Genomic DNA, 72089 nt, shown 5'->3' with positions numbered 1-72089 from the left:
CCATAATGTATGCAATTTGATCAGTTCCGCTGATACAGTTGTTCATTTACACATAGGTCAGGGATAGGACAAGGTCTCAATTCGCGACCCCAACAAGTGGCCTGCGAGCATATTACTTATTCATGTGTGCGGAGGTCACAACGGCCAGAATCCCACTCGAAATGTCATTCGGCCTCCATTTTGTTGTTCAGGGTGACTTCCACACTGCAAGAGTACCTAAAATGGCGGCTTAATCCAAGATGGCGATTTGCACAATACATTAAGGTCAAGACCTTGCCGCGGAATCTATGTACACAATGTTTTTAGACAACTTGGTGTAGGCCAACATACATTCAAACAATGTGATAGGAGGTACAATATTATTTCGATTTCCACAGACCCTCCTTTTGGCCTATGCCAAGTGCTAAACATCATCCCTAATACTTTCGAAAATGACTCCATGTATTATCATCCATAGGTTCCGCATCATTGTCTGTAATGTCTATAGCCATAAGGTCGTTCATAAGAACCTCTTGTAACATGAATTCTTTAGATGCTGTATCTGGGGTATATATTTTATGCCCTATTGCGCTCACTGCTTGAGCACAACACCCCCCTATCATTCCACATATACTTGGGAGGCATTGAAAACAACAACAAAGAAATAACAGAATCCCTAAAATAACCAAAATGACGGAAAGCACCTTCCAACCCCAAGATCACAGAGAATCCCAAAACCAAGTACTAAGGTTCCAGTCTCCTACAGGGATATGGACTTCAGAACTGAGAGTATGCAAGTTCTGAATTGCTTTAAAAATTGTTGGTGAGGAGTCTGGTACGAAAACACAACAAGCGGACCCCACTAATTTGCATACTCCACCTCGTTCTGCCAAGATGACATCTAATGCCATCCGATTTTGAAGTGCTACCAATCTTATCGCCTTTTGCTCTAAGGTCATATTGTAGAGTATGTCCGTGGTCCGGTTGATCGTTCTCTCCAATACCCTTGCTAATCCCCTAATGTTCTCTGAGTTTGCTATTTGTCCCCAAAAGGGCACAACCGATTTAGCTATGTCCCCAAATACTTGCCCAGGGGTATCTCCATTGTTGTCTCGCCGTGGGCGAGCCTTAGAAACCTCCAAGGTACTTGCTATAAATACCCCGGGTAACAATATTCCTAAATAACAGGTTCCCTGCCAATCCTTGGGCAACCAGGGAAATGCTAAACTACCACAAACAAAATAAACAGGCCCTCCTACATACAGAGGCCTGTTTTCCCCAGTCAAATTTACAATATTTTTACAATTTTCAAAATCTCCCATTGGCCTAGTGCCATTTCTCTGTACACAGAAGGGAATCGAGTCGGGACTATGATTTACAGAATAAGAAGGAGGTACAGCGTCCTTATTGCCTATCGGAGCCATTTTAAAGGAAATCAAAGTTTGAAAAGGAACAGATAGTTTGTCAGACGGCCTAATAGAAGCAACGTTAGGTTTACTTCTATTTGCGAAAAGCGAGCATCCCAGGGGAGTCAATTCACGTTTCTCGAAATCATTCAAATTAGTTCCATCAAAGTTCCCTGAGATGCTATCATTCCATCGGCCAAAGAATAGTGCTCTAAGAGAGGCATAGCAAGAAGTCGTTAAAGGTAGAGGATGTTTATACCATCCCAGTCCCTTGTTCCCATGTTGCGGTAAGTGAGTACAAATCCAATTACTCCTATTAAAAATGGCATGAGTAGCATTCATTACTATCATCATAGTGTTATTATGATACTTCTGTCTATGTTGGGAGTCTCTAGGGGACAGAGTGTGAAGGTGTGCAGAGGGAGTCAAAGCAGTTGGTACGATCTTGGTCGGTAATAAAGGTTTCAAAGGATAGACTTCTTCGAAATACCAAAGTCCTACAGCAGCAGTTGCAAAAATAACAATAATCAAAATCAAAAGACAACAGTACATTTTCGGGGCCCAGGCACATTGTTCATTGTTCGATTTGGTCACCCCCTTATCTAAAAGTCCAGTGCGGGGAGCAGCGGTGAAGGTGGCAGGCATCGTAGTTCCTTGATCGACGGCCCCAATGTTCGTTGCTGGCGACACTACGGTCGCGCGATTTCTTAGTCCTTCCCAACCCTAGCCAGCAGAATCCCTTTTTGTTCAACAAAACAAAACAATTTTCCGATCACTTCCTTTTCCAGATGCACGACACTCGTGCCATAGTTCTATTTCCGTGGTCGAAGGTTGTACCTGATGGTACCCAAATTTGTCTGGTCCAGAAGCAAAGTATCGTCACTTCCTGAGGGAAGCGACGTGTCTGTGGCGACGGAAGTCGCAGAGCTCGAAACAGTGTTTTCCGGAAGTGATTTTTCAAGAGAGTGCGGAGACGAGATGGGCTGTTCCCCAAGCTCCTCAGGCTCAGAGACCTTCTCCGATGCACTCACAGCGCTGTTTGCTACTCCGAGATCAGAGGCTGTAGCATCAGCGAGGGGTTCTGCTTCTTCTGTAGCGTGTGGCGTCGGGTGAGGAAGTTTCTTGACGTGCGTCGCGTGAATCCAGTTCTTCTTTCCAGCCACCCGCACTGCTGTCCTGGTGACCAACAATACCTGGTGGGGTCCCCGCCAGCGAGGCGCGAGACAGGAAGACCTCTCGTAGGCCTTCACGAGGACCCAACTTCCAGGCTGTATATCGTGCCCTGGGCCCGTGAACCGTACAGGTAAAGCAGCATGCACCTGGTGGTAGATGAAATACAGGTTTTTAGTTAACTGGTTACAGTAGTCTACAAGCAATACATTCTCCACCTCCCTCAGGGCTTTAGGTTTCGGGAGACCCCAAATGTTAGCAGGCCTCCCCATCACTACCTCAAATGGAGAAAGCCCAGTTCTAGTCTGAGGTGTGGTACGCATAGCTAATAACACAATAGGCAAAGCATCTGGCCATTTCAGTTTGGTATCAGCACATGTTTTCGCAAGTTTATTCTTTAAAATACCGTTGTGTCTTTCTACCAACCCAGCACTTTGAGGATGCCTAGCTGAATGAAATCGTTTCTCAATACCTAGGGCTGTGCATATTTGCAAAATTACTGCTGCGATAAAGTGAGGACCATTGTCCGACCAGATTACCCTCGGGAGCCCAAATCGAGGAAAGAATTCTTTTACCATAATCTTTGCAGTGGTCATGGCGGTAGCATCTTTGACGGGGAAAGCCTCGACCCATTTACTAAAGGCACAAATAATTACAAGAACATATTTCAGATTATTACATCGCTCCATTTCAATAAAATCAAAATGTATAACCTCAAAGGGGACAGAGGGGGGCCCGAAACTTCCCCTTGGAGTCACTGTCCCTTTTCCCACATTGTGCTCTAGGCAAATCATGCAGTTCTGGACGTGCCTCTTTGCAGTTTCCAGAATTTTGTCATTTACCCAAACCTGTTCTAACATTTTCGTGATCTGCTGGGCACACACATGCGTAGGACCGTGTGCCATCGTAACCATCGCCAATACATAAGAATCAGGAAGCAATCATTTCCCTTCGGATGTATCCACCCAACACCCTTCGTCATCCAGTTTCCCCATTCCTTCAGCCCACTTTCTAGATTCTTCCATTGTGGCATCAGTCTGTATATCTCGCACAGACCCAATGCCTTCATCCATTATGCAAACGTCTCTCATTTCCCTCGAGGTATACATGTCCGTGCTAAGGTCTGTGGCCGTTTGTCTGGCTATCAAATCTGCAAAAGCGTTCCCTCTGCCCACATCATCTATGACCTTGCGATGTGCTGCACATTTCATGATTGCTAACCGTTTAGGGAGTGAGAGCGCTGAAAGTAATTGCACTATCAAAGGGCCATGCTGAATCTTGGTCCCATGTGAGGTCAGGAACCCTCTTTCCGACCAAAGTTTTCCGAAGTTGTGAGACACCCCAAATGCGTACTGGCTATCGGTATATATATTTACTCTTCGCCCTTGGGAAAGTTCACAAGCTCGGGTCAACGCTATAATCTCTGCGGCCTGCGCGGAGTTATGCGAAATTCTCTTAGTTTCGACAATTTTGTTCAATGTAGTAACTGCATAAGCAGCTGTAGATGTACCATTCGAAAGTTTGAAGCAGGAGCCATCGCAAAACAGCTCCCCTTCTGCATTATCCAAAGGAGTATCTATGAGATCTATCCTGCCCTTCGTTTCTTGCTCGGTGGTATACAGGCAGTCATGTGATTCTTCGTCACCGCAAACAGTGTTTTGCGGGAAAGGTAAGAGTTCAGCCGGATTGAGAACACAACACCTCTTAATTTGAATATGAGGGGCAAACAGAATTAGTTCATACCTTGTTAACCGTGCAGAGGTGAGGTGTTGCGTTTGGGTTTTGTTCAATAGGATATCAACAGAGTGAGGTACCATCAAAATCAAATCATGGCCTAGGACCATTCCCTCACTCTGTTTTACAGACGCGGCAGCAGCAGCAATAGCGCGCAAACATCTTGGCAAAGCGCATGCGACAGGATCAAGGGCGGAGGAGTAGTAGCCGCACGGCCTATTCTTCCCTCCGTGTTCCTGTGTTAACACAGCCAAAGCACATCCATCACATTCATGCACAAACAACACAAAGGCCTTGTCATAATTTGGAGTACCCAGAACCGGTGCCGAACATAGCGCAGTTTTGAGAAGCTCAAATGATCGTTGATGTTCCGATTCCCATGGCAGTGGCAGAGAAATGCCCTTCTTCGTCAAAGCCAACATCGGTTTTACCACTAGTGCGAAATTCGGGATCCACAACCTACAGTAGGAAGCCATCCCTATCAGGGCTCTGACTTCCTTCTGTGTATTTGGAACAGACATGCCAGAAATGTGTTTTATTCTTTCAGGTGTCAATCTTCTCCCCTCCTTTGACAGGAGGTAGCCTAGGTAGGCAACCTCCTGACAACAATATTGAAATTTTTTAAGCGAAGCTTTGTGACCATTTTTAGCTAGTTGAACAAGCAACAGTATAGTGCCTTCTTTACAGGCCTTTTCAGAATCTGCAGCCAAAAGTAAATCGTCAACATATTGAAGCAGCGTGCAAGTAGGTGGCAATTCAAGGGTGTCAAGCTGCTCTTTTAAAGCTCTACTATAAATACTGGGACTTTCAGTATACCCTTGAGGTGCCCTTGTAAATGTGAATGAGCGTCCCTCCAAGGTGAACGCGAACAGATATCTGCTTTCTTTATGTATAGGGATACTAAAGAAAGCGTTTTTTAGATCCACAACGCTGAAGTGCGTAGCCGAAGCAGGGATCATTCTTAATATCGTCGTCACATCAGGTACAATTGGAAATTGTGGGGCGACCACTCGGTTAATAGCACGAAGATCAATTACAAACCGGTATGGAATTGCATTGTCGCCTTTCTTATATACAGGTAAGATCGGACTGTTACACAAACTACCTGTAATCTCCTCGATCACCCCACGATGTACAAAATCGGAGACAATGGCCCTCATTACAACTCAGGCGTTAAGGGTTAACGCCACCGTTAACCCTTAACGCCTGATTCCCACCTTAACGCCTGCTTTTTGCAGGCGTTAAGTTCCATGGTGCTAAGGCACCTTGGTGCTAATTACGGCACCGTAATTTACGGTGCCGTAATTAGCGCCTTCCCCACTCCCATTATGCCCTATGGGGCAAAAATGGGAATGGGGAAGGGAAAATGGGAAATGGGGATTTATCGCCCCACTCACCTTGTAATGGGGCGGTAAATCCGCCATCCACCATGGTGTAAACGTAGTTTACACCATGGTGGTAAAGTTGGTGCACTTAGCACCTCAGTTGTAATGAGGGCCAATGCATTTCAAAGCACGTTCACCTTCTACTGATATTTTATACTGCGGGATGCGTGGCAGTTTCACCCCATGTTTCAGGACTATTTTAACGGGCTCAATCTGTAACACTCCGACATCATTGTCGTCCACCGCCCACAAGCATTCCGGGACAATGCTGAACTCGGAAGGTAAAGGTCGAATCAAGAACTGAGAATTAGGAAGTTGCTGTGGTGAAACTGTTAGCCGTACTCCATCCGAAGAACAACGAATTACTGCGTTCAATTTTTTTAACAAATTTAACCCCAGCAAGTTCTCTCCACAGTTTGAAGTGAGAAGAAAAGGGCAATGGTCCGTGAAGGGACCCAAAGAAACGGATACCGGCGCAGAAACCGGACAGACAGTTGGTATAACAGAAAACTCTACGAAAACATTTGTTTGCCCTGACAGTGGGATGTTTGGAACCCGTGAATGATCAATGGAGCACTTCTGTGCTCCAGTGTCAATCAAAAACTGGTGTTTCCTATTCCCCACTAATAATTCAACCTAGGGGCCTTTTTGATTAACGGGAATAGGCAAAGGTTCCAAACCCTGCTTCGGGCAATCCTAATAAAATGGAGCCTCATCAGAAGGAAGCTCTTCAGAAAAGTAGGCAGCAGAAGGGTGATCAAATATGTTTCTCGAGTCCATACTCGAGGTCTGATTTTCCCGTGAAAAAGGTTGCTGAGAATCCTGTAAAAGCTGACCTCTGTCAGGGCCCCCTGCTCCAGGGCGGCCCCTAGGTCGTCTACCCATACCCCCAAATGCACTGCTTGACCTCTGGCGAAGGACAGGGCACTGTGCTCGCCAATGACCTTCCTGGCAGCAATAAGCACATTGATTAATATTTATAGGACTCAGAGGAGCATTTCCTTTTGGAACGTACTGACCTCTAGTTTGTGTCATACCTCCTCTGGGGTTTCTAATAATTTGCTGTAATAATACTTTGGTTTTCAAATCTCCCTTTCTCTTTTCAATTTTTTCCTTCTCATTATTAACACGGTTCTCAGAATACTGAGCCATGTGCAAAACCTCAGATTGAGATTTTGCCTGCCAAGCGCTCTCAGAGGACATAATCTGTGACTGGATGTCAGGTAACAATCCACGTACAAATTTGTCCACGAACAACCTCTTCCCCGACTCTGTACCTAAATCCTGTCAACTGAAGTCAGAAAATACCTGCTCGAATCTATTGAAAAATTCGGTGGCGCCTTCAGTTTTCCCTTGAACACAGGCCGTAAGCTTGTTCCAAATAATCATTTTTTCTGAGATTATAGTTTTTAGTTTAGCGACAAACCTATCAGGTAAAGTAAGGATTACCTGTGGCGGTTTCTCACCAGCTGGTCTTTCTCCATCAATTCTAATCATATTTGCCCACGTATCTCCCAACCCCGGCACATCGTCTATTGTCTCAACCTGTTTCCATACATCTACAGGTAGGAGTACAGGGAATAACAAGTCAATGTCACTCAAGCTGAACACAGAGGACTGCAGAACGGACTCTATTTCTTTGTAAAACCCCGTTGGGTTTTTCCTAATATCGGGAACTGATTGTCTAATTGTGTTCACTTCCTGTCGTGAAAACGGGACGTGAACGAATTGTGATACATAATGTGCAGGGATATCCACTGCGGGGGCACCAGTCGCTGCGTTGGCGGGGATCTCAACTTTTGGGACAAAGGTCGGAGGAACTTCTCTCATAGGCAACTGAGATATAGGTACCTCCGGCCGCTTACTAAGCAATAGAGCCAGGTCGAGCGCTAAGGCAGCTGTGGAAGTGTCGGGCGAAAAAGCCCTTTTACAAATCCCCAATAATTCTATGGGGCAACTAACCCTCTTCCTTACACATTCCTCTTGCAGGTGCTGTACCATCACCTGAATTACTTTTCTTTGCATTTCTACTGTATACTGACTGTACGTGTCATACACTTCGTCTGGCGGTATCGATGAATCTGAGATCCATCGAACCGCATCTTTGGTACAAATTCGTACTTCCTCAGGTGCTGTTCTTCGGCACGGAAGGAACCGTTTCTGTACATATATTCTATCGTCCTCATCATCCTCATCTCGTGATTTTTCAAAGTCTTTCCTAAACTCAAACAATCTTTCAACATGTCCATATACTTTCTGCTCTGTGTCCCTCGAAAGTGCCAAAGCATTCAGATCTCTCACCCCTTGTGGAAGATCCGAATTTTGTAATCTACCCCACATCACACACAAATGAGTCCCCAAACCTTCGATAGAAACATTTTTCTCGGGAAAACTATTCAAATTAGATAATGTAGAAAAAACATTAGCTTGATCACCTTTCTCCATGCAATGCTTAGCCCATGCAAACAATTCCTGTTTCCTATCTGCAGAAACAGTACTACGAGTCACAATCTTTGACCCTGCACCTGGATCGACTCCAATTAATACGGGGCCACTCGGGAGCGGAGGTATAGGTAAATTTAACAAAGGTGCAGGTGCAGGGGGAAGGGGCGGTGCGATAGGCAGAGGAACAACAACCAAGGGACTAGGAACAATAGGCTGTACAGGGGGAACAGGAATAGCAACAGGAACAACAGCAGGAATGGGCAGAGTGCCCAAAACAGGAGCATACGGAGGTGGCGCTGAGGCATCGGGCCTGCGTTCATTTAATAATTTCTCAATAAATTCCTCAGACACATGGAAATCTTTAGAGGGATACATTTTCTGGATCCCGAGTGAAAAGGCTCTATCCATATGTTTAACTGTTTCTGTCCGCTTTTCTTTATCATATAATAATGCTTTTTCAGCGTTTGTTTTATGACGACGTGCATGTTTATCCCTACTTTTAAGCTGCTGCAATGCTTCTTTCTTCCAATTTTGTAACACATCAAAGGCTGCTGGTCTAGCCTTTTTCTTTAACAAGATCGATTCTAAGTATTCAATACGGGGGATCTCAAAACTAGCGTTGATTGGCCACTGAAATCCGGAGGCATGTCTGGTCTGTCTGTGGCAAATATCATTAAATACTATACTTCCAATGCCATACTTACAGTACATAGTACACGCCGGTGACCCCTCCTGTGGTGCCGGGCGGCTAAATTCCAAGGAATGCCGATCGCTGCGGAACAGAGCCCTAAAACAGCTAGACAATTTCCCAGGCATTTCTCAAAAAAATGGTGTTACCTGGTCCAATAATTGTGTCTGCAGATACAATACGCCAAATTCAAAGTGTCAGAGTTAAATTAAGAGCCGGGTCACGACTGCACCTGACCAAACCTAAGGAGGACCGTACGGTTTACAAAAAACTTACCTAACGAATTTTACCTTGCGTTTGGTGGTTTCGGCAAATCTGCCCGCCTCAAAATTGAACCCTCGTCAAGATGCCATGTCAGACCACACGACTATCATCCAAGGATCGGATCGTGCAGCGCTGCCGAGGTATCACGTCTCGATCGGTTGGGCCCGCAGAATCACACCGTCCGATCCCGGTTCGATAGTCTGCGTCAACCTTCAATGATCCGGCATCAATCTTGAGGGTCCCTATTCGGGCGCCAACTGTGGAAACAGAAAAATTGATATGAGGCCGGGAAGCCCAAAGGAAACACACCAACACAGGTTACAAAGGACATACAAAGCGCTTTATTCAAAGTTACAACAATTACCAAAGTCAATTGACATACGGATAGCTATTCGGCCCTCAGAGTAACAGAACGAACCATCAACGGTAGTTCGCCGTGTTAGTGTGAGAGAGCGAACATTGGGATACTCGGGTTTTTATACTTTTTATCCAGCCTTGGCCAACCCCCTCGCGGGTTAACCATTCTTCGGACCAGGCCTAGGGTTCGTTGCCAGGTCAATCCCATAATGTATGCAATTTGATCAGTTCCGCTGATACAGTTGTTCATTTACACATAGGTCAGGGATAGGACAAGGTCTCAATTCGCGACCCCAACAAGTGGCCTGCGGGCATATTACTTATTCATGTGTGCGGAGGTCACAACGGCCAGAATCCCACTCGAAATGTCATTCGGCCTCCATTTTGTTGTTCGGGGTGACTTCCACACTGCAAGAGTACCTAAAATGGCGGCTTAATCCAAGATGGCGATTTGCACAATACATTAAGGTCAAGACCTTGCCGCGGAATCTATGTACAAGATGTTTTTAGACAACTTGGCGTAGGCCAAAATACATTCAAACAATGTGATAGGAGGTACAATATTATTTCGATTTCCACAAACTGGTTGGTTACTTCCATCTTGTCTCATAGCAACGTTTCCTTACGTTTTAACATAGTCTCTTTCCTGTGTCCATTACATCTATTTGCATAGCTACTTTCACTGGCATGCTACCTTCGATAGCCGTTTTCGTTCATTCGTGAGTTTGTCCGGGCCCTTGTGTCATTTCCACTGGCCCCCCACTAAGGCTCTTTGGGTTTCTTCATGGACCGTCTGTAGGTACTCTTCATTTTGTCTCCGTGGCCAGTAGGGCTTTCTGATAGGGTACCGTGATGCCCAGGGCTGTCTGGTTATTGGTGCTTCAACAGGTATGGCTCTTCTGATGTACACTGGGCAGAGTCCCAGCGCGGCTCTCTGTTGGTTCATTTGCTCCTCATACGTCACATACGTCGGTGAGTATCTTCCTGGTACCTAGAAATGGGGGGCAGCAGTGCAGGCCATGCTTGGGACCTCCTCTACAAGTTCAAAGTGGCTGAAGCCAATACCCTCTTGTGGTACCTCTCTGTAGGCAAACAGTAAGCATGGTAACAAAAGATCCCATTTTCTTCTTTGGGGTTCTTCCAGAGCCCCAATCATGCTCTTCAAGGTTCTGTTAAACCTTTCTACCAGGCCATTGGTCTGTGGATGATAGGCAGAGGAAAACGTTTAGGTAATCCCACAATCCTTCCACATGGCCTGCATATACTTGGACATAAAGTTGCTGCCTCTGTCAGACACACCTTTTTTAGGGAAGCCAAACCCTAGTAAAGATGCCAAGCAAAGCTTTTGCAACTGACTTGGCAGTCACAGTTTTCAATGGGATGGCCTCGGGATATCTGGTGACATGGTCGACCAGCACCAGGATATACCTATTGCCTGAGGATGTTTGAGGTCAAGGGGACCAACAATCTCAATCCCTACCCTCTCAAATGGTACCCCCACAACTGGGAGTGGTACCAATGGAGCTTGGATTGTTGAGCCACTCTTACCAGATAACTGCAGGAGGCACAACTCCTGCAGTGACTTTCTACTTGCACCCCCATCTTGGGCCAGTAGAAGTGCATGGATAACCTTTGCTTGGTTCTCTTGATTCCAAGGTGACCAGCAAGGGGCACTTCATGCACCAGCTGCAGGAGCAAGGGTTGTACAGCAAGGGGAACCAACAACCTCCTATGGTCTCCTTCTGTAGACTCTGTGGGCTCACTATACAGGAGCCCACCTTCCCAATAAATCCTGTGCTTCCCAGGAGGTTCACCCTCAAGCTGGGAGCGGGCCTGTCTCCTTAGGCCTTCTAGAGATGGGCACTCACGTTGGCCCTTACTAAATTCTTCCCTGTCAGGACCACCTTCCATTAACAAATCATTTAGTTCAGGATGGTCATGTGGGTCAATTATTTCAGGTATCACCACTTCCTCGTCAGGTCCTGGTGATTGACCAACTACCTCCACCTCAGTGGTAGGTGAGTTAGGGGGAATGTTCTCTTTCCCTCTTTTGGATTTTCTGACTCCTTTAGCCTTGGGTTTCACCTTTGGCTGGGGCATAGCATTGGTCTTGGCCAGTGCTGCCCTGGTTTGAGACCTTGTGCAGGGTCTTTCAGCTATATCTCCCACAAGTCCTAAAGCTCTGAGATCATTTCTCAGCTAGACCTTTCCTGGGACATTCCTCTGTATCCTCACTGGAATTCTGACTGCTGTACCATTGATAGTAAGAGTAACAGGTATTACTGGGAACATGAGAGGTGGGCCATCAGCCAACTTAGTGGGGGCCAAAGGAGCTCTGGCAACTTCCTCTGGGTCTACCAAGGTAGAATCCACTACAGTTCGACTGCACCCACTATCCCTTAGAGCTGGCGTATCTACTCCATTGATCAGCACACTGTCGTTAAAATAGTGCTTGTTATTATCTGGAATCCTTGCATAAGCCTCTGAGACTTTATGCTCCCAGGAACCCAGGGAAACTAAAACTACCTCAGCTTCTATCCCACTGGGGAAGGAGTCTGAGGAGAAGGATGCCCCTGTAATCTCTTCTTCCTCATAGCAGGAGACGGCCAGATTAGCAGAGTGGACCCCCAAGGTTTTCACCTTACATCTGGGATTCCCCTTCACGTGGTTAGTTGCTTCACAAGCAAAACAAGATCCATTGGGTCTGTTTACATAGGGAGGCTTATTGTAACCAGAGTTTTGTTTCGGAGGCTGACCTCCACTACCCTGTGAGTTCTCTTGTGTCTTACCCTTATTTTTCTTTTTGTGGCCCTTTTGAGAAGAAGATTTATCAGATTCTCCACCCTCCATATCTTTGGACTTTTCCCTTCCTCCTGCTTACCAGGATGAGTCTTGTCCTTCTGGGACACTCTATGTGACACCCACAAATCTGATGCTATGGCAAGCTTCTTAAGATCTATCTCCTTTGAATCTGCCAAATGCTGCTTAAGCTCAGGGGAAGAAGATGCAAAAATATGTTCAAACATGACAAGAGATATCATACCGTAAAAGGTGGAGACCTTATAACCTTCAACCCAGCCAGTCAAATTCTTTAAGGATTCAGTTACATAAGATACCCAAGTACCACCTTCTTTCTTTTTGTACTCTCTGAATCTTTTTAAGTATTGGGAAGGAGTCTTTCCAAACTGTAAGATGAGAGTTTGCTTCAACATTGCAAAATCTGCTCTCTCAGCTTTTGACATTTCCATAATGGCACTGCAGCCAGATGGGGCAGTCTGCTAAGTAACCAGGCAATTTTATCAGCATTGTCAACTTGTTGAACTTCACAGGCATACTCAAATGCATCCAGCCAGTCCATAATGTCATTCTTTTCCTCATACACACTGAGCAGATCTTTAGGAAACCTTGGATGAGAGGAGGACCCAGGCCCATGCCCAGGACCCTTGGATGCATTGGCAACCTGAAGCTTGGCCAGTTCCAACTGGTGATCCCTGTCTTTCTGTTTTTCTGCCTGGTCTATTTTCAGTTTGGTCATGTTCAATTCAAGCTCCTTCTGCCTAAGCAGCAGTTCTTGCTTCTTGAATTCAAGCATGGCCTCATCTTCAGTACTGGAAGATGAAACACTAGACATTACATCCTCCAAATCCTCATGGGTCCCATGGACAAGTGCAGCAACAGAACTGTCAGTTCTGCCAGTGGGGACAGCCCCACCTCCTTCTGCACTGTCCACAGGAGCTATGGCACTAAGCTGAGCTTCTTGCCAGTCCATGATTCTTTGGATCATTTCTATTTTTGTGCCTAAAGCAGATACACTTCTCTCAGCACACATCCTTTTCAATGTTTCGGATTTAGAAGCATTCAAAGTTAACAGGGTACTTGTTTCCATACTGTTTGATAGGACTTTGGCCTTTTTCAGTTATCCTACAACAGTTCACTATGTTTCCTGTTCGGAATAACTTGAAATGCCCTCACTAGTATGCCACACTGGATACCTTCAGTCCTATCCCACCGCTGTACACCAATTTGTTAAGAAGGATTTCTGAACTCTTTCCAGGAGGGGCAGAGGTTCAGAAGGCCCACCTAGTTTCTTGGAACAGGGTAACCTCTGCACAAGCCAGACCAATCAGGGTAGCTATGGCAGGCGGTAAAGACTAAGTCTCAGGAGGGGTGACGGTGACTGAGGACCTCAATGAGCACACAGAGCAATGACACTTACAAATTACTCCAGACAGGGGTTATATTAAAATTATAGACACATTTATTACAAGGCCTTTGTAACATAGGCAATAGCAAAGAATCACAGTAATACTAAGTAAACCAATACATCACACTCAATACAATATATATACAAGACCAGGGGGTCTGAAGGGATGACTACACGAAATATGTTAACAACCTAGAGGGGAAGGAAACAGGCAGTGCAGTTAATCTTTAGTCCCATTTCAACATCAGTTATTCACCTAACTAAAAGGCAGTCCAAGCCCTAAGAAGAGGGGAGCCTTGTGCTCAATAGTACATTTGTGCCAATGCATGCGGTTGTTCCAACGGACAAAGCACTGTCTCTTTAGGGTACTCTAACAGCTCGGGAAGATGGATAAGGCGATGAAGAATAAGTTCCCACTATTCAAGAAGGACCTCCACTTGAAGGCAGAGGCAGTTCGAGAGTTTGGGATGGAGTCGCTATTTCGCAATAGCAGTGGACAGGAGAGGGGCCCCCAGGGGCCGCTCGTGTGTAAAGGTGGGCTCTGGCGCTAGCGGCCACCAGTTGGAGTAAAGATTACTCACTGGTCCCTGAGGCAAGGAGACCCAAACTTCGGCAGGTTAGTCCAATTCGGTTGCAAGTTCGACGGCGGCCAAAAGGACATCACGGCACCTTTTAGTTCCTGAGTTCAGAGAGGATTCCCAAACAGGACAGTGGTGATTTCTCCACTCCGGGTGGATGAATCACCCCAGTTTCACTGCACCAGGCTTCAGGGGAAAGAGGGTCACAAATGCAGCGGACTTGCAAAGGATGTTGCCGCAGCAGGGCAACACAGTAACCGTGTTTACTCCGGTCCGGGCGCACTCATCTCCCTTCAGACTTGGGAATGCCAAGTGTACATAATTCGCCATGGACAAAGAGCTAGCATTATACCAAGTTTTGATGGCCTCCTCGAAACGACGTTGGAGACAGAGCAAAGGTCCTGCGTATGCTGGTCAGCCCACTGGTTGGCCCAGGGATACTTCCCAGAAAGCTTACTTGCAGGTTTTGGTGAAGGTGCCGAGAATAGTTGGTCCCACTATTCCAATGGGTCGAAGCGTCTTCGCAGACCTTCTAGGATGACCAGATGCAGAGGGGTCCCACGGGACGACAGCGGGTGCAGGGTGCCAACCCTTCCAGTAGGTCACATGCGGTTCCTCGACTCAGCTTTGTAGTTGCAGGATACTTGGATCCTATCCTTTATCCAGTGAGAACTCGGGAGATCGACATGGCAGTGGTGTTTCCAGCCTCCTCTTATCCAAAGTTGCCTTCGCGCCAAAACTGAGAGGACCCAATGGGAGATCTGCTCACAAAAACTCACTCCATAGGTTGACCAATCACAGACCATGGTATTCTCAGGCATTCAGGACACTCCAGACTCTCTGGCACCTAGGATGTGTATTGGGACACGACATCCCAGCCCACATCCTGGAGGCACACACACAAGGCATGCAGAAGCCCGAGAAAGCATTGGGATTCATAGGAAAATGCATGACAAAATAAGGACTGGTCCGGGTCGACTCGACCTGGGGAAGGTGAAGGGGCAAGATGGCCAAAGGACAGGGCGAAGAACCTCGTGGCATGGCCGTTTTGGAGCCAGGCCACCTATTTGTGCCAAATGCGGTTAACGCGGTTAACATGGCAGGAAAGGGTTAAAAAATAATGCGAAACAATAGCTGCCTCCAATCCTGTCCATGACACATCTGCACAATTCCTAAAAAGTCCAGCGAGAGTATCTAGGGCCTTGGGAAATCACTAGAGACCCACGTGTGCTGTACAGTAAGATACATTGCACACTTGTTACATGTTGCACAAAAGTTGCAACACGAGGGAAAGGACTAAGGGAAACAAAGCCTCCCAGTACTGACTGTCTTAAGGGCATGTCAGTTTCCCCATAAAAAGTGAGCGAAAGCCCAGAGGAGTGCAGCTGAGGGCTGTGCTTCTCTGGCAAAGTCAGTCAGTTTGGGGGTTGACACATGGAGGGAAAATTACATACACCTATGAAATCTTTCCTCACAGCGGCCCACTTAAAATTCCCCCGACTGCGAGCTACCTGGCAGCCCCCTGAAAAAGCCCCTGCCTGCGAGCTACCTGTCGGCCCCCTGGAAAAGCCCCTGACAGCAAGTTACCTGTCGGCCCCCTGGAAAAGCTCCCAACTGCAAGCTAACTGGTGGCCCCCTGGAAAAGCCCCTGACTGCGAGTTACCTGGCAGCCCCCTGGAAAAGCCTCTGACTTCAAGCTACTTGGCAGCCCCCTGAGAAAGCCCCTGACTGCAAGCTACCTGGCAGCCCCCTTGGAAAAGTCCCTGACAGTGAGCTACCTGGCAGCTCCCTGAAAAATCCCCCGACTGGAAGCTACCTGTCAACCCCCTGAAAAAAAACAACTGCAAGCTACCTGGCAGCCCCCTTGGAAAAGCTGCTGCCTGCAAGCTACCTGGAAGCCTCCTTGGAAAAGCCCCTGACAGTGAGCTACCTGACAGCCCCCTGAAAAAGCCCCTGCCTGCAAGCTACCTGCCGGCCCCCTGGAAAAGCCCCTGACTGCGAGCTACCTGGCAGCCCCCTGGAAAAGCCCCCAACTGCAAGGTACCTGGCGGCCCCCTGGAAAGCCCCCAACTGCAAGCTACCTGGCAGCCCCCTGAAAAAGCCCTGGCCTGCGAGCTATCTGGCAGCCCCCTGGAAAAGCCCCCGACTGCAAGCTACCTGGTGGCCCCCTGAAAAAGCCCTTGCCTGCAAGCTACCTGGCGGCCTCCTGGAAATGCCCCTGCCTGCGATCTACCTGGCGGCCCCCTGGAAAACTCCCTGACTGCGAGATACCTGGCAGCCCCCTGGAAAAGCCCCTGCCTGCAAGCTACCTGGCAGCCCCCATGGAAAAGCCCCTGACAGTGAGCTACCTGACAGCCCCCTGAAAAAGCCCCTGCCTGCGAGCTACTTGGCGGCCCCCTGGAAAAGCCCCTGACTGTGAGCTACCTGGCAGCCCTCTGGAAAAGCCCCCGACTGCAAGCTACCTGGCAGCCCCCTGGAAAAGCCCCTGACTGCGAGCTACCTGGCAGCCCCTTAGAAAAGCCCCTGCCTGCGAGCTACTTGGCAGCCCACTGGAAAAGCCCCTGACTGCAAGCTACCTGGCAGCCCCCTGAAAGAAAAACAGCCTGCAAGCTACCTGGCGCCACCCTGGGAAAGCCCCTGACTGCGAGCTTTCTGGTGGAGGCAGGGAAAAGCCCCTGACTGCAAGCTACCCGGCAGCCCCCCTGGAAAAGCCCCTGACTGCGAGCTTCCTGGCGGCCCCCTGGAAAAGCCCCTGACTGCGAGCTTCTTGGCGGTCCCCTGGAAAAGCACCTGACAGCGTGCTACCTGGCAGCCCCTTGGAAAAGCCTCTGACTGCGAGCTTCCTGGCGGCCCCCTGGAACAGCCCCTGACTGCAAGCTACCTGGCAGCCACCTGGAAAAGGCCCGGACTGCGAGCAGCTGCCACCGCCCTGGAAAAGTCCCTGAATGCAAGCTACCTAGCAGCCCCCTGGAAAAGCCCCTGACTGCGAGCTACCTGGCAGCCCCCTGGAAAAGCCCCTGCCTGTGAACATCCTGGCAGCCCCCTGGAAAAGTCCCTGACAGCAAGCTCCCTGGCAGCCCCCTGGAAAAGCCCCTGACTGCAAGCTACCTGGCAGCCCCCTGGAAAAACCCCTGACTGCGAGCTACCTGGCAGCCCCCTCGAAAAGCGCCTGCCTGCGAGCTACCTGGCATCCCCTGGAAAGCCCTTGACAGCGAGCTACCTGGTTGCCCTTAGAAAAGCCCCTGACAGCGAGCTTCCTGGCAGCCCCCTGGAAAAGCTCCTGACTGCAAGCTACCTTGCGGACCCCTGGAACAGTCCCTGACTGCGAGCTTCCTGGCAGTGCCCTGGAAATGCCCTTGACTGCAAGCTAACTGGTGGCCCCCTGGAAAAGCCCCTAATGAGAGCTTCCTGGTGCCCCCTGGAAAACCTCCTGATGCAAGCTACCTGGCGGTCCCCTGGAAAAGCCCCTGACAGCGAACTACCTGGTGGCCCCCTGGAAAAGCCTCCGACTGCAAGCTACCTGGCAGCCTCCTGGAAAAGCCCCTGACTGCGAGCTACTTGGCAGCCCCCTGGGAAAGCACCTGACTGCGAGCTACCTGCCACCCCCTGGAAAAGCCCCTGACAGCGAGTTACCTGGTGGCCCCTTGGAAAAGCCCCTGACAGCGAGCTTCCTGGTGGCCCCTTGGAAAAGCCCCTGACTGCAAGCTACCTGGCGGCCCCCTGGAAAAGCCCCTGACAGCGAGCTACCTGGTGGCCCCTTGGAAAAGCCCCTGACTGCAAGCTATGTGGCGGCCCCCTGGAAAAGCCCCTGACTACGAGCTACCTGGTGGACCCCTGGAAAAGCCCCTGACTGTGAGCTTCCTGGCAGTGCCCTGGAAAAGTCCCTGACTGCGAGCTTCCTGGCAGTGCCCTGGAAAAGCCCTTGACTGCAAGCTAACTGGTGGCCCCCTGGAAAAGCCCCTAATGAGAGCTTCCTGGTGGCCCCGTGGAAAACCTCCTGACTGCAAGCTACCTGGCGGCCCCTTGGAAAAGCCCCTGACTGCAAGCTTCCTGGCAGTGCCCTGGAAAAGTCCCTCACTGCGAGCTTCCTGGCAGTGCCCTGGAAAAGCCCTTGACTGCAAGCTAACTGGTGGACCCCTGGAAAAGCCCCTAATGAGAGCTTCCTGGTGGCCCCCTGGAAAACCTCCTGACTACAAGCTACCTGGCAGCCCCCTGGAAAAGCCCCTGCCTGCGAGCTATCTGGCGGCCCGTGGAAAAGCCCCTGCCTGCGAGCTACCTGATGCCCCCCAGGAAAAGCCCCTGACAGCAAGCTACCTTGTTGCCCCCTGGAAAGCCCCCGACTGCAAGCTACCTGGTAGCCCCCTGAAAACGCCCTTGCCTGTGAGCTACCTGGCGGCCCACTGTAAAAGCCCCTGTCTGCAAGCTACCTGGCGGTCCCCTGGAAAAGCCCCTGACTGCGAGCCACCTGCTGGCCCCCTGGAAAAGGCCCTGCCTGTGAGCTACCTGGCAGCCCCCTGGAAAAGCACCTGACTGCGAGCTACCTGGCGGCCCCCTGGAAAAGCCCCTGACAGCGAGTTACCTGGTGGCCCCTTGGAAAAGCCCCTGACAGCGAGCTTCCTGGTGGCCCCTTGGAAAAGCCCCTGACTGCAAGCTACCTGGCGGCCCCCTGGAAAAGCCCCTGACAGCGAGCTACCTGGTGGCCCCTTGGAAAAGCCCCTGACTGCAAGCTATGTGGCGGCCCCCTGGAAAAGCCCCTGACTACGAGCTACCTGGTGGACCCCTGGAAAAGCCCCTGACTGTGAGCTTCCTGGCAGTGCCCTGGAAAAGTCCCTGACTGCGAGCTTCCTGGCAGTGCCCTGGAAAAGCCCTTGACTGCAAGCTAACTGGTGGCCCCCTGGAAAAGCCCCTAATGAGAGCTTCCTGGTGGCCCCGTGGAAAACCTCCTGACTGCAAGCTACCTGGCGGCCCCTTGGAAAAGCCCCTGACTGCAAGCTTCCTGGCAGTGCCCTGGAAAAGTCCCTCACTGCGAGCTTCCTGGCAGTGCCCTGGAAAAGCCCTTGACTGCAAGCTAACTGGTGGACCCCTGGAAAAGCCCCTAATGAGAGCTTCCTGGTGGCCCCCTGGAAAACCTCCTGACTACAAGCTACCTGGCAGCCCCCTGGAAAAGCCCCTGCCTGCGAGCTATCTGGCGGCCCGTGGAAAAGCCCCTGCCTGCGAGCTACCTGGTGCCCCCCAGGAAAAGCCCCTGACAGCAAGCTACCTTGTTGCCCCCTGGAAAGCCCCCGACTACAAGCTACCTGGTAGCCCCCTGAAAACGCCCTTGCCTGTGAGCTACCTGGCGGCCCACTGTAAAAGCCCCTGTCTGCAAGCTACCTGGCGGTCCCCTGGAAAAGCCCCTGACTGCGAGCCACCTGCTGGCCCCCTGGAAAAGGCCCTGCCTGTGAGCTACCTGGCAGCCCCCTGGAAAAGCACCTGACAGAGAGCTACCTGGCGGCCCCCTGGAAAAGCCCCTGACTGCAAGCTTCCTAGCAGCCCCCTGGAAAGCGCCTAACTGCGAGCTTCCTGGTGACCCCCTGGAAAACCCCCTGACTGCAAGCTACTTGGTGGCCCCCTGAAAAAGCCCCTGACTGCGAGCAACACCAGATCCATCACCCCGAGGTGTCCTTTCCACTCTGGTGGGGGGGGATCTGGGCGGGGCTGTACCTGTCACTGTGGGAGGTTCTGGACATAGATTTTTATTATATTAAAATGTAATTGTACCTATAGCCATTGCCTTTTTCAAAAAGTTTTCATAAATGTTGATGTGACGAATCAACTTCCGGCCAAAAAAGCAGAGGATTCAGTCTAGGAAGCCTCCCGTTCCCTGCACACTTTCCAATGTGTGGACTGGGTCCACTACTAAATTTAGGTATTAATATCAAGAAAGAATATGAACCAGAGGATCCAGTTCTGTAAGATAAAGTGAGAATGTATATCATGAATATATAATCAATGTTCATTCACAACGAAACATTATAAAGTAAAGAAGCAAAATGTGCATGAATAGGTCACAGCAAATTGGAAGAAATGGTGGAATCCAGTTCAAGTGGCGACGCGTTTCGAGGATACTTTCCTCTTCTTCATAAGGCCAAAATTGAATTCTTAATGCAAAAAGAAAAAAAGGGACATTTGTACAAAATTGTCATTGTTACCTTAACATAGGCTATAATGCATGTGCTGTACATTCAAGTGTCATCAGTTAACATATCTATGTCATTTTTGTATGTCATATATTAGACAACAGAACATCCATTTAGTTTACCCTGCACTGGGTGGGCACATTGACTCATGATTCAAGGTTAAGTGGTGCTGGTTAGATTTTATAGCGTTAATCTGTTTATGTCCACAATGGGGATTCGCTCAAGACGACGATTTGACAGACAAGCAACATGAACACCCAGTGACTGGAAGAGTTTCAAGGTGAGTGTGTCTGTCCACTTGGACTGGATTCCACCATTTCTTCCAATTTGCTGTGACCTATTCATGCACGTTTTGCTTCTTTACTTTATAATGTTTCTTTGTGAATGAACATTGATTATATATTTATGATATACATTCTCACTTTATCTTACAGAACTGGATCCTCTGGTTTATATTCTTTCTTGATATTAATACCTAAATTTAGTAGTGGACCCAGTCCACACATTGGAAAGTGTGCAGGGGACGGGAGGCTTCCTAGACTGAATCCTCTGCTTTTTTGTCTTTTAATGTTGGGGTTTTGTGCCATGGCCCCAGTTCCTCCCCCGCACCTAAAACAAACCTTGAACAATTTTCAAATTATATTACAATCTTCATTGAATTAGAGGTGTGCACCCATAATCAACCTTTTCGAATCAACTTCCGGGGCACCAGTGGTCCAGAGATGAATATCGGTTTCTAAACCATCAGCCAGCCCCACACCTCTAGAACACCAGAAGGGATCCGAACAGATTGGAACACAAGTGAATTATAAGACCTCCTTGTCCAATTTTAGTAACGTGGACGGAACAGCGGGCTTATCTCTGCACGTCGTGGATCGTTGGTTAGTTGCAACACAGCGAAAATACAATTATTATCCAATGATAAAAGGGACTGTCCATTCAAGGTTGTATAAAATATCTATTTTATTATTACAACAGACAGTTCTAGCACACTACAAAATACAACCCACCCTGTAAAGGAATGCAGAAGGCAAACAGTTTCAAAGAAGGAAAAGGGATTCACTTTGGATACTGACAGGAGGGTAGTCGGTATGGTAATTAATTGCAATAGTTCAAGGATACTGGGTTTCATAACAAAGGGAGCAATGGGTTGTAAAATGTCACTGAGGTTCTTCGGAGTAGGACCAGGGGGACAGAACCACAATGTACCTTGTGCTTATAGAAGTTATTTGTGCTCGACATGGGTCGAGTCGGTTCCGCAGCATTTTGCAGCTTCTGCGACAGAGTTCAAGATGGGAGACAGCTGTGGGTATCAGGTGGCAGGCGGTTCGGCGAGCGAAGCTGGACAGACGGCTGCAGGCTGGCCTACACAGCGGCTTGGGGTCAGGAATCATTGTCTTAGTGCTGGTTCGTGGGTCTGAAGTACTGGTTGAGGCATCTTGGATGTCGTTTGCGACTGGAGTGTAATAACAGTCAGTGGTACAGTTGGTTGCAGATCAAAGGGGCTCGGCTAGCTCAAAAATGTCCTTTAAGTCGGACGTCAGTAGATGCTTGTCGATGCACTCCTCCTAGCTTCTTCACTTGGCTCATGTCGTCCTTGAAGGCAGAGGGCCCAAAGCTGAAGAGAGTGTTGCAGGCAGCTGCCTTTTCCTTGGTTTGATTCAGAGATTCTCTGGCACTTCCCACCTAGAAGCTTGCTGCAGAGCCTAGCAGGGCACACTCTGTGCTGGCTGGTTAGCCGTTCTGGAGCTGCTAGACGGGTCCTCTGTACTCAGTATCTCCCTCTGTTCCCTGGTAGATGTTGAGGGAAAGGATCTTACTTCCCTCATGGAGGTCCCAGGCTTCCTTCACTGGCAGAAGATGTGAGGCGGACTGCACCTTCAGCCAGGTTCCAATGCTGGGTTCTTCTTGTTACTCCTTGCAAAGTCTTCAGATGATCTGTCAAAAGAGAGGTTCAGCCCTCTTTTAAAGCCAAATGTGCCACAGTGATTGGTGTAGGCTAAGCCTACCTTAATGCACCAATCCTGGGTCCCTACCAACATTCTCCAGTATGCGGGAGTTTATAACCAGAGTGCTTTGCAACACAAATGGTAAAGGGGTGAAAACATGTAACACTGAGTCCCACCCATCTTCCAGTCTTTTGTGTATCAAAAGGTCTCTGGTTAATGGAGTTTTTTGCGGTTACTGATTAAAGTGGCAGGTCTCCCTTGAAGCTGTGGTATGGCAAGACATTTTGTCTCTGTCAAACCACATACTCCCTCCTTCTGAATGGGTCTCCTTGCAGGGATGACTACTGTAAATAGCCAGTCTCAGACATGACACTTCCCTGTGAATTGATAATGAAGTAGGGAGCTGGCATCAGGTTAACACAGTGCATTTGAATGGGTTTTGGGGGTTTCCTGACTCCTTTGTTAGCATCTACAGCCCCACCCCATGTGGGCCTGTTTGAATTAATCGTGGATTAGTATGTGAATGCTGCCACCAGCTACAGGGCTCACCAAAAGTACAGGACGGATCAATGGAGACTTTTTTAGTTAATTAGGCTGGCCTTCACAGGGGTGGATGTTTGGCCCTTCCCCTTCTGCGAGATGTTGTAATCCTGGCTGTCATATCCCAACTTAATATGACATGGGGGACTGCGCCTGCAGGCTGTGTCCACCCAGAGTACACGGGTCTATGTGTATGTCGTGCAGGGAGCATAGGAAAATGTGTGCGGATTAGCCCCACACATTTTCCGAAGGATGATCTACCTTCAGACAGTTTTATTTAAAAGTTCCCAAAAAAAAAGGCGAGCCCACACCCACCGTGTGGATGGTCGAGTTCCTCATAGTTGATCGTTATTTTTGTTATGTTTGTGGATGTACCACTATCATTCCATAGGGCGTGTGCTGTGAGCTTTATATTCTGTAACAAGAACCATGTTTGTGTTCCTCAGCCAGTTTGTTCTACATTTTGTTATATGCCAATTTTTTTGTTATGCCAAACGACTTTTAAATGCCTGTAGCAGTGCAAATGTGTTTTAGAAATCACTATTTCGAATATGCCCCCCCACCCCACTTTTTCTTGTGGGAGACCCCCCTCCTAAAATAATAAAATAGCCCTACTTAAAGGGCACATAGTGAAATATGGGGCACTTTGACAAACATGTCCAGGGCCACCTTCGGGTACCAGTACACCCACCCAACCACCCACCCCCCCACCACACCACCCACCCTCCTTATTACAAATGATTGTTCAGGGAGGCGCATAAACCGCTTTGAGATTATCATTTAAAAAAGTACAGGCTGTACAGAAAGGGGCGTGAAGTGGGGGGTGGGGGGTCAAAAGTGAGATTGAAGCTACAGGGAGTGTAACAAGGAGAGGCCAGGGGGTGGAGCTACAGGGAGTGGAACAAGGAGAGGCTGGGAGGATGGGTGGAGCTACAGGGAGGGGGGATGGGTGGAGCTACAGGGAGTGGAACAAGGAGATGCCAGGGGGTGGAGCTACAGGGAGTGGAACAGGGAGAGGCTGGGGGGATGGGTGGAGCTACAGGGAGGGGGATGGGTGGAGCTACAGGGAGTGGAACAAGGAGAGGCCAGGGGGTGGAGCTACAGGGAGTGGAACAAGGAGAGGCTGGGAGGATGGGTGGAGCTACAGGTGTGGAAATCGATATAATATTGTGACCCCAATCGCATTGTTTAAATGTATGTTGGCCTACGCCAAGCTGTCTAAAGAATACTATGTACATAGGTTCCGCGGCAAGGTCTTGACCTTAATGTATCGTGTAAGCCGCCATCTTGGATCTAGCCGCCATTTTAGGTACTCTTGCAGTGTAGAAGTCACCCTGAATCACAAAATGGAGGCCGAATGACATTTCGAGTGAGACTTCGGCGATGGTGACCTCCGCACACGTGAATGAATAAAATGTCCGCAGGCTACTTGTTAGGGTCATGAACTAAGACCCTGTCCTCTCTTTAACCTATGTGTAAATATGTAACCGTATCAGCGGAACTGATCTAATATATGGAAATTGTGTGTTCGACCTGGCTACGAACCCTAGCCATGGTTCCAAGAATGGTTAACTTGCAAGAGGGCTGGCCAATGCAGTACAACATGTATAAAAACCCAAGCATCCCGATGATCGGTCTCTCCCACTTTCAGTGCGAACCTAACGTTGAAGGTTCGCGTGTTAGTCAGAGGGCCGAATAGCTATTCGCGTGTCTATTGACTTTGGTAACTTTGTAACTTTGAAATAAAGCGCTTTGTATGTCCTTTGTAACCTGTGTTGGTGTGTTTCCTTTTGGGCTTCCCGGCCTCATATCAATTTCTCTGTTTCCACAGTTGGCGCCCGAATAGGGACCCTCAAGATTGATGCCGGATCATCGAAGGTTGACGCAGACTATCGAATCGGGATCGGACGGTGTGATTCTGCGGGCCCGACCGATCGAGACGCGATACCTCGGCAGCGCTGCACGATCCGATCCTTGGGCGATAGTCGTGCGGTCTGACACGGCATCTTGACGAGGGTCCAATTCCGAGGCGGGCAGATTTGCCGAAACCACCGAACGCAGGTAAAATTCGTTAGTTGAAGTCCTTTGTAAACCGTACGGTCCTCCTTAGGTTTGGTCAGGTGTAGTCGTGACCCGGCTCTTAATTTAACCCTGACAATTTGAATTTGGCGTATTGTATCTGCAGACACAATTATTGGACCAGGTAACACCAATTCTTTGAGAAATGCCTGGGAAATTGTCTAGCTGCTTTAGGGTTCTGTTCCGCAGCGATCGACAATCTTTGGAATTTAGCCGTCCGGCACCACAGGAGGGGTCGCCGGCGTGTACTATGTACTGTAAGTATGGCATTGGTAGTATTGTATTTAATGACATTTGGCACAGACAGACCAGAAATGCCTCCGAATTTCAGTGGCCAATCAATGGTAGCTTTGAGATCCCCCGTATTGAATACTTAGAGTCGATTTTGCTCAAGAAGAAGGCTAGGCCAGCAGCCTTTGATGTGTTACAAAATTGGAAAAAGGAAGCATTACAGCAGCTTAAAAGTAGGGATAAATATGCACGACGTCATAAAACGAATGCCGAGAAGGCATTGTTGTATGACAAGGAAAAACGATTAGAAGAAACCCAGAAAATGGATAGAGCTTTCTCGCTCGGGGTCCAGAAAATTTACCCCTCTAAAGATTTCCATGTTTCCGAGGAGTTTATTGAGAAAATATTAAACGAACGGAGGACTGATTCTTCAGCGCCACCTCCGTATGCTCCTGTTGTGGCCACTTTGCCCATTCCTGTTATTGCTCCTATTGCTATTCCTACTCCCCCTGCGCAGCCTACTGCCCCTAGCTCTTTGGTTGTCGCTCCTCTGTCTACATTACCTCCTTCCCCTGCACCCTTGCTAGGTTCACTTACACCTCCGATTCCGGGGAGTCCCGTGTTCACTAAATCAGATCCCGGTGCAGGGTCGAAAATTGTGACTCGTAGTACTGTTCCTGCGGGCAGGAAACAGGAACTATTTGCTTGGGCTAAACATTGCATGGAAAAAGGTGATCAAACTGATGTACTTTCGACATTATCTAATTTGCACGATTTTCCCGAGAAAAACGTTTTTATTGAAGGACTGGGGATTCATTTAGGTGTAATGTGGGGTAGATTGCAGACTTCGGATCTCCCACAAGGGGTGAGAGATCTGAACGCTTTGGCATTGTCGAGGGATACAGAGCAGAAGGTATATGGACATGTTGATAGGTTGTTTGAGTTTAGAAGGGACTTTGAAAGGTCACAAAACGAGGATGATGAAGACGATAGGATATATGTGCAGAAACGGTTCCTTTCGTGCCAAAGATCAGCACCTGAGGAAGTACGGATTTGTACCAGAGATGCGATCCGGTGGATCTCGGATTCATCGATATCGCCAGATGAGGTATATGACACATATAGTCAATACACGGTAGAGATGCAAAGGAAGGTAATCCAAGTGATGGTACAGCATTTACAGGAGGAATGTATAAGGAAGAAGGTTGGTTGCCCCACAGAGTTATTAGGTATTTGTAAAAGAGCTTTTTCGCCCGACACTTCTACAGCTGCTTTAGCGCTCGATTTGGCCTTATTACTTAGAAAGCGGTCGGAGGTCCCTATATCTCAGTTGCCTATGAGAGAGGTCCCTCCGACCCTTGTCCCAAAAGTAGAAATCCCCGCCAACGCGGCGGCTGGTACTGCCGCGGTGGATATCCCTGCACATTACGTATCACAGTTCGTTCACGTCCCGTTTTCTCGACAGGAAGTGAACACGATTAGACAATCAGTTCCTGATATCAGGAAGAACCCGACAGGATTTTATAAAGAAATAGAATCCATTTTGCAATCTTCTGTGTTCACCTTAAGTGACATGGATTTATTGTTTCCAGTGCTTTTGCCTGTTGATGTATGGAAACAGGTACGAACAATAGATGATGTGCCGGGGTTAGGGGATACATGGGTAAATTTGGTTAGAATAGATGGGGAACGACCTGCTGGTGAGAAACCACCCCAGGTAATACTCACTTTACCCGATAGAATAGTCACCAAATTAAAAACTATAGTTCCAGAAAAAAGGATTATTTGGGACAAGCTTACGGCCTGCGTCCAAGGGAAAACTGAAGGTACTACTGAATTCTTTAATAGATTCGAACAGGTGTTCTCCGACTTCAGTGGACAGGATTTAGGTACAGAGTCGGGGAAGAGGTTGTTTGTGGACAAATTTGTGCGTGGATTGTTGCCCGACATCCAGTCACAAATTATGTCCTCAGAGAGCGCTTGGCAGGCAAAATCTCAGTCAGAGGTCTTGCATATGGCTCAGTATTACGAGAATCGGGTTAATAATGAAAAAGAGAAAATCGAAAAAAGAAGGGGTGACCTAAAGACTAAGGTATTGTTGCAGCAAATTGTTAGAAACCCCAGAGGAGGTACGACACAAACTAGAGGTCAGTACATTCCAAGAGAAAATACTCCTCCAAATTCTATAAATATTAATCAGTGTGCTTATTGCCGCCAGGAAGGTCACTGGCGAGCACAGTGCCCTGCCCTCCGTCAGAGGTCAGGAGGCACATTCGGAGGAATGGGTAGGCGACCACGGGGCCGCCCTGGAGCAGGGGGCCCTGATAGGGGTCAGCTTCTACAAGATCCCCAGCAACCTTTTTCACGGGAAAATCAGACTCCGAGTATGGACTCGAGAAATATATTTGATCACCCTTCCGCCGCCTATCTTTCTGAGGAACTTCCCTTTGATGAAGTCTTGCCTTATTAGGATTGCCCGAAGCAGTGTTTGGAACCTTTACCTATTCCTGTTATTCAGAAGGGCCCCTATGTTGAATTATTGGTGGGGAATAGGAAACATCAGTTCTTGATCGACACTGGAGCACAAAAATGCTCCATCGACCATTCGAGGGTTCCAAACATCCCACTGTCAGGGCAAACAAACGTCTCTATAGGGTTCTCTGGTATACCAACTGTTTGTCCGGTTTCTGCACCGGTATCCGTTTCTTTGGGTCCTTTTACAGACCAGTGCCCTTTTCTTCTTACTTCAAATTGTGGAGAACATTTGCTGGGGTTGAATTTGTTGAAGAAACTGAATGCAGTGATTCATTGTTCCCCTGACGGAATAAGATTAACAGTTTCATCACAGCAACCCTTTAACTCCCAATACTTGACCCGACCTCTACCTCCTGAATTTGACCTTGTCCCAGAATCTTTGTGGGCAATGGACGACAATGATGTCGGGATATTGCGCATCGACCCTGTTAAGATAATATTGAAACATGGGGTTAAGCTACCGCGCATTCCGCAATATAAAATTTCTATTGAAGGTGAGCGCGCTCTGAAATGCATTGTCTCCGATTTTGTACATCGTGGAGTGATCGAAGAGATTACAGGTAGCTTATGTAATAGTCCGATCTTGCCGGTATATAAGAAAGGCGACAATGCAATTCCGTACCGGTTTATAATAGATCTTCGTGCTATTAACCGGGTGGTAGCCCCACAATTTCCAATCGTGCCTGATGTAACAACGATCTTAACAATGATCCCTGCTACGGCTACACACTTTAGTGTCGTAGATCTGAAAAACGCCTTCTTTAGTGTTCCGATACATGAGGAGAGCAGGTATTTGTTTGCATTTACCTTGGGGGGACGCTTGTTTACATTCACAAGGGCACCTCAAGGGTATACTGAAAGTCCTAGTATTTATAGTAGAGCCTTAAAAGAGCAGCTCGACACCCTTGAATTGCCACCTACTTGCACGCTGCTTCAATATGTAGACGATCTGCTCCTGGCTGCAGACTCTGAGAAAGCTTGTAAAGAAGGCACTATATTGTTGCTTGTTCATTTAGCTGAAAATGGTCACAAAGCTTCACTTAAGAAATTTCAATATTGTTGCCAGGAGGTTGCCTATTTAGGCTACCTCCTGTCAAAGGAGGGGAGAAGATTGACACCTGAACGAATAAAACACATTTCTGGTATGTCTGTCCCAAAAACACAGAAGGAAGTCAGAGCCCTGATAGGGATGGCGTCCTACTGTAGACTGTGGATCCCGAACTTTGCCCTAGTGGTAAAACCGATGTTGGCTTTGACGAAGAAGGGCATTTCTCTGCCACTGCCATGGGAATCGGAACATCAACGATCATTTGAGCTTCTCAAAGCCGCGCTGTGTTCAGCACCGGTTCTGGGTACACCAAATTACGATAAGGCCTTTGTGTTGTTTGTGCATGAATGTAATGGATGTGCTTTGTCTGTGTTAGCGCAGGAACATGGAGGGAAGAATAGGCCGGGCGGCTATTATTCCTCCGCCCTCGATCCTGTTGCATGCGCTTTGCCGCGATGTCTGCGCGCTGTTGCTGCTGCCGCTGCGTCTGTAAAACAGAGTGAGGGGATGGTCCTAGGCCACGATTTAATTTTGATGGTGCCTCACTCTGTCGATATTCTATTGAATAAAACTCAAACACAACACCTTACTTCTGCCCGGTTGACCAGGTACGAATTAGTTCTATTTGCTCCTCATATCCAAATTAAAAGGTGGTGTGTTCTCAATCCGGCTGAACTTTTGCCTCTCTCGCAAACTACTGCTTGCGGCGATGACGGATCACATGACTGTCTGTATGCCACCGAACAAGAAACAAAGGGCAGAATAGATCTCTCAGATGCTCCTTTGGAGAATGCGGAAGGGGAGCTGTTTTGTGATGGCTCCTGTTTTAAACTTCCGAATGGCACATCTACAGCTGCTTATGCAGTTACTACTTTGAACAAGATCGTAGAAACTAAAAGGATTCCGCATAACTCCGCGCAGGCCGCAGAGATTATAGCGTTGACCCGCGCTTGTGAGCTCTCCCAAGGGCATAGAGTTAACATTTATACGGATAGTCAGCTGGAACCGCCGGCAGGCGGATTACGCCGGCGGCCAGCTCGAAGGCCATTCTAAGGCCTGTTGGGTGCCTGCTAACCCCCCATTCCATCCTTCCTCATCGTGGGGCGAGGGCAGGAGCCCCCCCAGCACCACCAGCCCAGCAGAGGAACCACGTGCCGAGCGGGGAACTCGGACAGGGCCTGCCTGACCCTGTCCCCACACGGCGCCTGACTCGCCCATGCCGGGTGCAGCGCGGCGTGAAACCGAGGCTGAGCCTCAATTTCATCAGCTGGAACCGCCGGCAGGCGGATTACGCCGGCGGCCAGCTCGAAGGCCATTCTAAGGCCTGTTGGGTGCCTGCTAACCCCCCATTCCATCCTTCCTCATCGTGGGGCGAGGGCAGGAGCCCCCCCAGCACCACCAGCCCAGCAGAGGAACCACGCGCCGAGCGGGGAACTCGGACAGGGCCTGCCTGACCCTGTCCCCACACGGCGCCTGACTCGCCCATGCCGGGCGCAGCGCGGCGTGAAACCGAGGCTGAGCCTCAATTTCATCAGCTGGAACCGCCGGCAGGCGGATTACGCCGGCGGCCAGCTCGAAGGCCATTCTAAGGCCTGTTGGGTGCCTGCTAACCCCCCATTCCATCCTTCCTCATCGTGGGGCGAGGGCAGGAGCCCCCCCAGCACCACCAGCCCAGCAGAGGAACCACGCGCCAAGCGGGGAACTCGGACAGGGCCTGCCTGACCCTGTCCCCACACGGCGCCTGACTCGCCCATGCCGGGCGCAGCGCGGCGTGAAACCGAGGCTGAGCCTCAATTTCATCAGCTGGAACCGCCGGCAGGCGGATTACGCCGGCGGCCAGCTCGAAGGCCATTCTAAGGCCTGTTGGGTGCCTGTTCGGAGCCACAGGAGCCAGGGGCCAGAAACACTGCCCTTACCAATCCAGAGCCACCATGAGCAGGAGCTCCTTCCATCTACTGCTGGAGCTGCTGACACCAGGTATGTCACGAGTCCCTAGCTACAGCACGAGCGTGCGTCTTGAAGGCAACACGCGGCAAATTATTTAGTAATATCCGCACTGCTCCAGCGTTGCCCAGTGCGGCCCTTCCTGCCAGGATCTGCCCCATTAATGCACTCAAAGTGCATCCAGCCACCAATCGAAGCCCCGAGGTCCACACCATTTAAAGATGGCTGTCCGCCGCATCTTTAGCCCTCCATCCGGCCCCGCAACCCTGCAAACATCGTGATTGGCCCCTCTCCTCTATTGGGAGCCAACCACAAGCCAGCAGGTTCCGAACCGGCCCACCTCGAAGGCACTGTGCACTGTGCCTATCTCTAGCCTGTATACACCACCGAGCATAGGGCTAGATCCCCTGCCCATCTCCTCTGGGGTAAACATACCGCCCCTTACAGCAACCTTTTTTCAACTGTTCCAGCCAGCAACCTGAACTGTTTCAAGCCTTCACTGAACCCTGTTCTCGCAGTACGGTATAACACAGACTACTGCTCACATTGTGTAGTGCCTTATGGTCGCGTAGAGACCACTGTGACCACTTGTGTTGTGCCTTATGGTCGCTTAGAGACTACTGTGACATTGTGTAGTGCCTTATGGTCGCTTAGAGACTACTGTGACATTGTGTAGTGCCTTATGGTCGCGTAGAGACCACTGTGACCACTTGTGTTGTGGCTTATGGTCGCTTAGAGACTACTGTGACATTGTGTAGTGCCTTATGGTCGCTTAGAGACCACTGTAACATTGTGTAGTGCCTTATGGTCGCGTAGAGACCACTGTGACCACTTGTGTTGTGCCTTATGGTCGCTTAGAGACTACTGTGACATTGCGTAGTGCCGCATGGTCGCTTAGAGACTACTGTAACATTGTGTAGTGCCTTATGGTCGCTTAGAGACCACTGTAACATTGTGTAGTGCCTTATGGTCGCGTAGAGACCACTGTGACCACTTGTGTTGTGCCTTATGGTCGCTTAGAGACTACTGTGACATTGTGTAGTGCCTTATGGTCGCTTAGAGACTACTGTGACATTGTGTAAGTGCCTTATGGTCGCTTAGAGACTACTGTGACATTGTGTAATGCCTTATGGTCGCCTAGAGTACACTGTGTATTAGTACTGGGTATCAGCACTGTGCACTAGCATTTCTCTGATTCTCTGCGCTAGTACCCTCACTGCAGCACCATTGTGTACTAACATTGCGCACTAGCTTCTCTCTGACGATTTTGTGCGTCAGTTCCCTCTAAACTCAGACATGATAACCTGGACCTTCCTCATTATGTTCCCATTCTGCCTGGTCCCCCATGACACCCCTTGTACAGGGTCACACTTTCGCTTACACCCCAACGGCCTCAGCAGACTAGCCTGCCCCAGACATTATCCCATACCCTGCCCCACCCCCTTCCTACCCAACATCAACCCCTTCCAGCCTACCTCCTCCATTGACTCTCATCGCATAGCAGACACCCCCAGCCCCCAAGAAGCATCACAAACTACTCCCATCGGCCAACCCACTATCACGAACCTCACTACCAGCAGATCCTATCCCTGCTCAGGATTATCGAGATTCACCCGACTCAGATCCAGAACACACACACCCGCATCCTTCCCCAATCTAGGCAACAAACAAAACATAACCTTAACCAAATCTGCCCCTCACTGCACACGCCCTACACTTCCGACAGACCAGATATCACACGGCTTGATCGCACCCTCCCCCCGCACCCACACCAAAAAATCATGCATCACCACCGAAACCATTAAAGGTGCACTCATCAATGCGAGATCTGTAGTCGCCCATGCCTTAGACATTGCCGACATTATTACCGTCAATGATCTCGACTTCATAGCTATTACAGAGACCTGGCTCCACCCAGCATCTGGCCCCTCTCTATCACTTGCTATACCCAATGACTATACCATCTACCGTGCAGACAGACAAACAGCTAAAGGTGGTGGAGTAGCCGTTATTGCAAAAAGTTCCATCAACATTAGACACATACAAAACCAATCACTGACATCAGCGGAATTACTCACCCTCAAACTATCCACAACGCACACAAGCACTATCACCATCCACCTCATCTACAGACCGCCAGGCCCCATACTATCCTTTAATGACGACATAGCCCTTCTACTCTCTAACAATATCAAACCTAACTCTCGACTACTCATCCTAGGAGACGTTAATCTAGGTCTCAATGATGAGAAAGATGACAAAGCTCACACTATCGCCAACACTATTTCAGAATTAGGACTCACCCACCATATCGCACAACCCACACACAACAAAGGCCGCATCCTTGACTGGATAGCTGACCTCAATTGCAACACTACCATCCTCTCCAACACTCCATGCGCCTGGACCGATCACCACCTTATTACCTTCACCATCAACAAAGGCACTCAAACACAGTGCCCTCCTCCAATGCCCCACCCACACTCACAAGAAACAACAAAAATATCACACTAGAGAAACTCCTCCCGCTACTCCAACCCATCATCGACTTCTCACCCACCATGACCAACCCTACTGAATTAGTAGATTTATACAACACAACTATCCTTAAGGCCATAAACACCATAGCACCACTCAAGCTTCGGAAAGCCAAACCACGAGCACACCTCAATTCCTGGTTCACCCCCAAACTAAAAACACTCCGCAAAGCCAAAAGACAAGCTGAATTAGCATGGAAACAGTCACCATCCACTATTAATAAGACATCCTACGCACTAGCATCGAACATCTATAAATCAGCCATCATCCAGTCTAAAAAAAACATGTACAATGAAAGAATCAGCAACGCCAAATCTAATACCAAAGAGCTCTTCAATATCCTGAGAGAACTCGAATCACCCTCCCCCATTCCAGACACTTGCAACAAAGACATCCACTGGTGCACGAACATTCAGGAAGCACTCCTAGGCAAAATTGCCACGCTACAAGCCAAAATCCTGACAAAGAAAGAAAGCCTCACCCTCTCCGATAACATCACCCCTCTACACACACCCACACCACCCCCCAAAATGATGACAATAACCTCTTTGAGTTTTCCACCATAACCATTAAAGAGGTTGAAGAAATAATCTACTCTCTTAAACCGTCCAAATGCCAAGGCGACACTTGCCCAGCCCCTATCATTAAAGATGCTGCCAAACAACTTGCTCCCTTCATCACCTCCCTCATCAACGCATCTTTCACCTCGAACATAGTGCCCAACAACCTCAAGGACTCCTGGGTTCTTCCTTTACTTAAGAAGCCCACCCTTGACCCTAATGTCCCCACCAACTACAGACCCATAACGACTGTACCCTTCCTACTAAAAAGCCTCGACAGAGCTGCCTATCTCCAGATACAGAACCACCTCGAGAAAAATAACTTACTAGGACTCAGACAATCAGGATTCCGCCCCAAACACGGCACTGAGACCGCCCTGATTGACCTTAAGACACAGATGGACAACATTAAAGACAATGGTAAACTAGCCCTCCTTCTCCTCCTTGACTTATTGGCCGCCTTCGACCTGGTCAACCACGACATCCTCTGCAAACATCTATCCTCAGCAGCCAAATTTTCAGATAACGCCAACGCATGGATCCATTCCTTCCTTAACAACAGATCCATGAGAGTCTTCGCACCCACAGCCTCTGCCATCCCAGCCCCAGTCACTTGCGGTGTCCCCCAGGGCTCCTGCGTCTCTCCCACTCTATACAATGTATTCACGAAACCCCTCTTTGACATACTGGACCGTTTGGGTGTCATCTACACCAACTACGCAGATGACACCCAAATACTGATCCCTTTAACAGGCGACTACTCCACCGACCTCACTGCTCTCAACAACATTTATTCCATTATCCAAGAATGGATGGCCAAGCATGGCCTATGCCTTAATGACGACAAGACCGAGCTTCTTCTCCTAGGTTCCCAACCCAGACTTAATAAACTCGACAAACTCTATCAAGCATTCACTATAGACGGCAATAACATCATCGTCTCTAACAGCGTCAAAACCCTAGGAATCTACCTCGACACCTCCCTCACACTGACAAGACAGATCAATTCCATCTCATCAGCCACTGCTTACACTTGTAAACTTATCAATGCCAGCAGACCTTACCTCTCACCATCCAACTGCATCACCTTAGCCAGAGCGCTAGTCCTTTCCAAAGTTGACTACTGCAATGCGCTATACTTGGGAACCAGTCAGAAAAACATCAACAAACTACAAGTCATACAAAACAACGCCTTGCGAGCAGCCCTGAACATACCCAAACATGAACACATCTCGGACGCCAGACGCACCTGCCATTGGCTATCCATACCACAAAGAATTGAATATAAAACCATCTCACTCACACACAAATGCCTAGCTAACCAAGCACCCAGATACCTATCCGACAACCTCAAGCACCACACCCCAGCGCGCCCTACCAGATCAGCTCAAACACACTGCTTAAATATCCCAAGATTTAAGCTCCAAAAAGCAGGTGGCTCCAGCTTCCCCGTGCTTGCCTCCAAACTTTGGAATTCACTTCCACTCGAGCTGAGATCAGAACCGTCCTTTCACAGATTTAGACACAACACCAAAACTTGGCTTCTATCCAAAGAAACTGCCTAGCCCTACCGCACTAGCATGCACCAAGACTGTAAATTTGTAAATATGTAATCGATTTGTACATTTCTGCTGCATTATTCTTGTTGTACTCATTATTCTTGTTGTATTCATCGCAAGCGCCTGGATGCCCTAGGGCCAGGCGGCGCTATACAAATAATAAACTAAACTAAACTATAATCAGTACGCCTTTGGGGTGGCTCACAACTTCGGAAAACTCTGGTCGGAAAGAGGGTTTCTGACCTCACACGGGACCAAGATTCAGCATGGCCCCTTAATAGTACAACTACTTTTAGCGCTCTCACTCCCTGAACAACTAGCGATCATGAAATGTGCAGCACATTGCAAGGTCATAGACGATGTGGGCAGGGGAAATGCCTTTGCAGATTCGATAGCTAGACAAACAGCCACAGACCTTAGCACAGACATGTATACCTCGAGGGAAGTGAGAGATGGTTGTTTAATAGATGAAGGCATTGGGTCTGTGCGAGATATTCAGACTGATGCCTCTGTTGAAGAATCTAGGAAATGGGCTGAAGGCATGGGGAAATTGGATGACGAAGGGTGTTGGGTGGACGCATCTGACGGGAAATGGTTGCTTCCTGATTCTTATGTATTAGCAATGGTCACGATGGCACACGGTCCAACACATGTGTGTGCCCAGCAAATTGCGAAGATATTACAGCAGGTTTGGGTGAATGATAAAATTTTGGAAACTGCAAAAAGACATGTTCAGAATTGTATGATTTGCCTACAGCACAATGTGGGTAAAGGGACAGTGACTCCAAGGGGAAGTTTCGGGCCCCCCTCTGTCCCCTTTGAAACCATTCACCTTGATTTTATTGAAATGGAGCGATGTAATAACTTGAAATATGTTCTTGTTATCATTTGTGCTTTTAGCAAATGGGTCGAGGCTTTCCCCGTCAAAGATGCTACCGCCATGACCACCGCAAAGATCTTGGTAAAAGACTATTTTCCTCGATTTGGGCTCCCGAGGATAATTTGGTCGGACAATGGCCCCCACTTCATCGCAGCCGTAATGTTGCAGATATGTGTTGCCTTAGGGATAGAGAAACGTTTTCATTCAGCTAGGCACCCTCAAAGTGCGGGGTTGGTAGAAAGACACAACAGTATTTTGAAAAACAAACTTGCAAAAACATGTGCCGACACTAAATTAAAATGGCCAGATGCTTTACCTATTGTGTTGTTAGCTATGCGCACCACACCCCAGACTAGGACTGGGCTCTCTCCATTCGAGGTAGTAATGGGAAGGCCTGCTAATATTTGGGGTCTCCCTAAACCTAAAGCCCTGAGGGATGTGGAGAATGTATTGCTCATAGATTATTGTAATCAATTGACTAAAAATCTGTATTTCATTTACCACCAGGTGAATGCCGCCTTACCTGTACGGTTTACGGGCCCAGGACACGATATATTGCCCGGCAGCTGGGTCCTGGTGAAGGCCTACCAAAGGTCTTCCTGTCTCGCGCCTCGCTGGCGGGGACCCTACCAGGTTTTATTGGTCACCAGGACGGCAGTACGGGTGGCAGGAAAGAAGAACTGGGTACATGCAACGCATGTGAAGAAGATCCCTCACCCGACGCCACACGTTACAGAAGAAACAGAACCCCTCGCTGATGCTACGACCTCTGATCTCGGAGTAGCAGGCAGCGCTGTGAGTGCGTTGGAGAAGTTCTCCGAGCCTGAGGAGCTCGGGGAGCCGTCCATTTTGTCTCCGCACTCCCTTGATCAATCACTTCCGGAAAATCTTGTCTCGAGCTCTGCGACTTCCGTCGCCACTGATACGACGCTCCCCTCAGGGAGCGACGATACTTTGCTTTTGGATTCAACAAACTTGGGTACCATCCGGTACAACCTTCGACCACGCAAATAGAATCGCCGCACGAGTATCGTGCATCTGGAAGAAAAAGGAGTGATTGAAATACTATCGTCTTCCTTTTTTTTTTGGAACAAGGAAAAGGAGGGTTCTGTTGGCCAGGGTTGGGAAGGACTAAGAAGTCGCGCGGCCGAAGTGCCGCCAGCAACGAACATTGGGGCCATCGATAGGGATAACCATGATGCCTGCCGCCTTCACCGCTGCTCCTCGTATTGAACTATTAGATAAGGAGGTGACCAATTCGAACAATGGACAATGTGCCTGGGCCCTGAAAACGTACTGTTGTGTTCTTGTTTTGATTATTGTTAGTTTTGCAACTGCTGCCGTGGGACTTTGGTATTTTGAAGAAATTTATCCTTTGAAGCCTCTGTTACCGACCAAAATCGTACCAACTGTTTTGACTCCCTCTGTACACCTTCACACTCTGTCCCCTAGGGACTCTCGGCATAGACAGAAATATTATAATAACACTCTGATGATAGTGATGAATGCTACGCATGCTATTTTTAATAGGAGTAATTGTTGGATCTGCACTCACTTACCACAACATGGGAACAAGGGACTGGGATGGTATATACATCCCTTACCTCTAACAACTTCCTGCTATGCCTCTCTTAGAGCACTCTTTTTTGGCCGATGGAATGATAGCATCTCAGGGAACTTCGATGGGACTAATTTGAATGAATTTGAAAAACGTGAATTGACTCCCCTGGGATGCTCGCTTTTCGCAAATAGGAGTAGACCTAATATCGCTTCTATTAGGCCGTCTGATAAACTTTCTTTTCCTTTTCAAAATCTAGTTTCTTTCAAGATGGCTCCGATAGGCAATAAGGATGCCATGCCTCCTTCTTATTCTGTAAATCATAGTCCTGATTCTGTCCCTTTCTGTGTACAAAGAAACGGCACTAGGCCAATGGGAGATTTCGAGCCTTGTATAAATATTGTAAATTTGACTGGGGAAAATAGGCCTTTGTATGTAGGGGGACCCGTTTATTTTGTGTGTGGTAGTTTAGCTTTTCCCTGGTTGCCCAAGGATTGGCAGGGGACCTGTTATTTAGGGATATTGTTACCAGGTGTATTTATAGCCAGTACCTTAGAGGTATCTAAGGCTCGCCCGCGACGGGATAATGATGGAGATACCCCTGGACAAGTGTTCAGGGATATAGCCAAATCAGTAGTTCCCTTCTGGGGACAAATCGCAAATTCAGAAAACATTAGGGGATTAGCGAGGGTGTTGGAGAAAACGATCAACCGGACCACGGACATACTTTACAATATGACCTTAGAGCAAAAGGCGATAAGATTGGTAGCACTTCAAAATCGAAAGGCATTAGATGTCATTTTAGCTGAACGAGGTGGAGTATGTAAATTAGTGGGGTCCGCTTGCTGTGTTTTCGTACCAGATTCTTCACCAACAATATTCAAAGCAATTCAGAATTTACACACTCTTAGTTCTGAAGTTCATATCCCTGTAGGAGACTGGAGCCTTAGTACTTGGTTTTGGGATTCTCTACGATCTTGGGGGTGGAAGGTGCTTTCTGTTATTTTAGGTATTTTAGGGACTCTGTTATTCCTTTGCTGCTGTTTTCAATGCCTCCCGAGTATATGCGGAATGATAGGGGGATGTTGTGCCCAAGTTATGAGCGCAATAGGGCGTAGAATATACACCCCGAAGACAGCATCTAAAGAATTCATGTTGCAAGAAGTTCTTATGAACAACTTTATGGCTATTGACATTTCAGACAATGATGCGGAACCTATGGATGCTAATGCCTTCAAGTATTTTCAAAAGTATTAGGAAATAATGTTTTAGCACTTGGCATAGGCCAAAAGGAGGGTCTGTGGAAATCGATATAATATTGTGACCCCAATCGCATTGTTTAAATGTATGTTGGCCTACGCCAAGCTGTCTAAAGAATACTATGTACATAGGTTCCGCGGCAAGGTCTTGACCTTAATGTATCGTGTAAGCCGCCATCTTGGATCTAGCCGCCATTTTAGGTACTCTTGCAGTGTAGAAGTCACCCTGAATCACAAAATGGAGGCCGAATGACATTTCGAGTAAGACTTCGGCGATGGTGACCTCCGCACACGTGAATGAATAAAATGTCCGCAGGCTACTTGTTAGGGTCATGAACTAAGACCCTGTCCTCTCTTTAACCTATGTGTAAATATGTAACCGTATCAGCGGAACTGATCTAATATATGGAAATTGTGTGTTCGACCTGGCTACGAACCCTAGCCATGGTTCCAAGAATGGTTAACTTGCAAGAGGGCTGGCCAATGCAGTACAAAATGTATAAAAACCCAAGCATCCCGATGATCGGTCTCTCCCACTTTCAGTGCGAACCTAACGTTGAAGGTTTGCGTGTTAGTCAGAGGGCCGAATAGCTATTCGCGTGTCAATTGACTTTGGTAACTTTGTAACTTTGAAATAAAGCGCTTTGTATGTCCTTTGTAACCTGTGTTGGTGTGTTTCTTTTTGGGCTTCCCGGCCTCATATCAATTTCTCTGTTTCCACACAGGGAGGGGGGATGGGTGGAGCTACAGGGAGTGGAACAAGGAGACGCCAGGGGGTGGAGCTACAGGGAGTGGAACAGGGAGAGGCTGGGGGGATGGGTGGAGCTACAGGGAGGGGGGTGGGTGGAGCTACAGGGAGTTGAACAAGGAGAGGCCAGGGGGTGGAGCTACAGGGAGTGGAACAAGGAGGGGCTGGGAGGATGGGTGGAGCTACAGGGAGGGGGGATGGGTGGAGCTACAGGGAGTGGAACAAGGAGAGGCCAGGGGGTGGAGCTACAGGGAGTGGAACAGGGAGAGGCTGGGGGGATGGGTGGAGCTACAGGGAGGGGGATGGGTGGAGCTACAGGGAGTGGAACAAGGAGAGGCCAGGGGGTGGAGCTACAGGGAGTGGAACAGGGAGAGGCTGGGGGGATGGGTGGAGCTACAGGGAGTGGAGTAAGGAGAGGCCAGGGGGGATGGGTGGAGCTACAGGGAGGGGGGTGGGTGGAGCTACAGGGATTGGAGCAAGGAGAGGCCAGGGGGGATGGGTGGAGCTACAGGGAGGGGGATGGGTGGAGCTACAGGGAGTGGAACAAGGAGAGGCCAGGGGGTGGAGCTACAGGGAGTGGAACAAGGAGAGGCTGGGGGGATGGGTGGAGCTACAGGGAGTGGAACAAGGAGAGGCCAGGGGGTGGAGCTACAGGGAGTGGCGCAAGGAGAGGCCTGGGTGGAGCTAGAGGGAGTGGAGCGAGGAGATGCTGGGCGGGTGGCTGGAGGGAGAACAGAAGAAAGGGCGAGGACAGGGGGGTGAAGACAGTGGAATAAAACAGGGGGAGGTTCAGCAAGAGGTCATGAAGGGTCGGAAAAGGGGCGACAGGAGCACACGCAGAAGGGAAAGGCAAGTGGGAAAAGGAGCGAGACTAGGTAGCTCGGCGGGTTATTGCACCTTACGACGATGCCTAGATGCCCCCTGCAGGCCATCCTCAGCCTTTTATGCTTCAGAGATTGCTAAATTGAGCGCAGTGGGGTGGCTACTGGTAGCAACGCTTTCTGTGGCGCTGAGCTTGCCCTTTATTTACAAAATGTTGAGATTAGAAAGTCGGGAGGCGGTGGTGCAGGAATGGGCAGAGCGTCCACGGGGAGTGGGCACAAAGAGGGTCTTGTAGAGTTTTGTACGGTTCCATCTGTGGGTGAAAATGGGTGAAAATGTTTAAAGTCTTGGAAGTGCATCATACTCTAGTTATGAATGTTAATCCTACTCACAGAGGGTGGTCTCCTGCCTCGTCACAGTCCTCACAACATTCTGAGCTCTAGACAAACCACTATTCATTCCAAGCCCTTAGCACCCCCGCACCCCCCTCCCCCCGAATAGACGATGGCAATGCATGGGCCATGTCCAACACGGCCTATAACAATGCTTTAAGTAGGCTGGGACCAGCCGGGGCTGAGCCCTGGCATTCTCCAAAAAGGGCGGCTGATCCGGGGCATTGCCGGGGCGCCCCAGTCCCACCAATTCATGGGAGGTTCCCGTGGCAACGGGAGCTGAGCCTGCCGTCATGAGGTCAGGCAGCTGTGACAGAAGTGCCAGCCAGCCACAGTGTCGCTCAAATTAATTTGCGCGAAGCTGTCACTGGCTGGCACTTGTGTGAATCACAGCAGAGGAAACACACATTGTCCCCAACCTTAACACCCTTTTGTCTCCATTCCCTGTTGTGCCTGTTACAGCCTAAGGCTGAAAGTAAGAATTCTGTTTCCACCATGCACTGTAACAGGACAAAACGGTGTTAATGTTTGAGCCATTAACCCCATGGTGGAGACATTAGCTTCACAAAGCAAAAATCTTCACCACTTCACAGAAAGCCGGTTTCATAAACGTTCCGCAAGGACTCGCCCATTTCCAGGATATATGCTTGTTTCACAAGTAGAAAAACACATTTCCTTCTTAGACTGTTCATTTTCTTCAACTGCATAAAAACAAAGCTACATCAAACAATGATTAGTGTTGGGGATTAATAATATACTCTTTTGCAGAGGGTCTTAATGGCTATCATAAATGCAACCTGTCCCATTTCAGGTATGAAATGACGACACTACCGGATTCTATGATTCCTTAACTTTGCATTGTGGGATTGTAATTTCTGCATTCACAAGCGGGGGCTGACAAAATAATCACACAGGGAGGAGGTGCTACTGTGCGCTGTGGGGCTACACTGCTGTATACTCTAGCATTATATCGCATTCTGTAACTATTTACTACACCAGGACTTAAAGTGCTGCAGATAAGGCGCAGTGCAATCAGGGACGTCATTTCACCAAAATGCCAGGGGTAGCGGACGTGACATCACATGACCCTCCACCCCTGATGACATCACAGGGAGTGATGTTATTTGACCCCAACATGAAGTGACATAGCGGGAAGCGATGGAACACAGCGTTTCACCCCTTGACAAACAGGAATTGACATCACATAGCATTGTTCCTAATTACACTTCGAACAATATGGTTACGATATCAGTGTTATGTGATATACATTTCATACAAGAATGGATGGCCATATGCATCATTAATATCAGTGTGTATAGGCCCATATTACCAAATTACTGTGCATGCAAGAAGACGCCCAAGGCCAAATGGTAATGATGTGTTATTATACAGCACTTACGCTTATAGAACAAATATACATACAATATCACACAGCCTGTGTTGGTACTCATTTATTGACCTCAGAAGGATGAAAGGCTGAAATAACTTTGCCGGGATTTCAACCTGCAGCTCACTCCCACATCGCAGCAACAAGTGCTCAATCCATTGAGCTATCTTACCGGCTATAGCTATTTTACCAGCTATGGTAAAATTAGCAATTACATGTATGAACGATCTCAAAGTCAGAAAGCACATTACATTATGTATGGACACCATTAAACTGGAAAGTGAGATTTAACAGCAGGCCAGTTTATCTGCAGGTCTGGTGCACTTGTGGAACCCTGTGTTTTTTTTTAAGAGGCCTGAAGACAGGGACGTCATTTCACCAAAATGCCAAGGGTAGCGGAAGTGACATCACATGACATTTGACCTCTGATGACATCACAGGAAGTGATGTCTTTTACCCCCCCACCCCCACTCGAAGTCACATCACTAGAAGTGATGGAACACGACCTTTCACCCCTTGACAAAACAGGAAGGTACATCACATATTTTTCCTATGTACACTACGAGAAATATGGGGGCGATATCACTGTAATGTTATATACATTTCATAGAAGAATGCATCACCTTATGTATCGTTATTATCAGTGTGTATAGGTTCATATTACCACATTACTGTGAATGCAAGAAGACGGCCGAGGCCAAATGATAATGATAAGTTATTATATAGCACTTACACCTAAGCACTTGTACATACAATATCCCCCAACCTGTGTTGGTTTTCATTTATCGACCTCAGAAGGGTGAAAGGCTGAGTTGAGGTGTTTACGAACAGGCTAAATCAGTGACTCACCCCCTGAAGTGTTCCTGGAAATAAACCTTTATGAGTCTGGCAATTATTGTGTAGAATTCTAGAAAGACATATTATGTGTTATTCCTATTCTTTCTAATTTAGCGTTACTGATACACTTGTGGAACCCCGTTTTTTTTTTAGAGGCCTGAACAAGAAAGTCAGCAGCTCCAAAAATAAAGAGCCACATGACACTGGCCACAGCCCAGGAGCTTACATTTTAAAATAAAGTTAAACAAAAAAAAAGTTTTAACAAAAAAAAAATCTTTTTTTCTAGGGGTCGCAAGGGAGACCACAGGGGTAGCAAGGAAGAGCACAGGGGTCGCAACTGCGACCCCCGGCAACCCCAAATGGCGTCCCTGAGTGCAATTAAATGGTTTGCCCAGGATCACACGTTTTTGGTTGTACCAAGCACACAGTGTTGCGATATGCACTTAGTTAGACCACCCCGGTGCATTTTACATGCTCTTCTTTAGGCCACGGCCTTCAAGTCTTAGACCACACCCATGATGCACGTCATGCCCCCAAATGAGGACCCCCCTCAATTTCTTACCCCACTTAAAGCACTGCCTATAAGGATCCCGGGTGTGCTGGTCACTTCCTGCATTGCCCACGATGTTCTGGCATGCCCCACGATGTTCTGGCATGCCCCACCCGTAGGGTGCAGGGTATTGTGACCATGGAGGAGGCACGGCCTGGTGTGGATTATATCCCTCGTCACACTCTTCCCTGTCGGAAGATAAACCTTCTATGACAGTCTGGGCAGAGGCAGGGGCAGGAAGCCACAGGGAGCAATCACGTGCCAACCCCGGGGTGCAGGCACAGCAGGAAAGCAGCAGTGACTCTATCAGTGGAAGCAGCCTGTTTGCAATTGCCTTGTAGCAGCCAATTTCTCATCCGCGAGACCAATCGGGACTGCATAGAGTGCAATGACAGTAGAAGGGGGCGTCCAAGTGGCCGCACTGCACGTATCGCTCAAAGGCATACCTACTCTGGTCCTCAGCACATGTCGCCCCACCCCCCTGCAGATCGACCTTGCATCCGAAGAGGCAGGGGTATATCCTAAAAGCGGCAAGCCACACGCCCTGGTGATCAATACACGCTCCATCTTCTCCAGGTCAACACTCACACCTTCAAACTACATCGATTCTTTTCGAAGGACACACAAAGAAGCGCCCTCTTACGAGAAGCAGCCGTTCCCGAAAATACCTCAACATCCAGGGACTGACTATTCGCAACATTACATCAGGTGAAGGGCTCGCAACATTCCTCATGACTCAGGGTAAGGGCTCGCAACATTACCTCATGACTCAAGTGAAGGGCTCGCAACATTACCTCATGACTCAGGGTAAGGGCTCGCAACATTACCTCATGACTCAAGTGAAGGGCTCGCAACATTACCTCATGACTCAGGGTAAGGGCTCGCAACATTACCTCATGACTCAAGTAAAGGGCTCGCAACATTACCTCATGAGTCAGGAGAAGGGCTCGCAACATTTCCTCATGACTCAGGGTAAGGGCTCGCAACATTACCTCATGACTCAAGTGAAGGGCTCGCAACATTACCTCATGACTCAGGGTAAGGGCTCGCAACATTACCTCATGACTCAAGTGAAGGGCTCGCAACATTACCTCATGACTCAGGGTAAGGGCTCGCAACATTACCTCATGACTCAAGTGAAGGGCTCGCAACATTACCTCATGACTCAGGGTAAGGGCTCGCAACATTACCTCATGACTCAAGTGAAGGGCTCGCAACATTACCTCATGAGTCAGGAGAAGGGCTCGCAACATTTCCTCATGACTCAGGGTAAGGGCTCGCAACATTACCTCATGACTCAAGTGAAGGGCTCGCAACATTACCTCATGACTCAGGGTAAGGGCTCGCAACATTACCTCATGACTCAAGTGAAGGGCTCGCAACATTACCTCATGAGTCAGGAGAAGGGCTCGCAACATTACCTCATGACTCGGGTGAAGGGCTCGCAACATTACCTCATGACTCGGGTGAAGGGCTCCCAACATTACCTCATGACTCAGGGTAAGGGCTCACAACATTACCTCATGACTCAGGTGGAGGGCTCGCAACATTTCCTCATGACTCAGGGTAAGGGCTCGCAACATTACCTCATGACTCAAGTGAAGGGCTCGCAACATTACCTCATGAGTCAGGAGAAGGGCTCGCAACATTACCTCATGACTCGGGTGAAGGGCTCGCAACATTACCTCATGACTCGGGTGAAGGGCTCCCAACATTACCTCATGACTCAGGGTAAGGGCTCACAACATTACCTCATGACTTAGGTGAAGGGCTCGCAACATTACTTCATGAGTCGGGTGAAGGGCTCGCAACATTACCTCATGAGTCAGGTGAAGGGCTCACAACATTACTTCATAACTCAGGTGAAGGGCTCGCAACATTACCTCATGACACAAGTGAAGGGCTTGCAACATTACCTCATGACTCAAGTGAAGGGCTCGTAACATTACCTCATGACTCAAGTGAAGGGCTCGCAACATTACCTCATGACTCAAGTGAAGGGCTTGCAACATTACCTCATGACTCAGGTGGAGGGCTTGCAACATTACCTCATGACTCAAGTGAAGGGCTCGTAACATTACCTCATGACTCAAGTGAAGGGCTCGCAACATTACCTCAAGACTCAAGTGAAGGGCTTGCAACATTACTTCATGACTCAGGTGGAGGGCTTGCAACATTACCTCATGACTCAAGTGAAGGGCTCGCAACATTACCTAATGAGTCAGGAGACGGGCTCACAACATTACCTCATGACTCGCGTGAAGGGCTCACAACATTACCTCATGACTCGGGTGAACGGCTCGCAAAATTACCTCATGACTCAGGTGAAGGGCTTGCAACATTACCTCATGACTCAGGTGAAGGGCTCGCAACACTACCTCATAACTCAAGTGAAGGGCTCGCAACATTACCTCATGAGCCAGGAGAAGTGCTCACAACATTACCTCATGAATTGGGGGAAGGGCTCACAACATTACCTCATGACTCAGGTAAACAGCTCGCAACCTTACCTCATGACTCGGGTGAAGGGCTCGCAACATTACTTCATGACTCAAGTGAAGGGCTCACAACATTACCTCATGACTCCGGTGGAGGGCTCGCAACATTACCTCAGGGCTCGCAACATTACCTCATGACTCAGGTGAAGGGCTTGTAACATTACCTCATGAGTCAGGAGAAGGGCTCGCAACATTACCTCATGACTCGGGTGAAGGGCTCGCAACATTACCTCATGACTCGGGTGAAGGGCTCCCAACATTACCTCATGACTCAGGGTAAGGGCTCACAACATTACCTCATGACTCAGGTGGAGGGCTCGCAACATTACCTCATGACTCAGGTGGAGGGCTCGTAACATTACCTCATGACTCAAGTGAAGGGCTCGCAACATTACCTCATGACTCAAGTGAAGGGCTTGCAACATTACCTCATGACTCAGGTGAAGGGCTCGCAACATTACCTCAGGGCTCGCAACATTACCTCATGACTCAGGTGAAGGGCTTGTAACATTACCTCATGACTCAGGTGGAGGGCTCGCAACATTACCTCATGACTCAGGTGAAGGGCTCGCAACATTACCTCATGACTCAGGTGGAGGGCTCGCAACATTACCTGAGGGCTCAGGTGAAGGGCTCGCAACATTACCTCAGGGCTCGCAACATTACCTCATGACTCAGGTGAAGGGCTTGCAACATTACCTCATGACTCAGGTGAAGGGCTCGCAACATTACCTCAGGGCTCGCAACATTACCTCATGACTCAGGTGAAGGGCTTGTAACATTACCTCATGACTCAGGTGGAGGGCTCGCAACATTACCTCATGACTCAGGTGAAGGGCTCGCAACATTACCTCAGGGCTCGCAACATTACCTCATGACTCAGGTGAAGGGCTTGTAACATCACCTCATGACTCAGGTGGAGGGCTCGCAACATCACCTCATGACTCAGGTGAAGGGCTCGCAACATTACCTCATGACTCAGGTGGAGGGCTCGCAACATTACCTGAGGGCTCAGGTGGATTTAGGAGGATGTTTGTATTTTTGTATTTTCCTGATATTTATTACGCGCCTTCGCCGAGGTGCTGTGCAGTGAGTGAAGCCGGTGCACAAACATGACTCCAACACCAAGCAGGCGGGGGAGGGTTGGGAGACTGAAGCGAGAAGATGGGCCAGGTGGGAGTGCATCCCAGTGTTTGGCGGCTAGAAGAGAGAAGCAGCACAAGGCACTAGCGGCGAGCAGAGAAGGTGGCGGCGCTGAGAGCGGAGGAAACCTGACGACGAATGGACCGAGACAAGAGAGGAAGATAGTGGGGGGCCAAGAAAGCACCTAAACAATGACACAGACAGCGCGGGTCCATGGGCCGGCTCCCGCCGGATCCGAGATCCGGCATCAGATGTCTAGCCCCACAAAGCTGCACCAGTTTATTTAAAAACAGGCGCTCCAGTCACTGGTAAGCAACACAATAAACAAAGCTTTCTATAACTTAAGCAAACATAACGGACGGTAATGTTGTGCTCCGTGGCCGGGCACAGGGCAGATTCAGGATCTAATCTGCCCCACGCCCCGCCAGAGAGCACCAGGGGAGTATCCAGCATTGCGATTCCATATGGTCTCATTCACACCCACAAACCGCCCACCCCCGCCCCAATCTACTTGTTTGGTAACATTAGTGGCAGGTGGCATTTTAACACATAACACAAATAAATAAACCTGCAGGATCATTGCAGATGCAGGAAACTCATCTGTTAGAGCTCACTGGGAAAGGTACATGCAGACCTCCTCCTTTGCATATGGATTGCACCAATAGAAATGGACATGGCAAGGAGCATCATCAGTGCTTGATACTTGGAGGCACCACGGAGGTGACTTTAGAATAAGTTGCCATAAGTGAGACAAGTGGCAAATACCTTTGTGGTGCAAAATACCTAAAATGCACTATTGTTATTTATGGAGCTAGTCTATAGTCAAGCTTTCTTTAAACACCAGCATGCTATATCAACATACGCTCTATTTACAGAGCTGCAGATAAGTTGCAGTGTGATTACATGATTGGCCCAGGATCACACACTTTGGTTAAATGGTAAAACAGGGATGTGGACAATTTAAGCAACTGAGCACATCTTCCCGGTTCATATAGACATGTATTAGGGTTTTCCTTTGCATTTCATGTGCTTAAATAATCATTTATTTAAAGCAATGCCTTGGAAGCAAAGCACTTTACATAAGGATCAGCCGTTTCATAAAGAAGTTTACACTGTATACATCATTATAGAAATATATTGAGCAATAAGAGTACGGCTTTAGTTGTATTCTCCCCATCCTTCATGCAGTCACAATAGCATCACACAGATTAATGTGAGCCTAACAATTCCCCCTTGGGTAACGCCATAGTCATTATTTCATGAAGCCTGCAGCACTATGCACCCTTCTCACTGCTGATCCCTCCCATGCACATTTCTAAAGGGACAAAAGTCCCTGCTAATAGCCCCCCTCGCTCCCATCAGTGCCTAAGGGCTCGCATAGCTCCTTGGGACATTGTCCTGGCAGCGAGACACCTCTCCCGTTGGGAAAGGGTAAGGTGCCCTGCTCCCAGGACAATGAGCGTGCTCAGCAGGAATTGCTCAGCACACATTGTCCTGCCAGCGGGATATCTTTCCCATTGGGCACCCTCATTGAGGTGCCTCACGGGAGAGGTGTCCCAGTGGCAAAGTCCCGGTCAGGCTCTCAAAAGAGCCTTTGAGGGGCAGCGTGCCCCCCCGCGCCACTTTTACAGAGCGCTGAACCATGCACTGTACTTAACGATTTTTCCTTTATCGTCACCTAGCTCGAAACCGGTCACTTAGCTAGGTGCTTACCAGGAAATGCTAGAGTTCACCGTTGATTAGCGGCCTAGAGTGCTGCTAGGAGACTTGGGGTGGGAAGTAGACATGTGTGTTTAGGCTAGGGTCGGAGTATAAATAGTGTGGAGTTTGGAAAAGAAGCAGCATGGAAGAAATTGCGCTGTTTTCAACAGTCAGCCCCACCCACCTCTGATATCCGCCTCCCCGGAACTCAGCCCCCTCCTCCAAACCCTGCCCCCACCCCAGTCTTTGTGGGATCCCCAGCCAACATTTTGCCATTTCCACCACTGCTTCATCCCGAACATTTTGATCTAGTCCGGCATGCAAGCACTCTGGCTGGAGCATTATAATGCACTGGCAGCAATATGCTGAGGAGCACGTGATCCAAAACTGACACGAGCTAACACTGATCCGTTCCAGCATGCTTGTGCTCATTTCCTACCCTCCACACCGCTGAATCTGTGCCGTGTCTTCCCTAAGACCACCCCACACAATGGACACATTGGGATTGCACAAATACACGTCCACAGAAAAGGGCATCGGCAAGTGCACACACAGGATTGGTTCCAAACCATGTCTTGGACTAGAATCTTCAGCACCTCCACAACCCCTGCTCTAGGCGTTCTCCTCTGATCTGCTTTCCTACACACCCTGCTGCAGATGTGCCCCTTTGATCTGCGTTGCTACACATCCTGCTGCAGATGTGCCCCTTTGATCTGTGTCTAAACACCCTGCTGCAGATGTGCCCCTTTGATCTGTGTGCCTACACACCCTGCTGCTGATGTGCCCCTTTGATCTGTGTGTCTACACACCCTGCTGCAGATGTGCCCCTTTGATCTGTGTGCCTACACACCCTGCTGCAGATGTGCCCCTTTGATCTGTGTGCCTACACTGTGACGGATCAACTTCCGGGGGAACCCGTGGGGCAGGGACACATTTCGGTTTCTAAACCATCAATCAGCCCCACACCTCTAATACACCAGAAGGGATCCAAACAGATTGGAAACACAAGCAAATTATAAACCTCATAATCCAATTTTGGTAACATGGATGGAACGGCAGGCTTATCTCTGCAAGGTCGTGGATTGTTGGTTAGTTGCAACACAGCAAACATCATTTATTACCAAATGATAAAAGGAACTGTCCACTCAAGGTTGTTTAAACATTTCGACTTTATTATTATCATAACAGACAGTTCTTGCACACTACGAAATACAACCCATCCTGTAAAGGAATGGCGAGGACAGACAGTTTCAAAGAAGGAAAAGGGATGCACTCTGGATACTGACAGGAGGGTAGTTGATATGGTTAATAACCACAATAGTTCAAGGTTACTTGGCTTCAGCACTAAGGGAGCAATTGGTCATAAAATGGCTCTAGGGGCCCTCCAGTAAGGACCAGGGGGACCAAACTACAATGTACCTTGTGCTGTAGGTTTTCTTCAGCTTCAGAGCATTTTGCAGGCTTCTGTGACAGAGTGCCAGATGGGAGTGAGCTGCGGGTATCAGACGGCAAGACAGTTCCGTAAGCGAAGCTGGACGAATGACTGCAGACTGGACTACACAGTGGCTTGCGGTCAGGAATCGTCTCAGTGCTGGTTGGTGGTTCTGAAGCACTGGTCGAGACATCTCGGATGTCTTTAAGCAATTGCAGTGAAGCAACAGTAAGTGTTGCAGTCGGTTGCAGCTCAAGGAACTTGACTGGCTCAAAAATGTCTTCACTGGGCTTGCGCCATCCTTTAAGTCAGACAGCCCAATGCTAAGGAGTGAGTGACAGGCAGCTGCCTTGTCCTTGGCTGTAGGTTCAGAGTCCTTTTGGCACTCCCTGCCCAGGGAGCTTGCTGCAGGGCCTAGCACGACTCACTGTGTGCTGTTCTGTATCTCCCTCTGTTCCCTGAGAGATGTTTAGTGGAGGGATCTTTCTTCCCTCTTTGGAAATCCTGGCCTTCCTTCACTGGCAGAAGATGTCAGGCAGACTGGACCTTCAGCCAGAGTCCAAAATAGTTCTTCTTGCTACTCCTTGCAAAGTCTTCAGATGATTCTGTCTAAAGAGGGGCCCAGCCCTCTTTTAAAGCCAAGTGGGCCACCGTTGTTGGTGTAGGCGAAGCCTACCTTAATGAACCAATCCTGGGTCCATACCAACAACGTTCTGTTATGTGTGAGGTCATAACCAGAGTGCTTTGCAGCAGGAAATGTAAAGGGGAGACATGTAATACTAAGTCCCACCCATCTTCCTGTCTGTTGTGGATCAAAGAGTCGCTCTAGTTAATAAATCTCTTTGTGGTCCCTGATTAAAGAGGCAGGTGTCCCTTGAAGCTGCGACGAGACTAGACTCCTGGCTCCTGTAAACCACATTCTTGTACCTTATGAATGGTGTACCCCTACTGGGATGGTCTACTGCAAACACATAGTCCCAGACAAGATCGTTCACTGCCATCGATTTTGAGGGCAGGAGCTGGCTTCAGGTTGACACTGTTGCATAGGTGAGGTTCTTGGGGTCTTCTGTTTTCTTTGTTAACATGGGCAGCCAGGCCCCTTGTGGGCCTGTTTGAAGTACCTTTTAGTATGATAATCACTGCCACCAGCTACAGGGCCCAACAAAAGATCAGAGCGGATCCATAGAGCCTTTTTTTAGTTAATTAGGCTGGCCATGGCAGGGGGAAAGTTTGGTCCTCCCCCTTGTGGAGATGACATGGTGTACTTCTGGCTGTCATATCCCAACTAAATATGACAGGGTAGACTGTGCCTGTAGGCTGTGTCCACCCAGAGTACACAGGTCTACGCTTTTGTCATGGTGTGAGCATAAGAAAATGTGTGTGGGTTAGCCCCACACATATTCTTGAGGCTGGTCTGCCATTATTCCATTTAATTAAAAGTTTCAAAAAGCCCAGCCGATCGTGCACCCTCCGTGCAGATGGCCGAATTCCTCACATACACACTCTGCTGTAGGCGTGCCCATTTGAACCACAAGCTCACATGCCTGCTGTAGTTGTCCCCCGGTGGTAACCCCTTTGATCGGCACCCTTGTATGCCATGCTGCAGGCACCCCCTGTGATCTGCGTGCCTACACACCCTGCTGTAGGCATGCCCGTTTGAACCTCAAGCTCACATTCCTGCTGTAGGTGTCCCCGGGTGGTAACCCCTTTGATCTGCACCCTTTTATGCCCTGCTGCAGGTGCCCTCTGTGATCTGCGTGCCTACACAACCTGCTGTAGGCGTGCCCCTTTGAACCACAAGCTCACTTGCCTGCTGTAGGTGTCCCCGGATGGTAACCCCTTTGATCTGCACCCTTTTATGCCCTGCTGCAGACACCCCCTGTGATCTGCGTGCCTACACACCCTGCTGTAGGAGTGCCCCTTTGAACCACAAGCTCACATGCCTGCTGTAGGTGTCCCCGGGTGGTAACCCCTTTGATCTGCACCCTTTTATGCCCTACTTCAGGTGCCCCCTGTGATCTGCGTGCCTACACACCCTGCTGTAGGCGTGCCCCTTTGAACCACAAACTGACATTCCTGCTGTAGGTGTCCCCGGGTGGTAACCCCTTTGATCTGCACCCTTTTATGCCCTGCTGCAGGCACCCCCTGTGATCTCCGTGCCTACATACCCTGCTGAAGGCGTGCCCCTTTGAACCACAAGCTCACATGCCTGCTGTAGGTGTCCCCGGGTGGTAACCCCTTTGATCTGCACCCTTTTATGCCCTGCTGCAGTTGCCCCCTGTGATCTGCGTGCCTACACACCCTGCTGTAGGCGTGCCCCTATGAACCACAAGCTGACCTGCCTGCTGTAGGTGTCCCCGGGTGGTAACCCCTTTGATCTGCACCCTTTTATGCCCTGCTGCAGGCGCCCCCTGTGATCTGCGTGCCTACACACCCTGCTGAAGGCGTGCCCCTTTGAACCACAAGCTGACATGCCTGCTGTAGATGTCCCCGGGTGGTAACCCCTTTGATCTGCATCCTTTTATGCCCTGCTGCAGGCGCCCCCTGTGATCTGCGTGCCAACACACCTGCTGAAGGCGTGCCCCTTTGAACCACAAGCTCACATGCCTGCTGTAGGTGTCCCCGGGTGGTAACCCCTTTGATCTGCACCCTTTTATGCCCTGCTTCAGGCGCCCCCTGTGATCTGCGTGCCTACAAACCCTTCTGTAGGCGTGCCCCTTTGAACCACTTGCTCACATGCCAGCTGTAGGTGTCCCCGGGTGGTAACCCCTTTGATCTGCACCCTTTTATGCCCTGCTGCAGGCACCCCCTGTGATATGCGTGCCTACACACCCTGCTGTAGGCGTGCCCCTTTGAACCACAAGCTCACATGCATGCTGTAGGTGTCCCTGGGTGGTAACCCCTTTGATCTGCACCCATTTATGCCCTGCTGCAGGCGCCCCCTGTGATCTGCGTGCCTACACACCCTGCTGAATGCGTCACCCTTTCAACCACAAGCTCACATACCTGCTGTAGGTGTCCCCAGGTGGTAACCCCTTTGATCTGCACCCTTTTATGCCCTGCTGAAGGCACCCCCTGTGATCTGTGTGCCTACACACCCCGCTGAAGGCATCCCTCTTTCAACCACAAGCTCACATGCCTGCTGTAGGTGTCCCCAGGTGGTAACCCCTTTGATCTGCACCCTTTTATGCCCTGCTGCAGGCACCCCATGTGATCTGCGTGCCTACACACCCTGCTGAAGGCGTGCCCCTTTGAACCAAAAGCTCACATGCCTGCTGTAGTTGTCCCTGGGTGGTAACCCCTTTGATCTGCACCCTTTTATGCCCTGCTGCAGGCGCCCCCTGTGATCTGCATGCCTACACACCCTGCTGAAGGCGTGCCCCTTTGAACCACAAGCTCACATGCCTGCTGTAGGTGTCCCCGGGTGGTAACCCCTTTAATCTGCACCCTTTTATGCCCTGCTGCAGGTGCCTCCTGTGATCTGCGTGCCTACACACCCTGCTGTAGGCGTGCCCCTATGAACCACAAGCTGACATGCCTGCTGTAGGTGTCCCCGGGTGGTAACCCCTTTGATCTGCACCCTTTTATGCCCTGCTGCAGGCGCCCCCTGTGATCTGCGTGCCTACACACCCTGCTGAAGGCGTGCCCCTTTGAACCACAAGCTGACATGCCGGCTGTAGATGTCCCCGGGTGGTAACCCCTTTGATCTGCATCCTTTTATGACCTGCTGCAGGCGCCCCCTGTGATCTGCGTGCCCACACACCTGCTGAAGGCGTGCCCCTTTGAACCACAAGCTCACATGCCTGCTGTAGGTGTCCCCGGGTGGTAACCCCTTTGATCTGCACCCTTTTATGCCCTGCTTCAGGCGCCCCCTGTGATCTGCGTGCCTACACACCCTGCTGTAGGCGTGCCCCTTTGAACCACTTGCTCACATGCCAGCTGTAGGTGTCCCCAGGTGGTAACCCCTTTGATCTGCACCCTTTTATGCCCTGCTGCAGGCGCCTCCTGTGATCTGCGTGCCTACACACCCTGCTGAAGGCGTGCCCCTTTGAACCACAAGCTGACATGCCTGCTGTAGGTGTCCCCGGTGGTAACCCCTTTCATCTGCACCCTTCTATGCCCTGCTGCAGGCGCCCCCTGTGATCTGCGTGCCTACACACCCTGCTGAAGGTGTGCCCCTTTGAACCACAAGCTGATATGCCTGCTGTAGGTGTCCCCAGGTGGTAACCCCTTTGATCTGCACTCTTTTATGCCCTGCTGCAGGCGCCGCCTGTGATCTGTGTGCCTACACACCCTGCTGTAGGCGTGCCCCTATGAACCACAAGCTGACATGCCTGCTGTAGGTGTCCCCGGGTGGTGACCCCTTTGATCTGCACCCTTTTATGCCCTGCTGCAGGCGCCCCCTATGATCTGCGTGCCTACACACCCTGCTGTAGGCGTGCCCCTTTGAACCACAAGCTCACATGCCTGCTGTAGGTGTCCCCGGGTGGTAACCCCTTTGATCTGCACCCTTTTATGCCCTGCTGCAGGCGCCCCCTGTGATCTGCATGCCTACACAGCCTGCTGAAGGCGTGCCCCTTTGAACCACAAGCTCACATGCCTGATGTAGGTGTCCCCGGGTGGTAACCCCTTTGATCTGCACCCTTTTATGCCCTGCTGCAGGTGCCCCCTGTGATCGGCGTGCCTACACACCCTGCTGTAGGCGTGCCCCTATGAACCACAAGCTGACATGCCTGCTGTAGGTGTCCCCGGGTGGTAACCCCTTTGATCTGCACCCTTTTATGCCCTGCTGCAGGCGCCCCCTGTGATCTGCGTGCCTACACACCCTGCTGAAGGCGTGCCCCTTTGAACCACAAGCTGACATGCCTGCTGTAGATGTCCCCGGGTTGTAACCCCTTTGATCTGCACCCTTTTATGCCCTGCTGCAGACACCCCCTGTGATCTGCGTGCCTACACACCCTGCTGTAGGAGTGCCCCTTTGAACCACAAGCTCACATGCCTGCTGTAGGTGTCCCCGGGTGGTAACCCCTTTGATCTGCACCATTTTATGCCCTGCTGCAGGCAACCCCTGTGATCTGAGTGCCCACACAACCTGCTGAAGGTGTGCCCCTTTGAACCACAAGCTCACATGCCTGCTGTAGGTGTCCCCGGGTGGTAACCCCTTTGATCTGCACCCTTTTATGCCCTACTTCAGGTGCCCCCTGTGATCTGCGTGCCTACACACCCTGCTGTAGGCGTGCCCCTTTGAACCACAAGCTGACATTCCTGCTGTAGGTGTCCCCGGGTGGTAACCCCTTTGATCTGCACCCTTTTATGCCCTGCTACAGGCGCCCCCTGTGATCTGCGTGCCTACATACCCTGCTGAAGGCGTGCCCCTTTGAACCACAAGCTCACATGCCTGCTGTAGGTGTCCCCGGGTGGTAACCCCTTTGATCTGCACCCTTTTATGCCCTGCTGCAGGCGCCCCCTGTGATCTGTGTGCCTACACACCCTGCTGTAGGCGTGCCCCTATGAACCACAAGCTGACCTGCCTGCTGTAGGTGTCCCTGGGTGGTAACCCCTTTGATCTGCACCCTTTTATGCCCTGCTGCAGGCGCCCCCTGTGATCTGCGTGCCTACACACCCTGCTGAAGGCATGCCCCTTTGAACCACAAGCTGACATGCCTGCTGTAGATGTCCCTGGGTGGTAACCCCTTTGATCTGCACCCTTTTATGCCCTGCTGCAGGGGCCCCCTGTGATCTGCGTGTCCACACACCTGCTGAAGGCGTGCCCCTTTGAACCACAAGCTCACATGCCTGCTGTAGGTGTCCCTGGGTGGTAACCCCTTTGATCTGCACCCTTTTATGCCCTGCTTCAGGCGCCCCCTGTGATCTGCATGCCTACAAACCCTGCTGTAGGCGTGCCCCTTTGAACCACTTGCTCACATGCCAGCTGTAGGTGTCCCCGGGTGGTAACCCCTTTGATCTGCACCCTTTTATGCCCTGCTGCACGCACCCCCTGTGATCTGCGTGCCTACACACCCTGCTGTAGGCGTGCCCCTTTGAACCACAAGCTCACATTCATGCTGTAGGTGTCCCCGGGTGGTAACCCCTTTCATCTGCACCCATTTATGCCCTGCTGCAGGCGCCCCCTGTGATCTGCGTGCCTACACACCCTGCTGTAGGTGTGCCCCTTTGAACCACAAGCTCACATGCTTGCTGTAGTTGTCCCCGGGTGGTAACCCCTTTGATCTGCACCCTTTTATGCCCTGCTGCAGGCGCCACTTTGTGATCTGCATGCCTACACACCCTGCTGAATGTGTCCCCCTTTCAACCACAAGCTCACATACCTGCTGTAGGTGTCCCCAGGTGGTAACCCCTTTGATCTGCACCCTTTTATGCCCTGCTGCAGGCACCCCCTGTGATCTGCGTGCCTACACACCCCGCTGAAGGCATCCCTCTTTCATCCACAAGCTCACATGCCTGCTGTAGGTGTCCCCAGGTGGTAACCCCTTTGATCTGCACCCTTTTATGCCCTGCTGCAGGCACCCCATGTGATCTGCGTGCCTACACACCCTGCTGAAGGCGTGCCCCTTTGAACCAAAAGCTCACATGCCTGCTGTAGTTGTCCCCGGGTGGTAACCCCTTTGATCTGCACCCTTTTATGCCCTGCTGCAGGCGCCCCCTGTGATCCGCATGCCTACACACCCTGCTGAAGGCGTGCCCCTTTGAACCACTTGCTCACATGCCAGCTGTACGTGTCCCCAGGTGGTAACCCCTTTGATCTGCACCCTTTTATGCCCTGCTGCAGGCGCCTCCTGTGATCTGCGTGCCTACACACCCTGCTGAAGGCGTGCCCCTTTGAACCACAAGCTGACATGCCTGCTGTAGGTGTCCCCGGTGGTAACCCCTTTGATCTGCACCCTTCTATGCCCTGCTGCAGGCGCCTCCTGTGATCTGCGTGCCTACACACCCTGCTGTAGGCGTGCGGGTGCCCCTTTGAACCACAAGCTGACATGCCTGCTGTAGATGTCCCCGGGTGGTAACCCCTTTGATCTGCACCCTTTTATGCCCTGCTGCAGGCGCCCCCTGTGATCTGCGTGCCCACACACCTGCTGAAGGCGTGCCCCTTTGAGCCACAAGCTCACATGCCTGCTGTAGGTGTCCCCGGGTGGTAACCCCTTTGATCTGCACCCTTTTATGCCCTGCTTCAGGCGCCCCCTGTGATCTGCGTGCCCACACACCCTGCTGTAGGCGTGCCCCTTTGAACCACTTGCTCACATGCCAGCTGTTTGTGTCCCCAGGTGGTAACCCCTTTGATCTGCACCCTTTTATGCCCTGCTGCAGGCGCCTCCTGTGATCTGCGTGCCTACACACCCTGCTGAAGGCGTGCCCCTTTGAACCACAAGCTGACATGCCTGCTGTAGGTGTCCCCGGTGGTAACCCCTTTGATCTGCACCCTTCTATGCCCTGCTGCAGGCGCCCCCTGTGATCTGCATGCCTACACACCCTGCTGAAGGCGTGCCCCTTTGAACCACAAGCTGATATGCCTGCTGTAGGTGTCCCCGGGTGGTAACCCCTTTGATCTGCACCCTTTTATGCCCTGCTGCAGGCGCCCCCTGTGATCTGCGTGCCTACACACCCTGCTGTAGGCGTGCCCCTATGAACCACAAGCTGACATGCCTGCTGTAGGTGTCCCTGGGTGGTGACCCCTTTGATCTGCACCCTTTTATGCCCTGCTGCAGGCGCCCCCTGTGATCTGCGTGCCTACACACCCTGCTGTAGGCGTGCCCCTTTGAACCACAAGCTCACATGCCTGCTGTAGGTGTCCCCGGGTGGTAACCCCTTTGATCTGCACCCTTTTATGCCCTGCTGCAGGCGCCCGCTGTGATCTGCATGCCTACACACCCTGCTGAAGGCGTGCCCCTTTGAACCACAAACTCACATGCCTGCTGTAGGTGTCCCCGGGTGGTATCCCCTTTGATCTGCACCCTTTTATGAACTTCTGCAGGCACCCCCTGTGATCTGCGTGCCTACACACCCTGCTGTAGGCGTGCCCCTATGAACCACAAGCTGACATGCCTGCTGTAGGTGTCCCCGGGTGGTAACCCCTTTGATCTGCACCCTTTTATGCCCTGCTGCAGGCGCCCCCTGTGATCTGCGTGCCTACACACCCTGTTGAAGGCGTGCCCCTTTGAACCACAAGCTGACATGCCTGCTGGAGATGTCCCCGGGTGGTAACCCCTTTGATCTGCACCCTTTTATGCCCTGCTGCAGGCACCACCTGTGATCTGCGTGCCCACACACCTGCTGAAGGCGTGGTCCTTTGAAGCACAAGCTGACATGCCTGCTGTAGGTGTCCCCGGGTGGTAACCCCTTTGATCTGCACTCTTTTATGCCCTGCTGCAGGTGCCCCCTGTGATCTGCGTGCCTACACACCCTGCTGTAGGCGTGCCCCTTTGAACCACAAGCTCACATGCCTGCTGTAGGTGTCCCCGGGTGGTAAGCCCTTTGATCTGCACCCTTTTATGCCCTGCTGCAGGTGCCCCCTGTGATCTGCGTGCCTACACGCCCTGCTGTAGGCGTGCCCCTTTGAACCACAAGCTCACATGCTTGCTGTAGTTGTCCCCGGGTGGTAACCCCTTTGATCTGCACCCTTTTATGCCCTGCTGCAGGTGCCCCCTGTGATTGGCATGCCTACACACACTGCTGAAGGCGTCCCCCTTTCAACAACAAGCTCACGTGCCTGCTGTAGGTGTCCCCAGGTGGAAACCCCTTTGATCTGCACCCTTTTATGCCCTGCTGCAGGCGCCCCCTGTGATCTGCGTGCCTACACACCCTGCTGAAGGCGTGCCCCTTTGAACCACAAGCTGACATGCCTGCTGTAGATGTCCCTGGGTGGTAACCCCTTTGATCTGCACCCTTTTATGCCCTGCTTCAGGCGCCCCCTGTGATCTGCGTGCCTACACACCCTGCTGTAGGCGTGCCCCTTTGAACCACTTGCTCACATGCCAGCTGTAGGTGTCCCCAGGTGGTAACCCCTTTGATCTGCACTTTTTTATGCCCTGCTGCAGGCGCCTCCTCTGATCTGCGTGCCTACACACCCTGCTGAAGGCGTGCCCCTTTGATCCACAAGCTCACATGCCTGCTGTAGGTGTCCCCGGGTGGTAACCCCTTTGATCTGCACCCTTTTATGCCCTGCTTCAGGCGCCCCCTGTGATCTGAGTGCCTACACACCCTGCTGTAGGCGTGCCCCTTTGAACCACTTGCTCACATGCCAGCTGTAGGTGTCCCCAGGTGGTAACCCCTTTGATCTGCACCCTTTTATGCCCTGCTTCAGGCGCCCCCTGTGATCTGCGTGCCTACACACCCTGCTGTAGGCGTGCCCCTTTGAACCACTTGCTCACATTCCAGCTGTAGGTGTCCCCAGGTGGTAACCCCTTTGATCTGCACTTTTTTATGCCCTGCTGCAGGCGCCTCCTCTGATCTGCGTGCCTACACACCCTGCTGAAGGCGTGCCCCTTTGATCCACAAGCTCACATGCCTGCTGTAGGTGTCCCCGGGTGGTAACCCCTTTGATCTGCACCCTTTTATGCCCTACTTCAGGCGCCCCCTGTGATCTGAGTGCCTACACACCCTGCTGTAGGCGTGCCCCTTTGAACCACTTGCTCACATGCCTGCTGTAGGTGTCCCCAGGTGGTAACCCCTTTGATCTGCACCCTTCTATGCCCTGCTGCAGGCGCCCCCTGTGATCTGCGTGCCTACACACCCTGCTGAAGGCGTGCCCCTTTGAACCACACAAGCTGACATGCCTGCTGTAGGTGTCCCCGGGTGGTAACCCCTTTGATCTGCACCCTTCTATGCCCTGCTGCAGGCGCCCCCTGTGATCTGCGTGCCTACACACTCGGCTGTAGTGTGCCGCTTTGATCAGTGGGCTTTGATTCTGTCTGTACGCGAAGTTCAGCAATACCTGAGGCCTGATTCACAGAAGTGTCTTATAATGGAGCAATTCCATAGGAAAACGCTCTGTGAATCAGGCCCCTGGGGTCCTTGTAGGAGGGCATGGCTCAGCCAGGGGTCGCCAGGTGTTACTGCGGCGGGCCTTGCCAAGTTTCGGGGTTCTGTGCAGAGGAACCGCACATGGGGCGCAGGGTGACCCTGGAGTCATGTTGAATTCATCATATGGAAAAAGAAGACGCAGACCCTGAAAGTACATATTGCAGCTCGTGCCTGTCACGTGCTGCTGGGCGGAGCGGCGTGGGGGTCAGGGGGGTAGTGCTGCATTTTGGAAATCAGTGTTTGCTTTAAAACGGGAACTCCGATTCGGAAAGTTAACGATAAGCGGGGGTGTGGGTGCTGGGGAAAGGGAACGGCGTGGGTTTGAAGGTGCGTGGGGGGTGGGGGTTTGGGATGGGAGCGGAACGCATCCTTGAATGTATTACTTTGCTGTTTATATTTTTACACAGACTGTTTTTACGTTCGATTTTTTCTCTTTTCAGTGCAATGTTTTCGGCGCTATCTTTTTGGGAAGTCGAGCGTTTTCCATTTTCCATACAGTGAAGTGGAGATGGAGTCGCGGGGAGCAGCAGCGGGAGCGGTGGGTGGGTGGGGGGGGGGGGCTTTCCCTCAGGAGGGCAGGCGCATCCATCACTCCTGCGGGTGCGGGGCGGGTGAGATATCCCCTCTCCAGGCAGCCCCCACCGCAGGGCCTGTCTAGCACCTCTCACCCCCGGGGGCCTCCCTCTTCATTGCAAGACTCGCGCGGCTAATGCGACACATCTTGAAGGATGAACACTGGGCCCACGGGCATCTTGGGTGCATCCTGAAATCACAGGTATCCATGGCAACTCCCCTGCCGAGAGAGCGCGCTGGTAACAGGGTTAGCAGGTCATTAACCAATGAGTCAAGGGAGCAGGGCCCATCCGTCAAGACTGCCCTGAAACTGTCCATGGAGACAGCCTCTGTGCACAGACTGAGCAGAAACTACACACCACCATCTGCAGGGGGTGACCCTGCACTAGACACTGTGCGGACGCAAACAAATGCGCAGACAATATAATCAACAGAGACTGTGCACCTGGACCTGGAAAGACTTAGCCGCAGAGGCGTAGGCAGGGCAGGGCCCGAGCGTGCAAGGCCAGCCCCAAATCTGGAAATGCCCACTCGGTAGCACGGTGTGGGCATTTACAGACCTCAATGTCACGGTGGAGGCCAAACTGCATTAGCTTCAGGCCCCACTTGTTAGATAATCCTGGCTACATCTCTGCTTATTCGCCAAGCTGTGCGGATTTATAAAGCTGGGCGAGTCAGGGATCTCTTGGCTAGTGCCGAGCCAGGGCCGAGCCAGGGCCGCCAGGGCCGAGCCAGGGACTCTGGCCCTGCTCTTAGGGCCAAAACATGAGCTGAGCCTGGGAAATGGATGCTCGAAACAGGCTGTGTCAGGGCCTGAGGCTGGAGGGCATAGAAAAGAAGGGGGGGGGGGGTGCCGAATATAGGTGTGAGGGGGCTGCAACAGAGCAAATGTGTGAGGCCCTGGTGGCCAAGAGAGCAGATATCAGGGTAGTTGGGTGATGAGGCAAGGGGCTTGAGGGGACTGGCGGGAAGAGAAAAAGGGGTGCAAACAAACTGGGGGCAGAGAAAAGAGGTCTGAGAGGACTGGGGATCAAGAAAAGGGGTGGAGGGGACTGAGAAAAGGGGGCGTGAGGCTGAGAAAAGACATGTGAGAGGGGGCGTGGCTTGCCACAGTATGAGATGGCTGCCTAAATATTGTGCTTGTGGCGTTTTTTATATTTTCTGTATACTTATGAGTATGTACTTTAAGGAAGTAAGAAAAATGTACTTACTCCACAATGTCCCTGACGGTCCCCGGCGCAGTTTCTCCGTAGTGAGGCTTGTATCTAGAGGACTCCCTGAAGTGTCTGTGGGAAGGGCCTGAAGCCGCGAAGCCCAGTGATCGTGCTAGCCGACGTCTCCTGTCAGCGGTCTGGACGAAGCGCGTCGGGAGGTGCGCATTTATGCTGCTATTGTACTTTTCTTCACAAAACTGGTCCTTCATACAAATAACGCTTAGAAACGTTGGTTTCTCAAGGAAAGGTATACTTTTGACCATTTCCTAAGGTGCCCAACAATTTTCCAAGACTTAATTAAACCTCTTGAAGATTTGTAGCTAAAAGCCAGTGTGTTTACCCACATCAAGGATATTTCTGTGGAGAAATCATAACCTATATTAAGACAAAACACATGTCCCACTAAAATGTGTGACATTCTTAAGGTCTTCTGTTGCTGGAAAAACCTCTTTTAGCCACCTCCCTAGTTGCGCATGAATTTTTCATCGCTCAATAAAACTGACTAAAGGCTATTGGATAAACGTGTTTTATCACTTAAAGGATATTACTGTGGAGTATTCACAATTTATTTGGCTATAGACTCTGGTTGCTACTGAAAGGAGGGCATTCTGAAGGTCTTTTGCTGCAGGTTTGTACACCTCAAGGGGCATTGCCTGACATTATATGCTGCTCCTTGGTTCCTGTACCTTCGCTACTTGACCACCTTGTACATCAGCCATTCACGCAATAACACTCTAAGGCCTTCAACCTGGCATATCAGCGCATTGCATCTACTCAACGTGCACTGCTCTTTTATTGTTAATAAGATACGTCTGTCATGCTGAGCTGTATGGCACACTATGGCTTCCAAAAAAGGCCAAATCAAAGATGTACCCTCCTCTCCTTCCAATACCCTCAAAAGGCAGAAAAGCAAATCACCCACGCCGCAAGAAGGTATTCTAGATCCGGCCATGCAAACTATCCACACAGAAATCAGGCTCTGAAACCATTGATAGAAGCCACTAATGCAAAACTACAGCAGCTCGATGATAAACGGCCTGCCTTGGAGTCAAGAATAAGTGAGGCTGAGAGACGAGTAAGCAATGCTGAAGATGTGACTGATAGAGTACAAATTCTGGAAAACTCGATCAAATCTCAACAAAAACAATCTGAGAACCTTGAAAATCAGAACAGAAGGAACAACCTGCAGATTGTGTGTCTTCCAGAAGGCACTGAAGGGGATAATCCTATTCTGTTCTTAAATACTTTGCTCCCTAAACTCCTTGACCTGCCATCGTCTGTGCAATTAAACACTAAAAGAGCTCATCGGGTGCGTCCAATTCACTCAGCGTGCTCTTCCAATAGTTCCTCCAGAACCTTTATTTTCGCGTTACTTGACTTCACACATGTGCTACTCATAATGGACAAAGTGAAGCTAACAAAACAGCTTTCTGGGAATGATAAGAAGACCTTTATATCCCAGGATGTATCCAATGTTACTGCTGCCAGAAGAAAATAACTACTTGCCCTCAGACCAGCCTTAAAACAGCTAAATGCAAGATACAGCATCGTACACCATGCCATTCTTAAAGTTGCCCTCAATGGACATACTTCTACTTTTCAAAATCCAATAGATTTGAGAAATTTTATTCAGAATCATTAAGGAGATGGAATGGAAATGTCAAGACCACCTATTTGAATTTGGTTATTCAATGTAATTGATAGTTACAATAGATTACTCTTTCAATGTTTTCTGCTGGAGGGGGGTGCAATGTTTTGCCGTCTTTATAGCTGCTCGCAACTCTCTCTTTTTTCTTACTTATCAATATGGATGAGTGTGGCTGTGTCCTGTTAAACACAGTTATCCATAGATATCTTTTTTCGCAGTTGGATATATGAAACATCCATGTTGCTTTTGTTTGTCTCGCCATTTCCCTTTTGTGTCTTTCGTTCTACGTTCTCTCCACTTGTGCAGATTAATCAATCCCTATCTATCAAATGGTTACCTAATTGTTTTTAGATCACATTGTTATGTCTGTCTTTAGTAGAGTAAACGCATACATAGTTTCAGTTACTCTCTCTTGTTTGCTATCGTGCCCTAGCTATGACATTTAACATAACCTCATAGAATGTTAAAGGGTTGCATACTCTGGTTAAAAGACAAACATTACTATCTCACCTTAATAAAGCACAGTCATCAATTGTATGTAGGCACGAAATTCATGTGTCACGTGCAGAAGCTGCTAAACTGAAATGTCTCTGGGTGGGTCAAGTTTTGTTACGCTCACCTGGCTCCCACAGGGGCGTCGGTCGGACCCGGACAGCTTCGGTCTCCACCCACGTGATGCGTAGTGCAGCGATGACTGACTGGATCTGCCCTCCTAATCTTGTCTGCTTAACTCATAGAAATATTCTCCTGCAAGTGGAGAGATGGATTTAGCCACTTGTGGATTCAAGTGATGGCACCCCCACAGTCCTCCTCAACTAATCACCTCCGAAATGTCCTCACAGCAATCTCACCTTATATTCTTGAAAGATGAGCTCTCCATCCTGCGTGGATTTGCAGGGGCGCGTCGATTCCAGTTACTTCACTGGTTTGAAGGCCCGGGAAAGTTCTGTAGAGTATTGACTCTGAGGTTCCTGGTGAGGACCAGTAAGTATCAAGTTCATAGAGTTCAATATGTCCGATGTTCACTCTTGTTCCCCCCTTCCTTTCTTGTCTTGCAGCTGGCTCATGTAAAGATGCTCTTGTGGCAGCTGGTGGTGCTCAGGTAAGAGTCTGTATTACCCGGCGCTGTCCGGTAAATGTTGCACGTGAAAACGTGTTGTTTTGTCTCTCTTTACAGATGCGGCACGTGAAAATTTGGAGAGTCACAAAAGGATGCCTCCGGTGGTAAATCAGGAAAGTCTATGGTGGTAAGAATTATATTTGTTGGTTCCCTTGGCTTACCTTGTGGTTTTCTTTTGTCTCCTAGGGGCCGAAGTTCGGCGAAGAAATGATGGAGGCAGCGCCGACCTGAAGGATGCTGTGAAGACTGATGAGTATGGCGCGGTGCTGCAGCTGGAGGTGCGGCGCGTGCCGAAATGATGTTCTTTACAGGTCCGGAGACGAGATGGATCCAGAATCAGGTGTGGAATAGAAATAAGTTTGTTTTCTAACCTTGTCCCTTTCTTTCCTCTTTGTTTTAGGAGCTCCGGATTCGAGGCGGGCATGGCAGAAGACTGGATGCAGGCTGCAGGCACGGTGAGCGTTACGCTGCTGGATGCAGAATAACGCAAAGCGTGTGTTGCTGGTCGGGCGTGGTTTAAATAGCCTCAAAAGTAGTACCAGGTAAGAAGTCCCTAGAACCACACCCGAGTAAAAAATAGTCCCTGTAGAAAAATAGTCCCTTTCAGGCTTCATGTTGGATTGGAGTGATTTGCAGCATGGTCTGCTTGAGGTAAGTAATGACTATGAGCCTGGCGCCTTAGGCGCCAGGACTGGTTTCTACTATGAGCCTCGCGCCTAAGGCGCCAGGACTGAACCCAGATAGCCGCTAGCCGGGGCTGCTGAGGTTTTACTAAATGTCTAGATGCCTGCTCCCGGGGCTGATGGGCTTGGTCCGGATGCCTGGGGGTAGGCATCATGACAGCACTCCCCCCCCAAGGCCCCTCCAAAAGTTGTTCTTCCCCTGGGCCCTGGTTTGTCTGGGAAGTTCCGATGGAATCTTTTCGCCAAACGAGGTGCATGGACGTGGTCACTAGGTTCCCATGACCTTTCTTGTGGTCCGTAGACCTTCCAATCGATTAAATAAAAAAGTTTTGATTTAACCATCTTGGAGTCCAGGATATTTTTTGCCTCAAATTCAGGTTCTCCATCTATCAAGATGGGGTCGGGTGGTTTGGCTAATCTTGTTCCTGGTTGAACTGGTTTTAAAAGTGAAACATGAAAGACAGGATGAATGCGCATATTAGAGGGTAATTCCAATTTGACGGCTACCGGGTTGATAATGGCCTTAATAGTGTAAGGTCCCAAATATCTAGGGTTAAAAGTACGAGTTCCCTTCGGAGGTATGTGTTTTGTAGCCAGCCAAACTTGATCCCCAATCTGGTATTGTGGAGTTTCACTTCTATGTTGATCAGCATTTTTCTTATATTTCTCTTTTGCTTGTTTCAAATGTTCTGTTGCCTCTTTAAAGGCTTGTGTAATAGTCGAATGCAAATGACTAACTGCAGGCATTTCTAAATGCTGAGGTGAATCTAGTTCTGAGGTTCGAGGGTGATGTCCATATATGGTATAAAAGGGGCTTTGTCCGGTTCCTGAATGTACAGAGTTGTTGTATGCATACTCGGAAATTCATAAAATATCTTTCCAATTACTTTCGGTCTGGTGTAGCATGCAACATAGGTACTGTTCAAGGGTCTGGTTGGTCCTCTCTGTCTGACCATCGGTCTGGGGATGGTGACTGGTTGATAACCTCACGTCGATTTGTGCCAGTCGACAACATTTCTTCCAAAAATGTGAAATGAATTGACTACCTCAGTCAGAGACCAATACAGAAGGAAATCCGTGTATTCGAACAATGTTTTCGAGGAACTTCTTGGCCAGAATTGAAGCAGAAGGTAATCCCTTTAGAGGAATAAAGTGGGCCATCTTGGAAAAAAGATCCACAATAACTAGAATGGTGTTAAATCCATTACATGGAGGTAGATCTGTAATAAAGTCTAACGATAAGGTGTGTCATGGTGTAGGTGGAATATCCAAAGGTTGTAAGATGTCAGCTGGTTTTTTCTTCTGACTTTTGTTTTGGGCGCAAATGCCACAAGACATTACAAATGACTTTACGTCTTTTCGCCAGGTGGGCCACCAGAATTGTCTCTTAATTTTAGCTTCAGTTTTTGTGATACCTGGGTGTCCTTCCATCAGGGTGTCATGATAATTGGAGATGACTAGTTCTTGTAGTTCCTTATGTGGTAGAAATAGTCGCCCTTGATAATAAGGTAGGTCATTGATGACTGAGTAGTCTGAGCCTTTCTTCACCCAGTCCTGCAGGGCTGTTGGATCGAAGAGTTGTTGGATCTTTACTTGAATATCCTCTAGTGTCTGTAGAGTGGTTATGCCAAGAATGCTTTGTTCTGAAATTATAGGCACCGGTTCCGGGTTCACATATGCTTCTCCCATCCCTATTCGGGATAAGGCATCTGCCTTGCCATTTTTACAACCTGATCGATAAGTGATCACGAAATCGAACTCGGCAAAGAACAATGCCCATCGAAGTTGACGCGACGATTGGGCCTTGGCTCTTTTTAAATACTGCAAGTTCCGGTGATCGGTGATTACCGTAATGGTATGCCTGGCACCGTGAAGATAATGCCGCCAAGCCTTGAAGGCGGATTTGATTGCTAATAATTCTTTATCGGTAACCGCATAGTTTAACTCGGGTGCCGAGAACTTTCTGGACCAAAATGCTACTGGGTGAAGTTGACAGGTTTCAGGATCCTTCTGGGACAGGACAGCTCCCATGGCTAAACTGGATGCATCAGTTTCAACTATGTATGGAAGTTCGGGGGGTGGATGCTTTAAGACAGGTGCAGACGTGAATTTCGCTTTCAGCTCTTGAAGGCCTTTTCAGCTTCTTCGGTCCACAAGAAGCGTTTGTTTTTTCGCAAAAGTGCTGTGATAGGGTGTACAACATGTGAGAAATCCAGAATGAATCTGCAGTAGAAATTAGCAAATCCGAGCATGCTTTGTACCCCTTTAGCTGAACGGGGTGATGGCCACTTGAGGATTGCATCCACCTTTCGAGAGTCCATTCGGACTCCTTTTGGAGTCAGGATTAATCCAAGGAATTCAACTTCCGTAGCATGAAAAACGCATTTTTCCAATTTTGCATATAACTTGTGCTGGCGTAGTTTCTCAAGGACTGCACGAACGTGCTTCACATGGTCTTATTCGGATGAGGAATACACTAGAATATCGTCTATGTATACAACAATACAGACGTCAATGAGTTCACGAAGGACATCGTTCATAAAATACTGGAAGGCTGCTGGTGCATTGCACAACCCGAAGGGCATCACCTGGTTTTCTAATAACCCGTACTTAGTGCGAAAAGCAGTCTTCCATTCGTCGCCTTTCTTTACACGTACCAGATGATATGCCCCTCGGAGATCTAATTTAGTGTAGATGCAAGCGTCCTTTAGTTGGTCTAGTAATTCGGGGATCAGAGGCAATGGGTATCGGTTCTTAACCGTGATCTGATTTAATGCGCGGTAGTCTATGCACGTTCTGAGGTCACCTTCCTTTTCAGGCACGAAGAACAAAGCTGAAGATGCAGGGGACTTGAATGGATGAATGAAGCCATTAGCCAGGTATTGGTCCAAGTATTGTCGTAGGTGAAGGTTTTCGGGTTCCGTAAGGGCGTAGATCTCACTACATGGAGGTTGTGCACCGGGTATTAGAACGATTTGACAATCGTATGATCTGTGAGGTGGTAGGGTGTTTGCCTGTTCCTTTTGGAAAACATCCTGGAATTCTTGATATTCCTGAGGTAACTGCACGACTGGAGTAGCGACTGTGGCCAGGCCTTGGTTCAAGGGTTTTTTCGGGTGACAAGTATGTGCACAATCCGGGAAGGTTATTCTCTTCTCTCGCCAACCAATACAAGGATTATGTGTTTCCAACCAAGGTATCCCCAGTATTATTTGGAACTGCAGGGCTTTGATTAAATCAAACACAATAGTCTCTCGATGCCCATCCTGACCCAATAGTGTCATCTCTGCGGTGGAATGAGTTACAGGCCCAGAGGCAATTTCATTTCCATCGACTGTGGTGATGACATCCGAAGTGTTCTTTTTGCAGAGAGATAGATTCATCCTAGAAGCCAACTCGTGGTCCACATAGTTTCCTATGGCCCCGCTATCAATGTATGCCCTCACTGCGTGCATACGTGATGGCTGCCTTGGATCTATAAGGATTATTGGTATGATGAAGTGCGAGGTCTGAGTATCCTTCTTCAAGCTCGGCAAGGGGACCTCTACGCTTGTCCGGCGCGGTCGTTTCCCGAATCAGGCTCTGTTTGATTTTTATCAGCAACTCCGACTACTCTTTTAGATGTTTTTATAGGGCAATCCCGTAGAAAATGTCCTGAGGCCCCACAGTACAGCATCTGCCGTCTTCTTTCTCTTTCCTTTTGAGTTAAGGGTCCCTTGACCCCCCATTGGTTCTGATACATCTGTTCCTTTGAGGGTAACATTGGGTTTAACCAATACCCGATTCTCGAACTTAGCTCGATCAGCCTTTCTATTCTGAAGTCAGTGGTCTAACTGGACCACTAAGTCTATATATTCTGCACAATCCTGAGGTGGGTTTACAACTTGGGCCAAAACGTCTTTGAGTTCACCTCGAAGTCCACGATGAAATAATGTAATTCGTTTTACCTCTGGCCATCTGGTTTCCACCACTAACCTATTGAAAGTGGCGATATAGGTTAGTAGATCCTGGTTATCTTGTCGTAATGATAAAAGTTTATTATCCAGGGCCTGTCCCTGTGAATGTCTGGCAAATAGTCTTTCCATGCTCAATTGAAAACCTTGAAAATCCCGAAGAAGAGGGTCATCCTGGTTAACTAATGGAATTGACCAATCCGCTGCGCTGCCACTAAGATATGATAGTACAAAGGCTACTTTGGTTTGGTCGTTCGGAAAAGATCCAGGTCTGCATAAAAAGTGCAAGCAACATTGGTTCATAAACACGGCAAGCTTTTTTGGGTCCCCAGCAAAAGGTTCGGGTGGAGCTAAAGGAATGCTCCCTGGTAGAACCACTTGCACAGGATTGCTCGATGAAACAGGAGTTGGATTCCCCCGAATCCAGGTAATGGTGTTTGCCCAGCTTGGTTTTGCAGTAATTGTCTATCAAGATCATCAGTGCGCTCCTTTGACACAATCAGTTCTCTCCTGAGGGCATAAGTCTCTTGGTGCATGGAGTGCACTTCTGCCCTAAGTTCCCCTAACAATAGGGCTAGTTGGTCGGTTTCTGAGGTTTGGATAACACCCGGGTGGGGATTTGTAGATAGGCTTCGCATTCTGTTACGCTCACCTGGTTCCCACAGGGACGTCGATCGGACCCGGACAGCTGCGGTCTCCACCCACGTGATGCGTAGTGCAGTGATGAATGACTGGATCTGCCCTCCTAATCTTGTCTGCTTAACTCGTAGAAATATTCTCCTGCAAGTGGAGAGATGGATTTAGCCACTTGTGGATTCAAGTGATGGCACCCCCACAGTCCTCCTCAACTAATCACCTCCGAAATGTCCTCACAGCAATCTCACCTTATATTCTTGAAAGATGAGCTCTCCATCCTGCGTGGATTTGCAGGGGTGCGTCGATTCCAGTTACTTCACTGGTTTGAAGGCTCGGGAGAGTTCCGGAGAGTATTGACTCTGAGGTTCCTGGTGAGGACCAGTAAGTATCAAGTTCATAGAGTTCCATATGTCCGATGTTCACTCTTGTTCCCCCCTTCCTTTCTTGTCTTGCAGCTGGCTCGTGAAAAGATGCTCTTGTGGCAGCTGGTGGCGCTCAGGTAAGAGTCTGTATTACCCGGCACTGTCCGGTAAATGTTGCACGTGGAAAACGTGTTGTTTTGTCTCTCTTTACAGATGCGGCACGTGAAAATTTGGAGAGTCACAAAAGGATGCCTCCGGTGGTAAATCAGGTAAGTCTATGGTGGTAAGAATTATATTTGTTGGTTCCCTCGGCTCACCTTGTGGTTTTCTTTTGTCTCCTAGGTCCCGAAGTTCAGCGAAGAAATGATGGAGGCAGCGCCGACCCGAAGGATGCTGTGAAGACTGGTGAGTATGGCGCGGCGTTCTTACATGTCCGGAGACGAGATGTTTCCAGAATCAGGTGTGGAGGCACGGTGAGCGTTACGCTGCTGGATGCAGAATAACGCGAAGCGTGTGTTGCTGGTCGGGCGTGGTTTAAATAGCCTCAAAAGTAGTCCCAGGTAAGAAGTCCCTAGAACCACACCCGAGTAAAAAATAGTCCCTGTAGAAAAATAGTCCCTTTCAGGCTTCATGTTGGTTTGGAGTCATTTGCAGCATGGTCTGCCTGAGGTAAGTAATGACTATGAGCCTGGCGCCTTAGGCGCCAGGACTGATTTCTACTATGAGCCTGACGCCTAAGGCGCCATCACTGAACCCAGATACCCCCTAGCCGGGGCTGCTGAGGTTTTACTAAATGTATAGATGCCTGCTCCCGGGGCTGATTGGCTTGGTCCGGATGCCTGGGGGTAGGCATCATGACAAGTTTTTTCAAGTTCAGCAAAAGGCAAAAAGAATGAAGTTATCACTCTTATTAATAAGGCTTTAAAATGCCAACTCATAGCGACTGAATCTGACGAGGTAGGCAGAAGGGCGCTAGTTAAGCTGCTAATAGAATCCATTGAATATACAGTTCTAAATATTTACGGTCCAACATATTCAGACCCCCCTTTTGGGTTGAGCTAAGAAACCATATTTGTCAATCCAACCCTAATAATCTAATTGTATGTGGAGTTTGCAATGAAATTATGGGTCCAGTTTAGGTAGGAAGTGCAGTGTTCATCTTAAAAATACCAAATCTCACACACAATTCACACATTTTATATCAGAATTATGCCTTATTGATGCTTGATGTATAACTCACTCCTCTGATTTGGATTTTACGTTTTTCTTTAACCCTCACAACT

This window comes from Ambystoma mexicanum, chromosome 9 (assembly GCF_040938575.1).
Source record: "Ambystoma mexicanum isolate Mex_15411 chromosome 9, UKY_AmexF1_1, whole genome shotgun sequence".
NCBI classification, from domain to species: Eukaryota; Metazoa; Chordata; class Amphibia; order Caudata; family Ambystomatidae; genus Ambystoma; species Ambystoma mexicanum.
This window is presented reverse-complemented; position numbering follows the sequence as displayed.